Source organism: Schistocerca cancellata, unplaced genomic scaffold, assembly GCF_023864275.1.
Source record: "Schistocerca cancellata isolate TAMUIC-IGC-003103 unplaced genomic scaffold, iqSchCanc2.1 HiC_scaffold_799, whole genome shotgun sequence".
NCBI lineage: Eukaryota > Metazoa > Arthropoda > Insecta > Orthoptera > Acrididae > Schistocerca > Schistocerca cancellata.
This window is the reverse complement of record NW_026046810.1, coordinates 4,615,533-4,687,621: the sequence shown is the minus strand read 5'-3', so window position 1 is coordinate 4,687,621 and position 72,089 is coordinate 4,615,533.

Sequence of the window (72,089 nt, the reverse complement as noted above, 5' to 3'; positions counted from 1 at the left end):
GTCACTGCCCAAAAATATTTTGTAAAATTTTTTGTGGGGAGCATGGGGGCTTTGTAACTAGGCTGTTTATGTTTTCTTATTGGCAATGTTACATAGCGCTCGGTATGAAAATCACTGGCTGTGCTGTGTGCAGTCTGTGGCTAGTTTGCATTGTTGTCTGCCATTGTAGTGTTGGGCAGCGGCAGTTGGATGTGAACAGTGCGTAGCGTTGTGCAGTTGGAGGTGAGCCGCCAGCAGTGGTGGATGTGGGGAGAGAGATGGCGGAGTTTTGTAATTTGTCATGAACTGCTATATATATGATGATATTAAGGTAAATACAGTGTTTGTTCTCTATTAAAATCTTTCATTTGCTAACTATCCCTATCAGTAGTTAGTGCCTTCAGTAGTTTGAATCTTTTATTTAGCTGGCAGTAGTGGCGCTCGCTGTATTGCAGTAGTTCCAGTAACGAAGATTTTTGTGAGGTAAGTGATTTGTGAAAGGTATAGGTTAATGTTACTCAGGGCCATTCTTTTGCAGGGATCTTTGATAGTCAGATTGCGTTGCGCTAAAAATATTGTGTGTCACTTTAGTGAATGTTTGAGTACGTTCAGTTTGCTCAGCTGTTTGAAAAGGAAATAGTGTAAGAGGTTTATCAGCACAGTCGTGTATAATTGTTCTAAGGGGACGTTTCACAGCATTCTGTACTAAAACACATTTGCGTGACTTAACGTGCTGACGATTGCTAGTGCAGGACTGGGAGAAAGAAGCTAACAGATTAGTTGTACTAAATTCGGCAGTTTTCGTGGAGCTGACTGCTTCGGGAAATACTGGATTCAGTGCTCCACTATGCAACTGTCAAATGCGTCTAGCTTGGTTTGATTTCAAGCCATTAGGAATAGGATCAGACTGTCCAAAGGTCTATGCAGTATCCTGACGTAAAGTAATTGTTTAATTCCTCAAGAGTCGAAGTTGCCATAGCATCTTATCTCCTTGCAGAAGCAGTGTTCCGTCATTCTGTTCTGTTATTCCTAACACGCAGAATAATCCTTTTATGGATCACATGTGTATAAATACAAGCCTATATTTCGAGAAAAAAAATTCAAAAAATGGCGCGAATACGAGGAGAAATCTCCTCCGAGACACTATACTTTTCACTCATGCCTAAAGTCCGTAAAACTGCAGAATTAATAGGAATGTCGGTACCAAAATTTGTAATACGAAATTCGCTAATATTCTGAGAGTGTAATAACCGAAAGCGGTTTGCTTTATACGCGATAGTCTCCATAGTGAACCTGAATGAGACCTTACAGTTACCGTGGCTTTGCAAAAACAAACCAAAAGAAAACAAAGAAAATAATTCAACACTGCCGGAACGCATGAAAACAGCCGTCCTTACCTTATGAAGGGTGTGTGTGTGTAGCAGAAGAAATTCTCGGCGAAGAAACAGCAGCACGAAATCCCAACGCAGAACGTCACACCGGACACGACTCGCTACAAATGCGACAGACGCCTGGGCTGTGGCACGCAGTCAGTGCTGCCAACGGCTGCGAGGCCGGCAGGTACCAACTGCAGTCTGCTACGGGGGCCTCACAGGGGGCAGCGCTTCCAGGGACCCCGCGCAGAACATGCGAATGTAATACGAAGACTGTCGTCCTAATTTTGTTATTGTGGACAAGCTGAAAAAAATAAAGTAACACGTTCGTGAAGGTACTTTTAGAGCTATGTAATCCAATTCTACGCTCACTGTGACACTGCTGTGGCCACTGGAGTACCTCTCAGAAAATTGTGCCCGCACCGGCGTCGAGGGAACCAGCGGCTGTGAGACGGACGCGTCGCAGCAGTATCTGTTGTCAACACACGGCCGCTGCCCATGCGTCGATTCCATTCATTGCTGCTCGCTGCCTCTCCGCGCCATTTCTACTCATTGCTGTGGATAACAATCAAGCATTAGATCCCACCCGTCAGCAGGTTGTTTCCCACAGAATGATTTTTTTATTGTCGTCGGTTTAAACATATGCCTGCCGTACTTTCCCACTTCACGTGTTGCGTTTGCATTGTGTGTGAAGATACAGTGTTTTTCCCCACCCCGTTTAGTTCAAAGTGCGAACAGGGAAACGTTTCGTGATACAACAGATTTAAAAAATACGATCCACGTGCTCAAAAGATCAAGAAAAAGCTACAAATGAACAGTTTTTCAACTCACAAGAAGGCGCTTCCGAAAAATTTCTCCGACCAACAACGTCAGAGAGTGAGAGTTAAGCGTGCTTAAAAGGCCATGTCCTTAACAGCAGCCTCTCATCGTGTGGTGCTCCAGATGCAAGTGAACACAAGCACTGGAATACGGACCTCCCGCTGTGCCACATTCGGGTAGGCCTACTGCTAGCAGTTGTGAAGCAATCACGAGTTTGGACCCAGGCACTTGGCCTAATAGCTTAACATCCACAATGATAAATGAAATTTCACATAAAGGCCCTACTAAAATTGTAACTTTTGAGTATCCTTTAAACGAGAAAAAAAGAAAATTTTCAACTCATTTTTAATATAAGAAGTTTACCAAATTGAGAAAAACAATGATCGTAAATGGCTTACGTATTCGAAACCTACCGACATGTTCTTTGTATTTATTGTAAACATATTCGATCTCCTTCAAACAAGATATCAAGCGATGGACTCTGTGGCTGGGTTCATTTAGGAAATCGGATTCAAGAGCGTGAACAATAATTTAACAACATAAACAGTACAAGAAAGTGGATAGAATGCGAGGTAATTTGAAACAACAAAGTGGTGTTAATCATACTGACCTCGAACTACTGGAAAAAGAGAAAGAACATTAGCGTCAGATTCTAATATGAATTAGTTCAAAGTAATATTGCCTTAAAGGGAAGCAGCGATAAGCTATATCAAGGAAATAATGGTAGTTTTCTTGGTTTGATCGAAAGACAGTAGAATTTGACCCTGTTTCGCAGGAACATTAGAGGTGGGTAAAGCCTCAAGTAAGTCATGACCATTTTCTTGGAAAAAAACATTCAAAATGAACTCATAAATTTGCTTGCCAACAAAGTAGAAAACAGCATTGTTAATTCTGTAAAGGACAGTAAATATTTTTCTGACATGCTTGATTGTACTCCTGATACATGCCACAAGGAACAAATGACATTGATTCTTAGGTCTGTAAATTTACCAGAAGACGCAACGACTGTAGAAGAACACTTCCCCGACTTTCTGAACGTCACTTCAACAACAGGAGAAAGTTTGACTGGAACCGTTTTGTCGGAACTAGATAAACTAGGACTCGATATTCATGATTGCAGAAGCCAACGTTATGGATTATAAAAGGTTATCGAACTGGTGTTCAAGCCAGAATATTAAGCTGCAAACCAAGAGCATTTTATATGCCATGTGACAGCCACAGTCTTGTGTTATCAGATGCGGCGAAATCTACTGCAAAAGCAGTCACATTTTCTGGTGTAATTTAAAGAATATACGTTATTTTCAGTGCATCCACTCAGAGATGGGAAATCTGATTGTACAGGGGGCCAACTTTATCAGCGATGAATCTTTCAGATTCAAAGTAGGGTGTGGAGTGTCAAAGCTGTTAAAGTGCCAGACGAGAGAAGTCAGAGCCGCCCTGCCTGAGGTGAGCGACAGCGCTGTTGAAACGAAAATAAAGAGCGGAGCTCACTCGCTTGCTGTGGACGATTTGAAAAGCTTCGAGTTTATTGTAGGCGTTGTCGTATAGTATGGCCTTGTCTCTGCCATTAGCGCAACAATTAAGGCAGTTCGAGCAGCAGACGTTGACGTGAAAGTGGCAACTAAATCCCTCGAAAGTCTAATTACGTTTATTGGGAATTTCTGCGAAGGAGGTTTCGTTAATGTGCAGTTAATAGCGAAAGAGATACCTGAAACTTCGCACACTTGACCAAAATTTGGAGAAAGGAAAACTGGCAAGAAGGTGAAGCAATTTGATTTTGAAGGTGACGACATGGTTTGCAGAGCTCAACCTTCAGAGGAGACATATAGGAGCGATTTTTTCTACTCTGTCGTTGAGACAGTGTTAAAAAGTTAGAAAGAGGGGTTTGGCCAACTGGCTAAGCATTCCAAAACACTGGTTTTTTGTTTTATTCAGACTGTTTAAAATACATACTGGACGAAGAACTGAAGATACTATCTAAAAACCTTGAGAAAGAGCTAAGTGTAAACACAAATTGTGAAAGTTCGAAAGACATTGTTGCTTCATCTCTTTTGACAGACATTAATGTGCTCAGAGAAATGGTGCCCGATGACGTGAAAATTCCTACGTTAATACTGAAATACTCGACTGACACTGCAAACCCGTTTCGCGGCGTTTATATCGCCCACAGAATTTAGCCAGCCGTGCCAGGAACTGTCGCCTCCGCTGAAACAAGCTTTCCACGTTCAGAGCTCGTCAAGAATTATTTCCGAAGCAGCATTTCGGCCATGTTGTCAATAGAACACGGCGTGGTTCCGAAATTGAGTTCTTAAGATACAAGCCATAAATTTGCTCTTCGAAAAGCGAGGAAAAGATGTTTTGTGTATACCCTTTGTGTTTATAACCTACAACTCACTCAAATTCTTGTGAGACAAGGAGCAGAGTCGAGTGATGAAACAAAATTTGTGAACCTTACCTGGTTTTCAATTTCATTGAATTGGAAGCTTTCCCGTAGTAGTCTTATTATTAACATTTTAGTAATAACCATAACTATTAAGATTTCTTCTCCAATTAACTATTTTCCTACAACGACAGTAGGTCCCCTGCGGTAACAGTCTGCTGATGGACTGATACTGCGTTAATGACGGAAGTTAGAATTCTTTTGAACGTGACGGAAGTGTGTGACCTGTGTTGGAGGAGGGGCTGAGAGGTTGGGGGGGGGGGGGAGGGTGTGGGAGAGCCCCGCGCAGAACCTGGGCACACGTCCCCACGCCGGCTGAGCCCTGCTCACCCACTGCTGGCTCTGGAATTTCCTGTAAGCAGGCTTTCAGGCAAACACTACTTTGTCTATTCGCACTACCCTTCTCTGTACGCGTTCAATATTCCCTGTTAGTTCTCTTTGTAATGGGTCCCACGCACCCGAGCGATAGTCTAGGATGGACCACACGAGTGTTTAGTAAGGTGTCTCCCTTGTAGACTCACCGCATTCATCCAGTGTCTCGTCCACTCTGCCATCTAGTTTACCTACAACTCAGACTATGTGATACTTCCATTTTATATCCCCACAGTGTGCCACACCCAGGTCTTTGTATGAGTAGACTGATTCCAAAAGTGACTCACTAATATTACAACAACCACAGAATACGACGTTTCTGCGAGTTTTTAAGTGCACAATTTTGTACGTAATTTCTCTGCCAAACAGACTGAAGTGGATGGCAGGGTGTTCGTCTAGCCACCATCACACGATTACCCTTACATTTCTTCCCGCTTACAGCAATTTGTCGACGCCTCCTTTACTTCGAAATCATGTGAAAATATGAATAAATATTTGTACACCTTCTTTCAGACACTCCTTCATTATAGATAATGTATCATCTCCACAAACTGTAACCTTACTGTTAACATTGCCTCCAAGGTCATTTGCATACGACCTGGACAGCAGTGCATGCAACACACGTCCCTGAGACGAGTCTCAAGCTACTCTCACACCTGTTGGTAAGTCTCCTTCCGAGATACCATGCTGCGTCCTCCAGATACGTAGACAGATGGACAGGCAGATGGACAGAGACGGGGAAAGTGGGGGGAGGGAGGGAGGGAGGCAGAGCTGGAGACAGAAGCGCCTCAATCGCGTGCAGGGGGCGGCCCCCGCCTCTGCCCCCCTCGTGGTGAATGTCGCCGCAGTCCGACACACACACTGCCGACACTCCTTCCCGCTCTCTATACACCCCTGACAGCAGCGCTCCAAGCGGACACTATGCTGTAGTTCTGAATGCGATGTACGAGGAATGCGAATAGTATCATTTATATTGATTTGTTACACAGTTTTTACGGAAGAGAACGTCTGTAACTAAAATATTACAGCTCATTTTTCTTTCTCGATTTTCCTAAGGACCATGAGAGCTATGAAGTGGTACATTTCGGGACGTTTTACTTACGATTCTCTTGTAAGTAACAGATATTTAATGAAGGACGTCGTTTTCTTACAAGGGAATCAAAAAGGCTAGTAAACAGCGGAAGACTTGACCTTCAGCAGAAAGACGTCGTATATTTATTCGACGACGTGAAGTTTTGTTCACAGCACCTCCAGTCGGATCAATGAACGCGAGACATGGGAAACTTCTATGGAATGCAGTATCTGCGTTACGTAAGGTACCAAATAAGCCAACACAACTGTTGATGAAATGAAAAACACACAAATGTGGTAATAAGACATCAAAAACAATGAAACTTTTTCCAACACGGATGACATCAATTCCACGATTGTTGCTACATCTCTGCCAAAAACGGCAAGAATATTACAACAGATTCGCTCTTGAAGCAAAAACAATTACACTGAAAGAAATATTCTCCTACTAGAACATCGATAGAAGTGTAAGTATCTGTGAATCATTACGCTGCATATACGAGGGCAGTTCAATAAGTAATGCAACACATTTTTTTTTTTGAAACAGGGGTTGTTTTATTCAGCATTGAAATACACCAGGTTATTCCCCAATCTTTTAGCTACACAACACTATTTTTCAACGTAATCTCCATTCAATGCTACGGCCTTACGCCACCTTGAAATGAGGGCCTGTATGCCTGCACGGTACCATTCCACTGGTCGATGTCGGAGCCAACTCCATTGATTGCCGTTTTGTTTCAGGTTCGAAGTGATGAACCCACGTTTCATCGCCTGTAACAATCTTTGACAAGAAATTGTCACCCTCAGCCACATGACGAGCAAGCAATTCCGCACACATGGTTCTCCTTTGCTCTTTATGGTGTTCGATTAGACAACGAGGGACCCAGCGGGAACAAACCTTTGAATATCCCAACTGGTGAACAATTGTGACAGCACTACCAACAGAGATGTCAAGTTGAGCACTGAGTTGTTTGATGGTGATCCGTCGATCATCTCGAACGAGTGTGTTCGCACGCTCCGCCATTGCAGGAGTCACAGCTGTGCACGGCCGGCCTGCACGCGGGAGATCAGACAGTCTTGCTTGACCTTGCGGCGATGATGACACACGCTTTGCCCAACGACCCACCGTGCTTTTGTACACTGCCAGATCACCGTAGACATTCTGCAAGCGCCTATGAATATCTGAGATGCCCTGGTTTTCCGCCAAAAGAAACTTGATGACTGCCCGTTGTTTGCAACGCACATCCGTTACAGACGCCATTTTAACAGCTCCGTACAGCGCTGCCACCTGTCGGAAGTCAATGAAACTATACGAGACGAAGCGGGAATGTTTGAAAATATTCCACAAGAAATTTCCGGTTTTTTCAACCAAAATTGTCCGAGAAAAAAAATGTGTTGCATTACTTATTGAACTGCCCTCGTAAAATTGTATCGTGTCAAAGAGACTGCCCATCATGACAGGAACAGAGAGCAAACGAGATATATTTTCTCATGCTTCAAATATGTGTTTACGTTCTCTTCCTTTAAGAGGAGCAAGCTGCAGTTATACAAATTATTGCTTCACTAGTAAATTGTAGGTTACGTCACAGAATCACCTCGGTCGGCGCTTTGGCGCGAGTTTTTCAAACTGGGCAACTGTTATTAGAAAATAGTTTCCAGCTTTCCACAATAACGATCTTTTTATAAAAATAAATATAGTTTGTATTTGTTTCGATATTCTGGAGTATAATATTGGTGGAATCAGTGTATGTGCAGCTTTGTCGAACAAATTTATTACAAATTAGATTTTGTATGATACTGTTCAAAGCATCGTGTTCCACAAACCCCAACTTCTTACTCTACACAAAACACACGTGCTTTTCTTCTCGCTTATTCCCGACACACACGGCGCCTGCTTTTACACGAAAGACTGTGTGTGTTATTCTGGAAGATGTCGTCCCACCTGACGTGTCGGCACTGACACCTGTCGAGGTTCCATGCTGAGAGCATCAACTGACGTCGATACTGCCGCTTTCTGTGAGGTTCATTTGAAACTCAACTCTTCGGAATTTTACCACCAAGTCAGTTGTACAACAGGTACGGATTCAGAGCTGCTACGTCCATGAAATGGCCAAATCGCTGCATATATATTTTCTAAGACGTTTCCTCGTCGCCGAATAACTGGTCCCGTATTGGTCAGCTGAATCAACGCCAGCCGTTCTGTCCCTGCACTCTAGTATCACTCCAGGTTTCCACTGCACTTTTATCTCCTCAGTCTGCCGCAGCTCGCCACTGTAAACACAGGGAAGCGTGTACACGTCTCTGCTGTCTCGCCACCGCACTGCCATCAGCTTCCCTCTGTAAGAGGTCTTACGTTTACCTCTCTCGAGTTTTGCCTCCTTCGAAGCTGTTGGCATTTCTTTCCCGTTAATACTAACAGTTCCGATACAGCCACTGCTTTTAGAAAAGATAAAATGGAACCGCTGATGAATAATATAGAACCTCTCGGTAAACAAAGTATACCCATTGTTAAAACATCCATGAAGCAAAGACTTTAGACACTAGAGGATATTCACTATATTGTGGCTTAAACACAATGTCTTTCCCACTGCAAGTTACAAAGTGTCACAAAGAATCGCTACCTGCTTAATACAAGCGAAACTATTTAATATCAAAGCGAGATTGATAGACGTCCCGCCCTTTCCACAATTAACAGCGATTCATGATGGCATAACTCATGTCCGGGAGTAAAAAGCCTCCTCAAATGTTTTCTGTAGTTTATCAATGACACATCTGTATCCACACAATTCAGCGGGAATACCAGAGTCATTTTGAATAAACACTCTTGTCATTAAAATGAAGGAACCTCAAATAGTACATTTCAAAATTCAGTCTTTAAATAATCCCTGATAGGAATAAGATATCGAATAAAGATTACAATTCCCCAATACTATTTTCTATCCATTTGCGAACACACGATCGCTGTTTTAATGTGTCCTGCGTGTGCGTTTATGAACTGTCAGCACATTTGTTCGTCTCGCTCGCCATCTTTGCTAGCAAGCCCCCATAAAAAAGTGATGCTATTAAACGATTGTGGAGGATCTCCAAAGAAATTTTTACATCTAGATTTCGTGTCGAACGGAATTTACTACTAGCTACACTGCAATTAGCGGACCACGAAATTACCGAACCGGAACCATTGTAATGAGTTATCACTTCTTGTCTGACGTCCCCTTCACATCTTGACGTTTCTGAGTCATTGTCATTGAGTATCATCATCGCTCTGTTCACCACTATTCGACACTCCGTACCGTTCATTTATTTATTTTTTCACTCATCACTCTTCTGACGGGTTTGATACGGTCCGCCAACCTCTCCATCTCAGAATAGCGCAGGCAGCCCAGGTCCTCAACTGTTTGCTGGGTGTACTCCAGTCTCTGTTTTCCTCTACAGTTTCTACCCTCTACAGCTCCCCCTAGCACTGTGCGAGTTATTCCGTCATGTCTTTACAGCTGTCCTACCATCCTGTCCCTTCTTGTTGTCATTGTTTTCTCCATATATTCCTTTCCTCGCCTACTCTGCTGAGAACCTCCTCATTCCTTACCTTATCAGTCCACCTAATTATCAACATTCTTCTGTAGCACCACGTCTCATATGCTTCAATTCTCTTCTGTTCTGGGTTTCAGACAGTCCGTGTCTCACGGTCATATAAAGCTGTGCTCCAAACGTACACCCTGAGAGATTTCTTCCTCATAATTAAGGCCTATTTTTAATACTAGACAACATCTCTTTTTCTCAACACATACTAATCGTACGGGGGTAAATGAGGTATCGTTAGAAAGGTTTTTTAACCAGCTTCTGACACTGCATATTAATATTGCACTACAATTTTGGTACTTGTGGAAAATTTAGCTTAAAGGAGACTTTCAACTGTCACACGCAAAAGGGTATCGCGGATGGCGAGCTTCATACCTATATTCTACGAAGCTAAGTTATTAAACAGGAATAAGAGTCTCCCTCTTCATACCACCTTGTTACAAAAATAATTTTATTTGTTGTAAAGCACTTATTAACTGGACAGTTTATATACAGCACTGTCACAGATAATACACTCCTGGAAATGGAAAAAAGAACACATTGACACCGGTGTGTCAGACCCACCATACTTGCTCCGGACACTGCGAGAGGGCTGTACAAGCAATGATCACACGCACGGCACAGCGGACACACCAGGAACCGCGGTGTTGGCCGTCGAATGGCGCTAGCTGCGCAGCATTTGTGCACCGCCGCCGTCAGTGTCAGCCAGTTTGCCGTGGCATACGGAGCTCCATCGCAGTCTTTAACACTGGTAGCATGCCGCGACAGCGTGGACGTGAACCGTATGTGCAGTTCACGGACTTTGAGCGAGGGCGTATAGTGGGCATGCGGGAGGCCGGGTGGACGTACCGCCGAATTGCTCAACACGTGGGGCGTGAGGTCTCCACAGTACATCGATGTTGTCGCCAGTGGTCGGCGGAAGGTGCACGTGCCCGTCGACCTGGGACCGGACCGCAGCGACGCACGGATGCACGCCAAGACCGTAGGATCCTACGCAGTGCCGTAGGGGACCGCACCGCCACTTCCCAGCAAATTAGGGACACTGTTGCTCCTGGGGTATCGGCGAGGACCATTCGCAACCGTCTCCATGAAGCTGGGCTACGGTCCCGCACACCGTTAGGCCGTCTTCCGCTCACGCCCCAACATCGTGCAGCCCGCCTCCAGTGGTGTCGCGACAGGCGTGAATGGAGGGACGAATGGAGACGTGTCGTCTTCAGCGATGAGAGTCGCTTCTGCCTTGGTGCCAATGATGGTCGTATGCGTGTTTGCCGCCGTGCAGGTGAGCGCCACAATCAGTACTGCATACGACCGAGGCACACAGGGCCAACACCCGGCATCATGGTGTGGGGAGCGATCTCCTACACTGGCCGTACACCACTGGTGATCGTCGAGGGGACACTGAATAGTGCACGGTACATCCAAACCGTCATCGAACCCATCGTTCTACCATTCCTAGACCGGCGAGGGAACTTGCTGTTCCAACAGGACAATGCACGTCCGCATGTATCCCGGGCCACCCAACGTGCTCTAGAAGGTGTAAGTCAACTACCCTGGCCAGCAAGATCTCCGGATCTGTCCCCCATTGAGCATGTTTGGGACTGGATGAAGCGTCGTCTCACGCGGTCTGCACGTCCAGCACGAACGCTGGTCCAACTGAGGCGCCAGGTGGAAATGGCATGGCGTTCCACAGGACTACATCCAGCATCTCTACGATCGTCTCCATGGGAGAATAGCAGCCTGCATTGCTGCGAAAGATGGATATACACTGTACTAGTGCCGACATTGTGCATGCTCTGTTGCCTGTGGCTATGTGCCTGTGGTTCTGTCAGTGTGATCATGTGATGTATCTGACCCCAGGAATGTGTCAATAAAGTTTCCCCTTCCTGGGACAATGAATTCACGGTGTTCTTATTTCAATTTCCAGGAGTGTATGTGTGGCCACTGCAGTTATCCGCTATATCTGCCATTGTACAAGTTGACTTTCCTAATCGAGTATACCTTCTGAAACGACGGACATATCTGCCATTGCCACCTTCAATTCTGATTTACCTAGAGCCACCATGATCTAACGTGCTTACTGTAACTGAAAATGTCTCTCGAGAGGAAGTTACGGGTTACGTGGATTCTCTGACAGTCCCTGATCTCTGCCACTCATACAAACCGGGACAAACAGTCCGAATGCACATTTCTGGAAACATGAACGTATCATACATAATCCACGATTATTAGTTCACGTCGTTCGGTTAGTTTTTAAAAATGTTTCCTCTTATTCCCACAAGTACCCTTATACCAATGACTAATCTTATTCGAAAAACTGACATTATGTAAAACTGTAACATCGAGCATGTTTCGCACTGGTCCCGTGGTTATGTTGTGTATTCCATCGTCTTTGACATGGATAAGTAAGGGATTTTCCACTCGATTCTAGATAGCTTTCACAAGCTTTATGGGACCTTTATAGCAATTCCAAAGTGCTTGAGATTTTAACATGGCTGCATCATAAAGTTTTTGTACAAGTTACTTTCAGGTATCGTCTTAGTCACAGCCCTTTTAGCTATTTGGTGTAATGTGTCTGACCTCTCTCCCGCCTTTCTTCACTTCCTTTTGATGGCACTATTCTTTATCGGACGATTCAGATACGGTTTACATTGATCAAACAGAAATGGTAAAAATGTAATGTGTACTCAGGACTAACTGCCGTTTCTAATAATTAGGGTCGTGGAATTCTTCACTTGACAGGTACGCCTTTCGTGCATGAGAACTACCAAACGTAGTACCGACGTCGCAAGACAGAAAGAACGCAAAATCGTGACTGGCGATGTCCTTACTGGAGCTGGAAATTTAGCGTGGAATTCTACGCGAGATGAGTTTAATAGTTCCCACAAAGAAAGTGTGCCTCGAAAACTGGCAGAAAATGAGAGAGATTCAGGTCATAGTAACATTACACCAGCCCAAAGACACAGCCACCACCCGCACTCTGCGATAGGAATTCTAATGTTTACTATGACAGTCACTAAAAGCGATTTCCCAAATTCAGCGAAGATGATGAAGTAAGTATTCCAGAATTAGAGTCAATGACAGCTACAGAAATGAGAAACTTTGAAGTCCAGATGCTCAGAGTAGTTAGGCAGTTTAAATCACTTAATGAGGGCAGGTCCTCAGGTCCAGATTGTACACCAGTTAGTTTCCAGATGTAACAGTGCCGTACTTAGCAGTCGTATACAATCGCTTGCTCGACGAGAGACCCGTACCTAAAGGCCGAAAAGTGGCACACGTCACACCAGTACACAAGAAGGGGAACAGCAATAATCCGCTGAATTACGGACCCACATCAGTGGCGTCGATTTGCTATAGGATTCTGGAACACACACTATGTTTGTAATCAAACTGCACGCCTACGGAGTCCCGTCCAAGTTGAGCGACTGGATTCGTGATTTCCTGTCAGAAAGGTCACAGTTCGCAGTAAATGACGAGACGTCATCGACTAAAACAGGTGTCCTACCTGGCGTTACCCAAGAATGTGTTACAGCGCCCACTGTTGTCGTTAATCTACATCAGGGGTGTCCAGCGCACAGCGCACGAGCCGCATGTAGCCCAAAGCAAGTATAAATGCTGCCCAAGAATTCAACACCTCTCATGCTATCGGAAAAAAATCCGTTTGTGTGAAGTTACGATAAGCAAAAGTTTTCAATTTGAAACTCTCGCCACACGAAGCTGCAAAGTACAAAATATCTGTCTGATGCGAGAAGCGGCAGTTGACACGATCCACACGAGTACTAAAAGGAATCCGGTAGTTTTCTGTTAGACGATAACTCACACAAATCTGAAGCACGTCAATTCTGCTAAATACCTAGAGATTACAATTAGGAACAACTTACACTAGAACGATCACATAGATAATGTTGCGGGGAAGGCTAACTAAAGTCGGCTTTTATTGGCAGAACACTTACAAGATGCAGCAGGTCTTGTGAAGAGAATGCCAACACGAAACTCGTCCGTTCTCTTCTGGAGTGGCCGGCCGCGGTGGTCTAGCGGTTCAGGCGCTCAGTCCGGAACCGCGCGACTGCTACGGTCGCAGGTTCGAATCCTGCCTCGGGCATGGATGTGTGTGATGTCCTTAGGTTAGGTTTAAGTAGTTCTAAGTTCTAGGGGACTGATGACCAGAGATGTTAAGTCCCATAGTGCTCAGAACCATTTGAACCATCTTGTGGAGTGTTGCTGTGCAGTATAGAACCCTTACCAGATAGGACTGACGGAAGACACCGAAAAGTTTGAGAGAAGGGCAGCTCATTTCGTGTTATCGCGATATAGGGCCAGAGTGACACGGATATGATAGGCGAAAATATTTTGTTGACGCCCACCTACACAGGGAGAAATGATCGCCGTGGTAAACTAAGAGACAACACACCACATTTAAGTGGTCGACTTATCCACGTGGTGTTCGAGAAGGGCTCGGTGCAGACAGAGTGCGGAGGCGGTCCGGCGAGTCCTCTGCCAGGCACTTATGTGTGAACTGCAGAGCAGTCGTGTGGGCGCAGGTGTGTATGTAGGTGGGACAGGGGTAACCAGGAAATGAAAGAAAAACAGTTAGAAGACATTGGTTAAATGCCATTAAAACACGTTAAATTTATTTTCATGGCAACACACAAATTGTAAGATATTTTTACTTAAATTTTGCCAAGATACGGAAGAAGTACAATGGCTTTTATACAGTGAAATAACCGGTGGATTTAATTTTAGACGTATTCGTACATTGTTTGTGCTCATCAGTACCACACAGGTGTCCCTGCTGAATTGTTTACATTGGCCGAAGACGAACAAAAGGGAGCAATATCACTATAAGGACTCACCATTTCGAAACAAAGATGTTCAATTTCTTTTCTGTTTCCTCTTCCTATCTGACATCGTTGAAGCTCCAACAACAAATTAAACAACAATTTTGTTCAACAGTTCTACTTTACCCATCCTCTGCAAGACAACTATCTTGTTGACCGTGCAGATAAGCACGTCCCTTCTCTTTCATGTCCCTGTATACTCGCAACAGATGGGCCAATAGAGCAAACTACACAACTCGATGTTGACTTGTTAACTGACACTGCGCTTGGATCCCTGTATGCCAGTGGCTGTATTTAAATTTAGTGTTTGTCACTATCGATTGTTCCCTCTGCAGTATCCAATACTATATAGTTATTCAGATGAGCGACATATCTGAATTAAGGAGGGTCGGGTAACTGAAGTTCTGCTGTCTCCGCACCTGTAACCACCTGCCTCCCTTGGGACAGGAATCGTTACATTCTTCTTGAACTCTGAGGATACGTTGCTTGCCTCATATGTGTTGCACACCAGGGGGGGAATGTTTTATCCTGGCTGGCGTAGCCAAGCATCTTAGTGACTCTGAAGGAATGTCATGTACTCCGCAGATCTTGGGTTTTTTGGTTGTCTTTTGTATCGTGAGGATTTGAAAGCAAAGTGCATAATACGTGTTAGTAGTTAAATGACAGAGGCCGTAGCCTTCCGACGCCAGAGTCACTTTGCCTCCAATCACCGAAGGATCGCTCACATGTAGAGCTGTCGACAGTCGGCCATAGAGCGAGTGAAGCCACATGTAGCACACTGATCATTCATCCCAAGTCATAGTTACTCATACCAGTTGTTCCCCGTTTTACCATAGTCACATATTCAAGCTTTCTCTGGTCAGTTCATCAGAAGCGATACGCCATTATTTGTCGACCTTAAGACTTTCACATTTATTTCTGCCAGGTGCTCCTCGAGTTTTCCGACGTTTTTTGCTGGGCGACGAGCATTGGCAACCTTAAGAGAGTCATAGTTACTCCTGCAAGTTGCTCCCCGTTTTACCACAGTCAGATCTTCAAGCTCTCTCGGGCCAGTTCACCACAAGCGATACGCCTTTATTTCTCGACCTTAAAACTTTCACAGTTATTTCTGCTATTTGCTCCTCGAGTTTGCCGATGTATTCTGCCTGGTGACGGCGCATTTGGCTACCTTAAGAGAGTCATAGTTACTCCTACCAATTTGCTCCCCGTTTTACCATAGTCGCATCTTCAACCTTTATCTGACCAGTTCACCAGAAGTGATACGCCATTGTTTGACGAACTTCAGACTTTCACAGTTATTTCTGCCAGGTGCTACTCGTGTTTGTCGACGTATTTCGCCTGAAGACGAGAATTTGGCTACCTTAGGGGTGTCATAGTTACTCCTGCCAGTTGCTCCCTGTTTTATTACAGTCACGTCTTCAAGCTTTCTCTGGCCAGTTCACCAGAAGTGATACACCATTATTTGTCAACCTTCAGACTTTCACAGTTATTTCTGCCAGGTGCTACTCGAGTTTTCCGATGCTTATTGCCGGGCGACGAGCATTGGCAACGTTAAGAAAGTCATAGTTACTCCTGCAAGTTGCTCCCCGTTTTACCACAGTCAAATCTTCAAGCTTTCTCGGGCCAGTTCACCACAAGCGATACGCCTTTATTTCTCGACCTTAAGACTTTCACAGTTATTTCTGCTATTTGCTCCTCGAGTTTGCCGATGTATTCTGCCTGGTGACGGCGCATTTGGCTACCTTTAGAGAGTCATAGTTACTCCTACCAATTGCTCCCCGTTTTACCATAGTCGCTCTTCAACCTTTATCTGACCAGTTCACCAGAAGTGATACGCCATTATTTGTTGAACTTAAGACTTTCACAGTTATTTCTGCCAGGTGCTCCTCGAGTTTGCCGACGTATTTCGCCTGGTGACGAGCATTTGGCTACCTTAAGAGAGTCATAGTTACTCCTGCAAGTTGCTCATTGTTTTATCACAGTTACGTCTTCAAGCTTTCTCCGGCGATTTCACCAGAAGTGTTACACCATTATTTGTCGGCCTTAAGACTTTCACAGTTACTCCTGCCAGGTGCTCCTCTGGTTTGCCGATTTATTCCATTGGTGACGAGGCATTTAGCTACCTTAAGAGAGTCATTGTTTCTCATACCAGTTGCTCGACGCTTTACCATAGTCACATATTCAAGCTTTCTCTGGTGAGTTCATCAGAAGCGAATCGCCATAATTTGTCGACCTAAAGACTTCTCAGTTATTTCTGCAAGCTGCTCCTCGAGTTTTCCGATGCTTTTTGCGGGCGACGAGCATGAGCAACCTTAAGAGAGTCATAGATACTCCTGCAAGTTGCTCCCCGTTTTACCACAGTCAAATGTTAAAGCTTTCACGGGCCAGTTCACTACAAGCGATACGCCTTTATTTCTCGACCTTAAGACGTTCACAGTTATTTCTGCTATTTGCTCCTCGAGTTTGCCGATTTATTCCGCCTAATGACGAGGCATTTGGCTACCTTAAGAGAGTCACAGTTTGTCCTACCAATTGCTCCCCGTTTTACCATAGTGGCATCTTCAAACTTTATCTGGCCAGTTCACCAGAAGTGGTACGCCATTATTTGTTGAACTTAAGACTTTCACAGTTATTTCTGCCAGGTGCTCCTCGAGTTTGCCGATGTATTCCGCCTGGTGACGGGGCATTTGGCTACCTTAAGAGAGTCATAGTTACACCTACCAATTGCTCCCCATTTTACCATAGACGCATATTCAACCTTTATCTTACCAGTTCACCAGAAGTGATACGCCATTATTTGTCGAACTTAAAACTATCACAGTTATTTCTTTCAGGTGCTCCAAGAGTTTGCCGATGTATTTCGCCTGGTGACGAGCATTTGGCTACCGTAAGAGAGTCATAGTTACTCCTGCCAGTTGCTGCGTGTTTTATCACAGTCACGTCTTCAACCTTTCTCTGGCCGGTTCACCAGAAGTGATACACCATTATTTGTCGACCTTAAGATTTTCACAGTTACTCCTGCCAGGTTCTCCTCGAGTTTGCCGGTTTATTCCGTTGGTGACGAGGCATTTGGCTACCTTAAGAGAGTCATAGTTACTGCTGCCAATTGCTCCCCGTTTTATTATAGTCGCACCCTCAAATTTTATCTGGCCAGTTCACCAGAAGTGATACGCCATTGTTTGTCGAACTTCAGAGTTTCGCAGTTATTTCTGCAGGTGCTACTCGTGTTTGTCGATGTATTTCGCCTGAAGACGAGAATTTGGCTACCTTAGGGGTGTCATAGTTACTCCTGACGGTTGCTGCGTGTTTTATCACAGTCACGTCTTCAAGCTTTCTCTGGCCAGTTCACCAGATGAGATACACCATTATTTGTCGACCTTAAGACTTTCTCAGTTATTTCTGCCAGGTGCTCCTTGAGTTTACCGATGCGTTTTGCCGGGCGACGAGCATTGGCAACCTTAAGAGAGTCATAGTTACTCCTGCAAGTTGCTCCCCGTTTTACCACAGTCAAATGTTCAAGCTTTCTCGGGCCACTTCACCACAAGCGATACGCCTTTATTTCTCGACCTTAAGACTTTCACAGTTATTTCTGCTATTTGCTCCTCGAGTTTGACGATGTATTCTGCCTGGTGACGGCGCATTTGACTACCTTAAGAGAGTCATAGTTACTCCTGCAAGTTGCTCCCTGTTTTATCACAATTACGTCTTGAAGCTATCTCTGGCCATTTCACCAGTAGTGTTACACCATTATTTGTCGACCTTACGACTCTCACAGTTACTCCTGCCAGGTGCTCTTCGAGTTTGCCGGTTTATTCCGTTGGTGACGAGGCATTTGGCTACCTTATGAGAGTCATAGTTACTCATACCACTTGCTCCCCGTTTTACCATAGTCACATATTCAAGCTTTCTCTGGTCAGTTCATCAGAAGCGATACGCCATTATTTGTCGACCTTAAGACTTTCACAGTTATTTCTGCCAAGTGCTCCTCGAGTTTTCCGATGCTTTTTGCGGGCGACGAGCATTAGCAACCTTTAGAGAGTCATAGATACTCCTGCAAGTTGCTCCCCGTTTTACCACAGTCAAATGTTAAAGCTTTCACGGGCCAGTTCACTACAAGCGATACGCCTTTATTTCTCGACCTTAAGACGTTCACAGTTATTTCTGCTATTTGCTCCTCGAGTTTGCCGATGTATTCCGCCTGGTGACGGGGCATTTGGCTACCTTAAGAGAGTCATAGTTACACCTACCAATTGCTCCCCATTTTACCATAGACGCATATTCAACCTTTATCTGACCAGTTCACCAGAAGTGATACGCCATTATTTGTCGAACTTAAGACTTTCACAGTTATTTCTGCCAGGTGCTCCTCGAGTTTGCCGATGTATTTCGCCTGGTGACGAGCATTTGGCTACCTTAAGAGAGTCATAGCTACTCCAGCAAGTTGTTCATTGTTTTATCACGGTTTCGTCTTCAAGCTTTCTCTGGCCATTTCACCAGATGTGTTACACCTTTATTTGTCGACCTTAAGACTCTCACAGTTACTCCTGCCAGGTGCTCCTCGGGTTTGCCGAATTATTCCATTGGTGACGAGGCATTTGGCTACCTTAAGACAGTCATAGTTACTCATACAAGTTGCTCGACGCTTTACCATAGTCATATATTCAAGCTTTCTCTGGTCAGTTGATCACAAGCGATACGCCATTATTTGTCGACCTTAAGACTTTCACAGTTATTTCTGCCAGGTGTCCCCGAGTTTTCCGATGTTTTTTGCCCGGGCGACGAGCCTTGGCAACCTTAACACAGTCATTGTTGCTCCTGCAAGTTGCTCCACGTTTTGACACAGTCAAATGTACAAGCTTTCTCGGGCCAGTTCACCACGAGCGATACGCCTTTATTTGTCGACCTTAAGACGTTCACAGTTATTTCTGCTATTTGCTCCTCGAGTTTGCTGATTTTTCCGCCTGGTTACGAGCATTCGGCTACATTAAGAGTGTCGTAGTTACTCCTGCCAGTTGCTGCGTGTTTTATCACAGTCACGTCTTCAAGCTTTCTCTGGCCAGTTCACCAGAAGTGATACACCATTATGTGTCCATCTAAAGATTTTCACAGTTACTCCTGCCAGGTGCTCCTCGAGTTTGCCGGTTTATTCCGTTGGTGACGAGGCATTAGGCTACCTTAAGAGAGTCATTGTTACTCATACCAGCTGCTCCCCGTTTTACCATAGTCACATATTCAAGCTTTCTCTGGTCAGTTCATCAGAAGCGATACACCATTATTTGTCGACCTTAAGACTTTAACAGTTATTTGTGCCAGGTGCTCCTCGAGTTTGCCGATGTATTCTGCCTGGGGACGGCACATTTGGCTACCTTAATAGAGTCATAGTTACTCCTACCAATTGCTCCTCGTTTTACCATAGTGGCATCTTCAACCTTTATCCGACCAGTTCACCAGAAGCGATACGCCATTATTTGTCGACCTTAAGACTCTCACAGTTATTTCTGCCAGGTTCTCCTCGAGTTTGCGGTTTATTCCGTTGGTGACGAGGCATTTGGCTACCTTAAGAGAGTCATAGTTACTGCTGCCAATTGCTCCCCGTTTTATTATAGTCGCACTGGCCAGTTCACCAGAAGTGATACGCCATTGTTTGTCGAACTTCAGAGTTTCGCAGTTATTTCTGCCAGGTGCTACTCGTGTTTGTCGATGTATTTCGCCTGAAGACGAGAATTTGGCTACCTTAGGGGTGTCATAGTTACTCCTGCCGGTTGCTGCGTGTTTTATCACAGTCACGTCTTCAAGCTTTCTCTGGCCAGTTCACCGGATGAGATACACCATTATTTGTCGACCTTAAGACTTTCTCAGTTATTTCTGCCAGGTGCTCCTTGAGTTTACCGATGCGTTTTGCCGGGCGACGAGCATTGGCAGCCTTAAGAGAGTCATAGTTACTCCTGCAAGTTGCTCCCCGTTTTACCACAGTCAAATGTTCAAGCTTTCTCGGTCCAGTTCACCACAAGCGATACGCCTTTATTTCTCGACCTTAAGGCTTTCACAGTTATTTCTGCTATTTGCTCCTCGAGTTTGACGATGTATTCTGCCTGGTGACGGCGCATTTGACTACCTTAAGAGAGTCTTAGTTACTCCTGCAAGTTGCTCCCTGTTTTATCACAATTACGTCTTGAAGCTTTCTCTGGCCATTTCACCAGTAGTGTTACACCATTATTTGTCGACCTTACGACTCTCACAGTTACTCCTGCCAGGTGCTCCTCGAGTTTGCCGATGTATTCCGCCTGGTTACGAGCATTTGGCTACATTAAGAGTGTCATAGTTACTCCTGCCAGTTGCTGCGTGTTTTATCACAGTCACGTCTTCAAGCTTTCTCTGGCCGGTTCACCAGAAGTGATACCCAATTATTTGTCGACCTTAAGATTTTCACAGTTACTCCTGCCAGGTGCTTTTCGAGTTTGCCGGTTTATTTCGTTGGTGACGAGGCATTTGGCTACCTTATGAGAGTCATAGTTACTCATACCACTTGCTCCCCGTTTTATCATAGTCACATATTCAAGCTTTCTCTGGTCAGTTCATCAGAAGCGATACGCCATTATTTGTCGACCTTAAGACTTTCACAGTTATTTCTGCCAAGTGCTCCTCGAGTTTTCCGATGCTTTTTGCGGGCGACGAGCATTAGCAACCTTTAGAGAGTCATAGATACTCCTGCAAGTTGCTCCCCGTTTTACCACAGTCAAATGTTAAAGCTTTCACGGGCCAGTTCACTACAAGCGATACGCCTTTATTTCTCGACCTTAAGACGTTCACAGTTATTTCTGCTATTTGCTCCTCGAGTTTGCCGATGTATTCCGCCTGGTGACGGGGCATTTGGCTACCTTAAGAGAGTCATAGTTACACCTACCAATTTCTCCCCATTTTACCATAGACGCATATTCAACCTTTATCTGACCAGTTCACCAGAAGTGATACGCCATTATTTGTCGAACTTAAGACTTTCACAGTTATTTCTGCCAGGTGCTCCTCGAGTTTGCCGATGTATTTCGCCTGGTGACGAGCATTTGGCTACCTTAAGAGAGTCATAGCTACTCCAGCAAGTTGTTCATTGTTTTATCACGGTTTCGTCTTCAAGCTTTCTCTGGCCATTTCACCAGATGTGTTACACCATTATTTGTCGACCTTAAGACTCTCACAGTTACTCCTGCCAGGTGCTCCTCGGGTTTGCCGAATTATTCCATTGGTGACGAGGCATTTGGCTACCTTAAGACAGTCATAGTTACTCATACAAGTTGCTCGACGCTTTACCATAGTCATATATTCAAGCTTTCTCTGGTCAGTTCATCACAAGCGATACGCCATTATTTGTCGACCTTAAGACTTTCACAGTTATTTCTGCCAGGTGTCCCCGAGTTTTCCGATGATTTTTGCCGGGCGACGAGCATTGGCATCCTTAACAGAGTCATTGTTGCTCCTGCAAGTTGCTCCACGTTTTGACACAGTCAAATGTACAAGCTTTCTCGGGCCAGTTCACCACGAGCGATACGCCTTTATTTGTCGACCTTAAGACGTTCACAGTTATTTCTGCTATTTGCTCCTCGAGTTTGCTGATTTTTCCGCCTGGTTACGAGCATTCGGCTACATTAAGAGTGTCGTAGTTACTCCTGCCAGTTGCTGCGTGTTTTATCACAGTCACGTCTTCAAGCTTTCTCTGGCCAGTTCACCAGAAGTGATACACCATTATGTGTCCATCTAAAGATTTTCACAGTTACTCCTGCCAGGTGCTCCTCGAGTTTGCCGGTTTATTCCGTTGGTGACGAGGCATTTGGCTACCTTAAGAGAGTCATTGTTACTCATACCAGTTGCTCCCCGTTTTACCATAGTCACATATTCAAGCTTTCTCTGGTCAGTTCACCAGAAGCGATACGCCATTATTTGTCGACCTTAAGACTTTCACAGTTATTTCTGCCAGGTTCTCCTCGAGTTTGCCGGTTTATTCCGTTGGTGACGAGGCATTTGGCTACCTTAAGAGAGTCATAGTTACTGCTGCCAATTGCTCCCCGTTTTATTATAGTCGCACTGGCCAGTTCACCAGAAGTGATACGCCATTGTTTGTCGAACTTCAGAGTTTCGCAGTTATTTCTGCCAGGTGCTACTCTTGTTTGTCGATGTATTTCGCCTGAAGACGAGAATTTGGCTACCTTAGGGGTGTCATAGTTACTCCTGCCGGTTGCTGCGTGTTTTATCACAGTCACGTCTTCAAGCTTTCTCTGGCCAGTTCACCAGATGAGATACACCATTATTTGTCGACCTTAAGACTTTCTCAGTTATTTCTGCCAGGTGCTCCTTGAGTTTACCGATGCGTTTTGCCGGGCGACGAGCATTGGCAACCTTAAGAGTGTCATAGTTACTCCTGCAAGTTGCTCCCCGTTTTACCACAGTCAAATGTTCAAGCTTTCTCGGTGCAGTTCACCACAAGCGATACGCCTTTATTTCTCGACCTTAAGACTTTCACAGTAATTTCTACTATTTGCTCCTCGAGTTTGACGATGTATTCTGCCTGGTGACGGCGCATTTGGCTACCTTAAGAGTGTCATAGTTACTCCTCCCAACTTGCTCCCCGTTTTACCATAGTGGCATCTTCAAACTTTATCTGGCCAGTTCACCAGAAGTGGTACGCCATTATTTGTTGAACTTAAGACTTTCACAGTTATTTCTGCCAGGTGCTCCTCGAGTTTGCCGATGTATTCCGCCTGGTGACGGGGCATTTGGCTCCCTTAAGAGAGTCATAGTTACACCTACCAATTGCTCCCCATTTTACCATAGACGCATATTCAACCTTTATCTTACCAGTTCACCAGAAGTGATACGCCATTATTTGTCGAACTTAAGACTATCACAGTTATTTCTTTCAGGTGCTCCACGAGTTTGCCGATGTATTTCGCCTGGTGACGAGCATTTGCCTACCTTAAGAGAGTCATAGTTACTCCTGCAAGTTGCTCCCTGTTTTATCACAGCTACGTCTTCAAGCTTTCTCTGGCCATTTCACCTGAAGCGTTACACCATTATTTGTCGACCTTAAGACTTTGACAGTTACTCCTGCCAGGTGCTCCTCGAGTTTGCCAATTTATTCCATCGGTGACGAGGCATTTGGCAACCTTAAGAGAGTCATAGTTACTCATACCAATTGCTCCCCGTTTTACCATAGTCCCATCTTCAAACTTTATCTGGCCAGTTCACCAGAAGTGGTACGCCATTATTTGTCGAACTTAAGACTTTCACAGTTATTTCTGCCAGGTGCTCCTCGAGTTTGCCGATGTATTCCGCCTGGTTACGAGCATTTGGCTACATTAAGAGTGTCATAGTTACTCCTGCCAGTTGCTGCGTGTTTTATCACAGTCACGTCTTCAAGCTTTCTCTGGCCGGTTCACCAGAAGTGATACACAATTATTTGTCGACCTTAAGATTTTCACAGTTACTCCTGCCAGGTGCTTTTCGAGTTTGCCGGTTTATTCCGTTGGTGACGAGGCATTTGGCTACCTTATGAGAGTCATAGTTACTCATACCACTTGCTCCCCGTTTTACCATAGTCTCATATTCAAGCTTTCTCTGGTCAGTTCATCAGAAGCGATACGCCATTATTTGTCGACCTTAAGACTTTCACAGTTATTTCTGCCAAGTGCTCCTCGAGTTTTCCGATGCTTTTTGCGGGCGACGAGCATTAGCAACCTTTAGAGAGTCATAGATACTCCTGCAAGTTGCTCCCCCTTTTACCACAGTCAAATGTTAAAGCTTTCACGGGCCAGTTCACTACAAGCGATACGCCTTTATTTCTCGTACTTAAGACGTTCACAGTTATTTCTGCTATTTGCTCCTCGAGTTTGCCGATGTATTCCGCCTGGTGACGGGGCATTTGGCTACCTTAAGAGAGTCATAGTTACACCTACCAATTGCTCCCCATTTTACCATAGACGCATATTCAACCTTTATCTGACCAGTTCACCAGAAGTGATACGCCATTATTTGTCGAACTTAAGACTTTCACAGTTATTTCTGCCAGGTGCTCCTCGAGTTTGCCGATGTATTTCGCCTGGTGACGAGCATTTGGCTACCTTAAGAGAGTCATAGCTACTCCAGCAAGTTGTTCATTGTTTTATCACGGTTTCGTCTTCAAGCTTTCTCTTGCCATTTCACCAGATGTGTTACACCATTATTTGTCGACCTTAAGACTCTCACAGTTACTCCTGCCAGGTGCTCCTCGGGTTTGCCGAATTATTCCATTGGTGACGAGGCATTTGGCTACCTTAAGACAGTCATAGTTACTCATACAAGTTGCTCGACGCTTTACCATAGTCATATATTCAAGCTTTCTCTGGTCAGTTCATCACAAGCGATACGCCATTATTTGTCGACCTTAAGACTTTCACAGTTATTTCTGCCAGGTGTCCCCGAGTTTTCCGATGATTTTTGCCGGGCGACGAGCATTGGCATCCTTAACAGAGTCATTGTTGCTCCTGCAAGTTGCTCCACGTTTTGACACAGTCAAATGTACAAGCTTTCTCGGGCCAGTTCACCACGAGCGATACGCCTTTATTTGTCGACCTTAAGACTTTCACAGTTATTTGTGCCAGGTGCTCCTCGAGTTTGCCGATGTATTCTGCCTGGGGACGGCACATTTGGCTACCTTAAGAGAGTCATAGTTACTCCTACCAATTGCTCCTCGTTTTACCATAGTGGCATCTTCAACATTTATCCGACCAGTTCACCAGAAGCGATACGCCATTATTTGTCGACCTTAAGACTTTCACAGTTATTTCTGCCAGGTTCTCCTCGAGTTTGCCGGTTTATTCCGTTGGTGACGAGGCATTTGGCTACCTTAAGAGAGTCATAGTTACTGCTGCCAATTGCTCCCCGTTTTATTATAGTCGCACTGGCCAGTTCACCAGAAGTGATACGCCATTGTTTGTCGAACTTCAGAGTTTCGCAGTTATTTCTGCCAGGTGCTACTCGTGTTTGTCGATGTATTTCGCCTGAAGACGAGAATTTGGCAACCTTAGGGGTGTCATAGTTACTCCTGCCGGTTGCTGCGTGTTTTATCACAGTCACGTCTTCAAGCTTTCTCTGGCCAGTTCACCAGATGAGATACACCATTATTTGTCGACCTTAAGACTTTCTCAGTTATTTCTGCCAGGTGCTCCTTGAGTTTACCGATGCGTTTTGCCGGGCGACGAGCATTGGCAACCTTAAGAGAGTCATAGTTACTCCTGCAAGTTGCTCCCCGTTTTACCACAGTCAAATGTTCAAGCTTTCTCGGGCCAGTTCACCACAAGCGATACGCCTTTATTTCTCGACCTTAAGAGTTTCACAGTTATTTCTGCTATTTGCTCCTCGAGTTTGACGATGTATTCTGCCTGGTGACGGCGCATTTGACTACCTTAAGAGAGTCATAGTTACTCCTGCAAGTTGCTCCCTGTTTTATCACAATTACGTCTTGAAGCTTTCTCTGGCCATTTCACCAGTAGTGTTACACCATTATTTGTCGACCTTACGACTCTCACAGTTACTCCTGCCAGGTGCTCCTCGGGTTTGCCGATTTATTCCATTGGTGACGAAGCATTTGGCTACCTTATGAGAGTCATAGTTACACATACAAGTTGCTCAACGCTTTACCATAGTCACATATTCAAGCTTTCTCTGGTCAGTTCATCAGAAGCGATACGCCATTATTTGTCGACCTTAAGACTTTCACAGTTATTTCTGCCAGGTGCTCCTTGAGTTTTCCGATGCTTTTTGCCGGGCGACGAGCATTGGCAACCTTAAGAGAGTCATAGTTACTCCTGCAAGTTGCTCCCCGTTTTACCACAGTCAAATGTTCAAGCTTTCTCGGTGCAGTTCACCACAAGCGATACGCCTTTATTTCTCGACCTTAAGACTTTCACAGTTATTTCTACTATTAGCTCCTCGAGTTTGCCGATGTATTCTGCCTGGTGACGGCGCATTTGGCTACCTTAAGAGTGTCATAGTTACTCCTCCCAACTTGCTCCCCGTTTTACCATAGTCGCATCTTCAACCTTTATCTGACCAGTTCACCAGAAGTGATACGCCATTATTTGTCGAACTTAAGACTTTCACAGTTATTTCTGCCAGGTGCTCCTCGAGTTTGCCGATGTATTCCGCCTGGTTACGAGCATTTGGCTACATTAAGAGTGTCATAGTTACTCCTGCCAGTTGCTGCGTGTTTTATCACAGTCACGTCTTCAAGCTCTCTCTGGCCGGTTGACCAGAAGTGATACACAATTATTTGTCGACCTTAAGATTTTCACAGTTACTCCTTTCAGGTGCTTTTCGAGTTTGCCGGTTTATTCCGTTGGTGACGAGGCATTTGGATACCTTATTGGAGTAATAGTTACTCATACCACTTGCTCCCCGTTTTACCATAGTCACATATTCAAGCTTTCTCTGGTCAGTTCATCAGAAGCGATACGCCATTATTTGTCGACCTTAAGACTTTCACAGTTATTTCTGCCAAGTGCTCCTCGGGTTTTCCGATGCTTTTTGCGGGCGACGAGCATTAGCAACCTTTAGAGAGTCATAGATACTCCTGCAAGTTGCTCCCCGTTTTACCACAGTCAAATGTTAAAGCTTTCACGGGCCAGTTCACTACAAGCGATACGCCTTTATTTCTCGACCTTAAGACGTTCACAGTTATTTCTGCTATTTGCTCCTCGAGTTTGCCGATGTATTCCGCCTGGTGACGGGGCATTTGGCTACCTTAAGAGAGTCATAGTTACACCTACCAATTGCTCCCCATTTTACCATAGACGCATATTCAACCTTTATCTGACCAGTTCACCAGAAGTGATACGCCATTATTTGTCGAACTTAAGACTTTCACAGTTATTTCTGCCAGGTGCTCCTCGAGTTTGCCGATGTATTTCGCCTGGTGACGAGCATTTGGCTACCTTAAGAGAGTCATAGCTACTCCAGCAAGTTGTTCATTGTTTTATCACGGTTTCGTCTTCAAGCTTTCTCTGGCCATTTCACCAGATGTGTTACACCTTTATTTGTCGACCTTAAGACTCTCACAGTTACTCCTGCCAGGTGCTCCTCGGGTTTGCCGAATTATTCCATTGGTGACGAGGCATTTGGCTACCTTAAGACAGTCATAGTTACTCATACAAGTTGCTCGACGCTTTACCATAGTCATATATTCAAGCTTTCTCTGGTCAGTTCATCACAAGCGATACGCCATTATTTGTCGACCTTAAGACTTTCACAGTTATTTCTGCCAGGTGTCCCCGAGTTTTCCGATGTTTTTTGCCGGGCGACGAGCATTGGCAACCTTAACAGAGTCATTGTTGCTCCTGCAAGTTGCTCCACGTTTTGACACAGTCAAATGTACAAGCTTTCTCGGGCCAGTCCACCACGAGCGATACGCCTTTATTTGTCGACCTTAAGACTTTCACAGTTATTTCTGCTATTTGCTCCTCGAGTTTGCTGATTTTTCCACCTGGTTACGAGCATTCGGCTACATTAAGAGTGTCGTAGTTACTCCTGCCAGTTGCTGCGTGTTTTATCACAGTCACGTCTTCAAGCTTTCTCTGGCCAGTTCACCAGAAGTGATACACCATTATGTGTTCATCTAAAGATTTTCACAGTTACTCCTGCCAGGTGCTCCTCGAGTTTGCCGGTTTATTCCGTTGGTGACGAGGCATTTGGCTACCTTAAGAGAGTCATTGTTACTCATACCAGTTGCTCCCCGTTTTACCATAGTCACATATTCAAGCTTTCTCTGGTCAGTTCATCAGAAGCGATACGCCATTATTTGTCGACCTTAAGACTTTAACAGTTATTTGTGCCAGGTGCTCCTCGAGTTTGCCGATGTATTCTGCCTGGGGACGGCACATTTGGCTACCTTAAGAGAGTCATAGTTACTCCTACCAATTGCTCCTCGTTTTAATATAGTGGCATCTTCAACCTTTATCCGACCAGTTCACCAGAAGCGATACACCATTATTTGTCGACCTTAAGACTTTCACAGTTATTTCTGCCAGGTTCTCCTCGAGTTTGCCGGTTTATTCCGTTGGTGACGAGGCATTTGGCTACCTTAAGAGAGTCATAGTTACTGCTGCCAATTGCTCCCCGTTTTATTATAGTCGCACTGGCCAGTTCACCAGAAGTGATACGCCATTGTTTGTCGAACTTCAGAGTTTCGCAGTTATTTCTGCCAGGTGCTACTCGTGTTTGTCGATGTATTTCGCCTGAAGACGAGAATTTGGCTACCTTAGGGGTGTCATAGTTACTCCTGCCGGTTGCTGCGTGTTTTATCACAGTCACGTCTTCAAGCTTTCTCTGGCCAGTTCACCAGATGAGATACACCATTATTTGTCGACCTTAAGACTTTCTCAGTTATTTCTGCCAGGTGCTCCTTGAGTTTACCGATGCGTTTTGCCGGGCGACGAGCATTGGCAACCTTAAGAGAGTCATAGTTACTCCTGCAAGTTGCTCCCCGTTTTACCACAGTCAAATGTTCAAGCTTTCTCGGGCCAGTTCACCACAAGCGATACGCCTTTATTTCTCGACCTTAAGACTTTCACAGTTATTTCTGCTATTTGCTCCTCGAGTTTGACGATGTATTCTGCCTGGTGACGGGGCATTTGACTACCTTAAGAGAGTCATAGTTACTCCTGCAAGTTGCTCCCTGTTTTATCACAATTACGTCTTGAAGCTTTCTCTGGCCATTTCACCAGTAGTGTTACACCATTATTTGTCGACCTTACGACTCTCACAGTTACTCCTGCCAGGTGCTCCTCGGGTTTGCCGATTTATTCCATTGGTGACGAAGCATTTGGCTACCTTATGAGAGTCATAGTTACACATACAAGTTGCTCAACGCTTTACCATAGTCACATATTCAAGCTTTCTCTGGTCAGTTCATCAGAAGCGATACGCCATTATTTGTCGACCTTAAGACTTTCACAGTTATTTCTGCCAGGTGCTCCTTGAGTTTTCCGATGCTTTTTGCCGGGCGACGAGCATTGGCAACCTTAAGAGAGTCATAGTTACTCCTGCAAGTTGCTCCCCGTTTTACCACAGTCAAATGTTCAAGCTTTCTCGGTGCAGTTCACCACAAGCGATACGCCTTTATTTCTCGACCTTAAGACTTTCACAGTTATTTCTACTATTTGCTCCTCGAGTTTGCCGATGTATTCTGCCTGGTGACGGCGCATTTGGCTATTTCAGCCGTCTTTATTCACAAGCATACAAGTGAATAATACAGGTAAAAAAACACTCTTAAGAACTAGTGCGCCGTACTCCCCGAGAGGAGTTCACAGGGGCGCCGGTTACCGATGGTGGTGTAACCGCAAGACATATTATTCACAAGTACATTTCTAATTATTAATCTAAAGAATAAAAAGACGGTATTGCTCCTGTCATTGAAGCCCCAGGAGTCAGGGCAAACTAACCTAAAAAAACACCAACTCACTAGCCCACGCCCTCCCTGTACTTCGGCCTCAACGACGTCATATTTTCGAAGATTCCAAAGACCCATGCAGTCCCTCCGAGCACCCGCGTGCTTATAGTGCTTAGTTCCCGCCTGCGGAAACCCAGTTGCAGGAGCTGGCGGGCAGATGTTGGTGCCCAAGCCCCCCTCCAGTTTAAGGTCACTGTCTTGAATAGAAGGCTGTTGGCTGCGGGTCGGAGAGCGCTGACAGCATGCCGCACCGACGGGACATCGTATTTCGCCGCCTTCTGCCGATGACACCAGTCGGTGTCGAGGTGGTCGCCGACTATTTGCGCGTCGATGACATGCGCCACGCCGTCCTTCGACGCTACGATGTCGGGTTTGCGGACTCCCTCTGGCTTACGGAGGTGTGGCTCGACAGACACGTCGAACCCTCGTTGAGCCAGCCCGCGCGCGACGTATTTCACAACTGCGTCGTGACGCCGCACCCGAGCACGGCTGGTGAGCCCGCAGCCCTGGACGACGTGGTTCGCAGTCTCGACGGCATTGCACCGTGCACGGCACATCTTCTCCCTGTCTCGGCCGCGACTCCTACGCGCTTTGGTTGGTAATGCGTTGATACGCGTGCGAATGCATGCCACATAGTCGCGGCCTGACAGGAAGCGACTGGTGTCCTCGACCCAGCTGTGTTGGCCCGATGTCCTGGCCGACGACGAAAGGGCTGCCCCGTTGAAGGTGATGTGCAGGCGTGCCGCCCACATCTCACCAACTTTTGCAGCCGTTGACAGCAGATGGCCCTCCCACGTTAGGTGTCGTTCAAGCGCCGCCACTTCGTGACGTGCCTCCCCCAGGTCTGCGTCGGTGGTAGTAGGCTCGAGCTGCAACAAAGTGAGAAGCCTGCCCCGCCTCAGGGTTGGCCCCATCCAGCGGGCGGATGGAATCCCAAGGCCCCCATGGGCTATTGGAGCGTGGAAGTAGCCCACAGGGGTGTCCGCTGGGAGGCGGAACCATTTCCTCACCGCAGCCCGAACACAGATGTCCATGGCCTTGAGCGCACCGATGCGGGTGCGGCTCAGGGCGAGGCCATGGTACAGGCCTGGGAGAAGAACTTCACGCAGTGCATACAGCCGCTGCTGCGGCTTCAGCGGCGCCCGCGAGATGATGGTCAGCTGCTCCTCGATGTGGTGCCTCGGATGGAAGAGGCACCGCCCAGAGGAGGAGAACTGCAGTCCCAAATAGCGGAAGGTCTCACCCACTCCCAACGCCGGCATGGTGGTGTCCCCGGCATTGAAGGTGACGCTGGCATCTACCTTCACCTTCTTCTCGCGGCCAGACGCCACGAGTGCGAGGGTGAGACACTTCCGTGGGTTAACGCGCAGCCCCAGTTGGTCGAGGGCTGTCACTGCTGCGTTAATGAGGGACTGCAGGCCCCCCCTTGTGGAGGCGAAGAGCAGGATGTCGTCCGCGAAGGCCGCCGCGTTGGTCTGGCGGCCCAACACCTTAACACCTATGTATGAGGGCAACTGGTTTAGAACACAATCTATAGCGAAATTAAACAGGAGAGGAGACAAAGGATCTCCCTGCCGGACACCTCTTGCTGGCCGCACGGCCGGGGACTCGTCGCCGCCCCCCGCAATTACCGTCGCGCTGTCTGCATAGCAGCGCTCGATGTAATCGATGAATTCGTCCGGAAGACCATGGGCCTTCAGCACAGGGCGGAGGGCCGCATGGTCCAACGAATCGAACGCCTTGGACACATCGAGCGATGCCACGAACACAGAGCGACAGCGGCGGACGGCGCCGACGAGCACCCGGTCGAGAAGGAAGGTATTCTCCAGCATCCCATCCCTTGGGATGAAAGCCCGCTGACGTTCGTCCACAGCACACATCCGCATAAGGCGAGTCGCCAGAACCTTATGAAAGGTTCTGGCTAACACCGAGCAGACGGTGATGGGCCGAAAGTCAGCGGGGGATGCTGGGGCGGCTGTCTTAGGAAGCAGGGAGGTCCTAGCCCGGAGGAGGGATGAGGGAAGCTGGCGGGTCAGCAGGAAGAGATTAAGCAGTTTGGTGGTAACCTCCGCCGGAAGGCGGCGCAGCTGCACCGGCGAGAGGCCGTCAGGGCCGGCAACGGAGCCTCTGGGCGGCAAGGCTGCCGCAACCTCTTCTTCCGTGATCGGCCCCCACAGGCGCTCAAAGTCAACGGACTCTGCGCGCGGGAGAAGCCGGTCAGGGATGGAGCCTGCGTTGGAGGGTGGCTCCGTCGTGAAGAGGCTTCGCCAGAAGTCCACCAGCCCAGGGATGTTCGGCGGCGGCTGGAGCAGGGTGCCGTCCAGGAGGCCACGCACACATCGTGCACGGTTCCTCCTGAAGGCATCCTGACATCTGGCGTACTCCCACCGGCGGCGCTTCCGCTTCGAAAGCGGAGGACCACCATCTGTTCGCCGCTTGGATGGCGGGCGCGGCGTCTTCTTCCTCGGTCCTGCGTCCACCGAGCCGACAGCACGGAGGGCCTCTGGCAGCCCAGCCGCGACCACTGCCGACGGCGTACCCGGTCCCAGACGCACCAGGTCATCCAGGGCCGAGAAGCGCGCGGCTGACCGAGGCAGACCGCCGAGGTGTCTCCAAATGGCTTCGTCGACAGCAGATGTAGTTTCTGGCGGGCGCTCAAGCTCCAGCGGAGAGGGTGGCTCCTCCGGCAGCGACTCCATTGCGGGTGGGTGGCGCAGTCCTTGCTGCGCTTGGTGTTCCCGCGTTAGCTCCCCCACGTACTCCCGCACCAGCGCCTTGTGCGCCGCCGTCCTCCTCCTGCACTTGATGGCGTCCAAGGTCCGGTGCGGAAACAAGGGTAGAAGCTCCTGGTTGGCGAACAAAAATTTGGAGTCACTCGCACAGAGAAGCCTAGCCTCCGCCAGGGCGAGCTCCCGCATTTCCTCCTCCGCCCACCGAGCTCGCTTCCTGTCAGTGATGATGTCCGCATTTGCCGCTTCTGGATGGGCGCGGCGGCGGTGTTGTCCGAGCCCGATCTTGGTGCGGAACGCACGGCTGCAGGTGCTACAGTGGTACCATGAGTCTTCAGCTTCTCCTACTTCAGGGACGGTTGGTGGGCTAGCAGTTGGGACAGTTGGGTCGGGTCCTTCAGCGGAAGGCCCGTTACCCGTATTTTCTTATCTTGTTGGCCCAACGTTGAGGGTTATGCGATGGGGGGCTGGTAACCCCCCAAAGTGCCAGGTGCGGACTTCCACACAGCTTACCAGCCCCATAAGGGCTGGCGTATCGGCGGGCCCACTGGAAGGGGGGAAGCCGCAGGCAAGGAGAGGCTAAGAGGGCTAGGCCCATGTATTGCGCTTCACTTGCCCAGTAGCTACGACCTTAAGAGAGTCATAGTTACTCCCGCCAATTAAGAGTGTCATAGTTACGCCTCCCAATTTGCTCCCCGTTTTACCATAGTCGCATCTTCAACCTTTATCTGACCAGTTCACCAGAAGTGATACGCCATTATTTGTCGAACTTAAGACTATCACAGTTATTTCTTTCAGGTGCTCCACGAGTTTGCCGATGTATTTCGCCTGGTGACGAGCATTTGCCTACCTTAAGAGAGTCATAGTTACCCCTGCCAGTTGCTCCCTGTTTTATCACAGCTACGTCTTCAAGCTTTCTCTGGCCATTTCACCTGAAGCGTTACACCATTATTTGTCGACCTTAAGACTTTGACAGTTACTCCTGCCAGGTGCTCCTCGAGTTTGCCAATTTATTCCATCGGTGACGAGGCATTTGGCTACCTTAAGAGAGACATAGTTACTCATACCAATTGCTCCCCGTTTTACCATAGTCCCATCTTCAAACTTTATCTGGCCAGTTCACCAGAAGTGGTACGCCATTATTTGTCGAACTTAAGACTTTCACAGTTATTTCTGCCAGGTGCTCCTCGAGTTTGCCGATGTATTCCGCCTGGTTACGAGCATTTGGCTACATTAAGAGTGTCATAGTTACTCCTGCCAGTTGCTGCGTGTTTTATCACAGTCACGTCTTCAAGCTTTCTCTGGCCGGTTCACCAGAAGTGATACACAATTATTTGTCGACCTTAAGATTTTCACAGTTACTCCTGCCAGGTGCTTTTCGAGTTTGCCGGTTTATTCCGTTGGTGACGAGGCATTTGGCTACCTTATGAGAGTCATAGTTACTCATACCACTTGCTCCCCGTTTTACCATAGTCACATATTCAAGCTTTCTCTGGTCAGTTCATCAGAAGCGATACGCCATTATTTGTCGACCTTAAGACTTTCACAGTTATTTCTGCCAAGTGCTCCTCGAGTTTTCCGATGCTTTTTGCGGGCGACGAGCATTAGCAACCTTTAGAGAGTCATAGATACTCCTGCAAGTTGCTCCCCGTTTTACCACAGTCAAATGTTAAAGCTTTCACGGGCCAGTTCACTACAAGCGATACGCCTTTATTTCTCGACCTTAAGACGTTCACAGTTATTTCTGCTATTTGCTCCTCGAGTTTGCCGATGTATTCCGCCTGGTGGCGGGGCATTTGGCTACCTTAAGAGAGTCATAGTTACACCTACCAATTGCTCCCCATTTTACCATAGACGCATATTCAACCTTTATCTGACCAGTTCACCAGAAGTGATACGCCATTATTTGTCGAACTTAAGACTTTCACAGTTATTTCTGCCAGGTGCTCCTCGAGTTTGCCGATGTATTTCGCCTGGTGACGAGCATTTGGCTACCTTAAGAGAGTCATAGCTACTCCAGCAAGTTGTTCATTGTTTTATCACGGTTTCGTCTTCAAGCTTTCTCTGGCCATTTCACCAGATGTGTTACACCTTTATTTGTCGACCTTAAGACTCTCACAGTTACTCCTGCCAGGTGCTCCTCGGGTTTGCCGAATTATTCCATTGGTGACGAGGCATTTGGCTACCTTAAGACAGTCATAGTTACTCATACAAGTTGCTCGACGCTTTACCATAGTCATATATTCAAGCTTTCTCTGGTCAGTTCATCACAAGCGATACGCCATTATTTGTCGACCTTAAGACTTTCACAGTTATTTCTGCCAGGTGTCCCCGAGTTTTCCGATGTTTTTTGCCGGGCGATGAGCATTGGCATCCTTAACAGAGTCATTGTTGCTCCTGCAAGTTGCTCCACGTTTTGACACAGTCAAATGTACAAGCTTTCTCGGGCCAGTTCACCACGAGCGATACGCCTTTATTTGTCGACCTTAAGACTTTCACAGTTATTTCTGCTATTTGCTCCTCGAGTTTGCTGATTTTTCCACCTGGTTACGAGCATTCGGCTACATTAAGAGTGTCGTAGTTACTCCTGCCAGTTGCTGCGTGTTTTATCACAGTCACGTCTTCAAGCTTTCTCTGGCCAGTTCACCAGAAGTGATACACCATTATGTGTCCATCTAAAGATTTTCACAGTTACTCCTGCCAGGTGCTCCTCGAGTTTGCCGGTTTATTCCGTTGGTGACGAGGCATTAGGCTACCTTAAGAGAGTCATTGTTACTCATACCAGTTGCTCCCCGTTTTACCATAGTCACATATTCAAGCTTTCTCTGGTCAGTTCATCAGAAGCGATACGCCATTATTTGTCGACCTTAAGACTTTAACAGTTATTTGTGCCAGGTGCTCCTCGAGTTTGCCGATGTATTCTGCCTGGGGACGGCACATTTGGCTACCTTAAGATAGTCATAGTTACTCCTACCAATTGCTCCTCGTTTTAACATAGTGGCATCTTCAACCTTTATCTGACCAGTTCACCAGAAGCGATACGCCATTATTTGTCGACCTTAAGACTTTCACAGTTATTTCTGCCAGGTTCTCCTCGAGTTTGCCGGTTTATTCCGTTGGTGACGAGGCATTTGGCTACCTTAAGAGAGTCATAGTTACTGCTGCCAATTGCTCCCCTTTTTATTATAGTCGCACCCTCAAACTTTATCTGGCCAGTTCACCAGAAGTAATACGCCATTGTTTGTCGAACTTCAGAGTTTCGCAGTTATTTCTGCCAGGTGCTACTCGTGTTTGTCGATGTATTTCGCCTGAAGACGAGAATTTGGCTACCTTAGGGGTGTCATAGTTACTCCTGCCGGTTGCTGCGTGTTTTATCACAGTCACGTCTTCAAGCTTTCTCTGGCCAGTTCACCAGATGAGATACACCATTATTTGTCGACCTTAAGACTTTCTCAGTTATTTCTGCCAGGTGCTCCTTGAGTTTACCGATGCGTTTTGCCGGGCGACGAGCATTGGCAACCTTAAGAGAGTCATAGTTACTCCTGCAAGTTGCTCCCCGTTTTACCACAGTCAAATGTTCAAGCTTTCTCGGGCCAGTTCACCACAAGCGATACGCCTTTATTTCTCGACCTTAAGACTTTCACAGTTATTTCTGCTATTTGCTCCTCGAGTTTGACGATGTATTCTGCCTGGTGACGGCGCATTTGACTACCTTAAGAGAGTCATAGTTACTCCTGCAAGTTGCTCCCTGTTTTATCACAATTACGTCTTGAAGCTTTCTCTGGCCATTTCACCAGTAGTGTTACACCATTATTTGTCGACCTTACGACTCTCACAGTTACCCCTGCCAGGTGCTCCTCGGGTTTGCCGATTTATTCCATTGGTGACGAAGCATTTGGCTACCTTATGAGAGTCATAGTTACACATACAAGTTGCTCAACGCTTTACCATAGTCACATATTCAAGCTTTCTCTGGTCAGTTCATCAGAAGCGATACGCCATTATTTGTCGACCTTAAGACTTTCACAGTTATTTCTGCCAGGTGCTCCTTGAGTTTTCCGATGCTTTTTGCCGGGCGACGAGCATTGGCAACCTTAAGAGAGTCATAGTTACTCCTGCAAGTTGCTCCCCGTTTTACCACAGTCAAATGTTCAAGCTTTCTCGGTGCAGTTCACCACAAGCGATACGCCTTTATTTCTCGACCTTAAGACTTTCACAGTTATTTCTACTATTAGCTCCTCGAGTTTGCCGATGTATTCTGCCTGGTGACGGCGCATTTGGCTACCTTAAGAGTGTCATAGTTACTCCTTCCAACTTGCTCCCCGTTTTACCATAGTCGCATCTTCAACCTTTATCTGACCAGTTCACCAGAAGTGATACGCCATTATTTGTCGAACTTAAGACTTTCACAGTTATTTCTGCCAGGTGCTCCTCGAGTTTGCCGATGTATTCCGCCTGGTTACGAGCATTTGGCTACATTAAGAGTGTCATAGTTACTCCTGCCAGTTGCTGCGTGTTTTATCACAGTCACGTCTTCAAGCTCTCTCTGGCCGGTTGACCAGAAGTGATACACAATTATTTGTCGACCTTAAGATTTTCACAGTTACTCCTGCCAGGTGCTTTTCGAGTTTGCCGGTTTATTCCGTTGGTGACGAGGCATTTGGATACCTTATAGGAGTAATAGTTACTCATACCACTTGCTCCCCGTTTTACCATAGTCACATATTCAAGCTTTCTCTGGTCAGTTCATCAGAAGCGATACGCCATTATTTGTCGACCTTAAGACTTTCACAGTTATTTCTGCCAAGTGCTCCTCGGGTTTTCCGATGCTTTTTGCGGGCGACGAGCATTAGCAACCTTTAGAGAGTCATAGATACTCCTGCAAGTTGCTCCCCGTTTTACCACAGTCAAATGTTAAAGCTTTCACGGGCCAGTTCACTACAAGCGATACGCCTTTATTTCTCGACCTTAAGACGTTCACAGTTATTTCTGCTATTTGCTCCTCGAGTTTGCCGATGTATTCCGCCTGGTGACGGGGCATTTGGCTACCTTAAGAGAGTCATAGTTACACCTACCAATTGCTCCCCATTTTACCATAGACGCATATTCAACCTTTATCTGACCAGTTCACCAGAAGTGATACGCCATTATTTGTCGAACTTAAGACTTTCACAGTTATTTCTGCCAGGTGCTCCTCGAGTTTGCCGATGTATTTCGCCTGGTGACGAGCATTTGGCTACCTTAAGAGAGTCATAGCTACTCCAGCAAGTTGTTCATTGTTTTATCACGGTTTCGTCTTCAAGCTTTCTCTGGCCATTTCACCAGATGTGTTACACCTTTATTTGTCGACCTTAAGACTCTCACAGTTACTCCTGCCAGGTGCTCCTCGGGTTTGCCGAATTATTCCATTGGTGACGAGGCATTTGGCTACCTTAAGACAGTCATAGTTACTCATACAAGTTGCTCGACGCTTTACCATAGTCATATATTCAAGCTTTCTCTGGTCAGTTCATCACAAGCGATACGCCATTATTTGTCGACCTTAAGACTTTCACAGTTATTTCTGCCAGGTGTCCCCGAGTTTTCCGATGTTTTTTGCCGGGCGACGAGCATTGGCAACCTTAACAGAGTCATTGTTGCTCCTGCAAGTTGCTCCACGTTTTGACACAGTCAAATGTACAAGCTTTCTCGGGCCAGTCCACCACGAGCGATACGCCTTTATTTGTCGACCTTAAGACTTTCACAGTTATTTCTGCTATTTGCTCCTCGAGTTTGCTGATTTTTCCACCTGGTTACGAGCATTCGGCTACATTAAGAGTGTCGTAGTTACTCCTGCCAGTTGCTGCGTGTTTTATCACAGTCACGTCTTCAAGCTTTCTCTGGCCAGTTCACCACAAGTGATACACCATTATGTGTTCATCTAAAGATTTTCACAGTTACTCCTGCCAGGTGCTCCTCGAGTTTGCCGGTTTATTCCGTTGGTGACGAGGCATTAGACTACCTTAAGAGAGTCATTGTTACTCATACCAGTTGCTCCCCGTTTTACCATAGTCACATATTCAAGCTTTCTCTGGTCAGTTCATCAGAAGCGATACGCCATTATTTGTCGACCTTAAGACTTTAACAGTTATTTGTGCCAGGTGCTCCTCGAGTTTGCCGATGTATTCTGCCTGGGGACGGCACATTTGGCTACCTTAAGAGAGTCATAGTTACTCCTACCAATTGCTCCTCGTTTTAATATAGTGGCATCTTCAACCTTTATCCGACCAGTTCACCAGAAGCGATACACCATTATTTGTCGACCTTAAGACTTTCACAGTTATTTCTGCCAGGTTCTCCTCGAGTTTGCCGGTTTATTCCGTTGGTGACGAGGCATTTGGCTACCTTAAGAGAGTCATAGTTACTGCTGCCAATTGCTCCCCGTTTTATTATAGTCGCACTGGCCAGTTCACCAGAAGTGATACGCCATTGTTTGTCGAACTTCAGAGTTTCGCAGTTATTTCTGCCAGGTGCTACTCGTGTTTGTCGATGTATTTCGCCTGAAGACGAGAATTTGGCTACCTTAGGGGTGTCATAGTTACTCCTGCCGGTTGCTGCGTGTTTTATCACAGTCACGTCTTCAAGCTTTCTCTGGCCAGTTCACCAGATGAGATACACCATTATTTGTCGACCTTAAGACTTTCTCAGTTATTTCTGCCAGGTGCTCCTTGAGTTTACCGATGCGTTTTGCCGGGCGACGAGCATTGGCAACCTTAAGAGAGTCATAGTTACTCCTGCAAGTTGCTCCCCGTTTTACCACAGTCAAATGTTCAAGCTTTCTCGGGCCAGTTCACCACAAGCGATACGCCTTTATTTCTCGACCTTAAGACTTTCACAGTTATTTCTGCTATTTGCTCCTCGAGTTTGACGATGTATTCTGCCTGGTGACGGCGCATTTGACTACCTTAAGAGAGTCATAGTTACTCCTGCAAGTTGCTCCCTGTTTTATCACAATTACGTCTTGAAGCTTTCTCTGGCCATTTCACCAGTAGTGTTACACCATTATTTGTCGACCTTACGACTCTCACAGTTACTCCTGCCAGGTGCTCCTCGGGTTTGCCGATTTATTCCATTGGTGACGAAGCATTTGGCTACCTTATGAGAGTCATAGTTACACATACAAGTTGCTCAACGCTTTACCATAGTCACATATTCAAGCTTTCTCTGGTCAGTTCATCAGAAGCGATACGCCATTATTTGTCGACCTTAAGACTTTCACAGTTATTTCTGCCAGGTGCTCCTTGAGATTTCCGATGCTTTTTGCCGGGCGACGAGCATTGGCAACCTTAAGAGAGTCATAGTTACTCCTGCAAGTTGCTCCCCGTTTTACCACAGTCAAATGTTCAAGCTTTCTCGGTGCAGTTCACCACAAGCGATACGCCTTTATTTCTCGACCTTAAGACTTTCACAGTTATTTCTACTATTTGCTCCTCGAGTTTGCCGATGTATTCTGCCTGGTGACGGCGCATTTGGCTATTTCAGCCGTCTTTATTCACAAGCATACAAGTGAATAATACAGGTAAAAAAACACTCTTAAGAACTAGTGCGCCGTACTCCCCGAGAGGAGTTCACAGGGGCGCCGGTTACCGATGGTGGTGTAACCGCAAGACATATTATTCACAAGTACATTTCTAATTATTAATCTAAAGAATAAAAAGACGGTATTGCTCCTGTCATTGAAGCCCCAGGAGTCAGGGCAAACTAACCTAAAAAAACACCAACTCACTAGCCCACGCCCTCCCTGTACTTCGGCCTCAACGACGTCATATTTTCGAAGATACCAAAGACCCATGCAGTTTCTCCGAGCACCCGCGTGCTTATAGTGCTTAGTTCCCGCCTGCGGAAACCCAGTTGCAGGAGCTGGCGGGCAGATGTTGGTGCCCAAGCCCCCCTCCAGTTTAAGGTCACTGTCTTGAATAGAAGGCTGTTGGCTGCGGGTCGGAGAGCGCTGACAGCATGCCGCACCGACGGGACATCGTATTTCGCCGCCTTCTGCCGATGACACCAGTCGGTGTCGAGGTGGTCGCCGACTATTTGCGCGTCGATGACATGCGCCACGCCGTCCTTCGACGCTACGATGTCGGGTTTGCGGACTCCCTCTGGCTTACGGAGGTGTGGCTCGACAGACACGTCGAACCCTCGTTGAGCCAGCCCGCGCGCGACGTATTTCACAACTGCGTCGTGACGCCGCACCCGAGCACGGCTGGTGAGCCCGCAGCCCTGGACGACGTGGTTCGCAGTCTCGACGGCATTGCACCGTGCACGGCACATCTTCTCCCTGTCTCGGCCGCGACTCCTACGCGCTTTGGTTGGTAATGCGTTGATACGCGTGCGAATGCATGCCACATAGTCGCGGCCTGACAGGAAGCGACTGGTGTCCTCGACCCAGCTGTGTTGGCCCGATGTCCTGGCCGACGACGAAAGGGCTGCCCCGTTGAAGGTGATGTGCAGGCGTGCCGCCCACATCTCACCAACTTTTGCAGCCGTTGACAGCAGATGGCCCTCCCACGTTAGGTGTCGTTCAAGCGCCGCCACTTCGTGACGTGCCTCCCCCAGGTCTGCGTCGGTGGTAGTAGGCTCGAGCTGCAACAAAGTGAGAAGCCTGCCCCGCCTCAGGGTTGGCCCCATCCAGCGGGCGGATGGAATCCCAAGGCCCCCATGGGCTATTGGAGCGTGGAAGTAGCCCACAGGGGTGTCCGCTGGGAGGCGGAACCATTTCCTCACCGCAGCCCGAACACAGATGTCCATGGCCTTGAGCGCACCGATGCGGGTGCGGCTCAGGGCGAGGCCATGGTACAGGCCTGGGAGAAGAACTTCACGCAGTGCATACAGCCGCTGCTGCGGCTTCAGCGGCGCCCGCGAGATGATGGTCAGCTGCTCCTCGATGTGGTGCCTCGGATGGAAGAGGCACCGCCCAGAGGAGGAGAACTGCAGTCCCAAATAGCGGAAGGTCTCACCCACTCCCAACGCCGGCATGGTGGTGTCCCCGGCATTGAAGGTGACGCTGGCATCTACCTTCACCTTCTTCTCGCGGCCAGACGCCACGAGTGCGAGGGTGAGACACTTCCGTGGGTTAACGCGCAGCCCCAGTTGGTCGAGGGCTGTCACTGCTGCGTTAATGAGGGACTGCAGGCCCCCCCTTGTGGAGGCGAAGAGCAGGATGTCGTCCGCGAAGGCCGCCGCGTTGGTCTGGCGGCCCAACACCTTAACACCTATGTATGAGGGCAACTGGTTTAGAACACAATCTATAGCGAAATTAAACAGGAGAGGAGACAAAGGATCTCCCTGCCGGACACCTCTTGCTGGCCGCACGGCCGGGGACTCGTCGCCGCCCCCCGCAATTACCGTCGCGCTGTCTGCATAGCAGCACTCGATGTAATCGATGAATTCGTCCGGAAGACCATGGGCCTTCAGCACAGGGCGGAGGGCCGCATGGTCCAACGAATCGAACGCCTTGGACACATCGAGCGATGCCACGAACACAGAGCGACAGCGGCGGACGGCGCCGACGAGCACCCGGTCGAGAAGGAAGGTATTCTCCAGCATCCCATCCCTTGGGATGAAAGCCCGCTGACGTTCGTCCACAGCACACATCCGCATAAGGCGAGTCGCCAGAACCTTATGAAAGGTTCTGGCTAACACCGAGCAGACGGTGATGGGCCGAAAGTCAGCGGGGGATGCTGGGGCGGCTGTCTTAGGAAGCAGGGAGGTCCTAGCCCGGAGGAGGGATGAGGGAAGCTGGCGGGTCAGCAGGAAGAGATTAAGCAGTTTGGTGGTAACCTCCGCCGGAAGGCGGCGCAGCTGCACCGGCGAGAGGCCGTCAGGGCCGGCAACGGAGCCTCTGGGCGGCAAGGCTGCCGCAACCTCTTCTTCCGTGATCGGCCCCCACAGGCGCTCAAAGTCAACGGACTCTGCGCGCGGGAGAAGCCGGTCAGGGATGGAGCCTGCGTTGGAGGGTGGCTCCGTCGTGAAGAGGCTTCGCCAGAAGTCCACCAGCCCAGGGATGTTCGGCGGCGGCTGGAGCAGGGTGCCGTCCAGGAGGCCACGCACACATCGTGCACGGTTCCTCCTGAAGGCATCCTGACATCTGGCGTACTCCCACCGGCGGCGCTTCCGCTTCGAAAGCGGAGGACCACCATCTGTTCGCCGCTTGGATGGCGGGCGCGGCGTCTTCTTCCTCGGTCCTGCGTCCACCGAGCCGACAGCACGGAGGGCCTCTGGCAGCCCAGCCGCGACCACTGCCGACGGCGTACCCGGTCCCAGACGCACCAGGTCATCCAGGGCCGAGAAGCGCGCGGCTGACCGAGGCAGACCGCCGAGGTGTCTCCAAATGGCTTCGTCGACAGCAGATGTAGTTTCTGGCGGGCGCTCAAGCTCCAGCGGAGAGGGTGGCTCCTCCGGCAGCGACTCCATTGCGGGTGGGTGGCGCAGTCCTTGCTGCGCTTGGTGTTCCCGCGTTAGCTCCCCCACGTACTCCCGCACCAGCGCCTTGTGCGCCGCCGTCCTCCTCCTGCACTTGATGGCGTCCAAGGTCCGGTGCGGAAACAAGGGTAGAAGCTCCTGGTTGGCGAACAAAAATTTGGAGTCACTCGCACAGAGAAGCCTAGCCTCCGCCAGGGCGAGCTCCCGCATTTCCTCCTCCGCCCACCGAGCTCGCTTCCTGTCAGTGATGATGTCCGCATTTGCCGCTTCTGGATGGGCGCGGCGGCGGTGTTGTCCGAGCCCGATCTTGGTGCGGAACGCACGGCTGCAGGTGCTACAGTGGTACCATGAGTCTTCAGCTTCTCCTACTTCAGGGACGGTTGGTGGGCTAGCAGTTGGGACAGTTGGGTCGGGTCCTTCAGCGGAAGGCCCGTTACCCGTATTTTCTTATCTTGTTGGCCCAACGTTGAGGGTTATGCGATGGGGGGCTGGTAACCCCCCAAAGTGCCAGGTGCGGACTTCCACACAGCTTACCAGCCCCATAAGGGCTGGCGTATCGGCGGGCCCACTGGAAGGGGGGAAGCCGCAGGCAAGGAGAGGCTAAGAGGGCTAGGCCCATGTATTGCGCTTCACTTGCCCAGTAGCTACGACCTTAAGAGAGTCATAGTTACTCCCGCCAATTAAGAGTGTCATAGTTACGCCTCCCAATTTGCTCCCCGTTTTACCATAGTCGCATCTTCAACCTTTATCTGACCAGTTCACCAGAAGTGATACGCCATTATTTGTCGAACTTAAGACTATCACAGTTATTTCTTTCAGGTGCTCCACGAGTTTGCCGATGTATTTCGCCTGGTGACGAGCATTTGCCTACCTTAAGAGAGTCATAGTTACCCCTGCAAGTTGCTCCCTGTTTTATCACAGCTACGTCTTCAAGCTTTCTCTGGCCATTTCACCTGAAGCGTTACACCATTATTTGTCGACCTTAAGACTTTGACAGTTACTCCTGCCAGGTGCTCCTCGAGTTTGCCAATTTATTCCATCGGTGACGAGGCATTTGGCTACCTTAAGAGAGACATAGTTACTCATACCAATTGCTCCCCGTTTTACCATAGTCCCATCTTCAAACTTTATCTGGCCAGTTCACCAGAAGTGGTACGCCATTATTTGTCGAACTTAAGACTTTCACAGTTATTTCTGCCAGGTGCTCCTCGAGTTTGCCGATGTATTCCGCCTGGTTACGAGCATTTGGCTACATTAAGAGTGTCATAGTTACTCCTGCCAGTTGCTGCGTGTTTTATCACAGTCACGTCTTCAAGCTTTCTCTGGCCGGTTCACCAGAAGTGATACACAATTATTTGTCGACCTTAAGATTTTCACAGTTACTCCTGCCAGGTGCTTTTCGAGTTTGCCGGTTTATTCCGTTGGTGACGAGGCATTTGGCTACCTTATGAGAGTCATAGTTACTCATACCACTTGCTCCCCGTTTTACCATAGTCACATATTCAAGCTTTCTCTGGTCAGTTCATCAGAAGCGATACGCCATTATTTGTCGACCTTAAGACTTTCACAGTTATTTCTGCCAAGTGCTCCTCGAGTTTTCCGATGCTTTTTGCGGGCGACGAGCATTAGCAACCTTTAGAGAGTCATAGATACTCCTGCAAGTTGCTCCCCGTTTTACCACAGTCAAATGTTAAAGCTTTCACGGGCCAGTTCACTACAAGCGATACGCCTTTATTTCTCGACCTTAAGACGTTCACAGTTATTTCTGCTATTTGCTCCTCGAGTTTGCCGATGTATTCCGCCTGGTGGCGGGGCATTTGGCTACCTTAAGAGAGTCATAGTTACACCTACCAATTGCTCCCCATTTTACCATAGACGCATATTCAACCTTTATCTGACCAGTTCACCAGAAGTGATACGCCATTATTTGTCGAACTTAAGACTTTCACAGTTATTTCTGCCAGGTGCTCCTCGAGTTTGCCGATGTATTTCGCCTGGTGACGAGCATTTGGCTACCTTAAGAGAGTCATAGCTACTCCAGCAAGTTGTTCATTGTTTTATCACGGTTTCGTCTTCAAGCTTTCTCTGGCCATTTCACCAGATGTGTTACACCTTTATTTGTCGACCTTAAGACTCTCACAGTTACTCCTGCCAGGTGCTCCTCGGGTTTGCCGAATTATTCCATTGGTGACGAGGCATTTGGCTACCTTAAGACAGTCATAGTTACTCATACAAGTTGCTCGACGCTTTACCATAGTCATATATTCAAGCTTTCTCTGGTCAGTTCATCACAAGCGATACGCCATTATTTGTCGACCTTAAGACTTTCACAGTTATTTCTGCCAGGTGTCCCCGAGTTTTCCGATGTTTTTTGCCGGGCGATGAGCATTGGCATCCTTAACAGAGTCATTGTTGCTCCTGCAAGTTGCTCCACGTTTTGACACAGTCAAATGTACAAGCTTTCTCGGGCCAGTTCACCACGAGCGATACGCCTTTATTTGTCGACCTTAAGACTTTCACAGTTATTTCTGCTATTTGCTCCTCGAGTTTGCTGATTTTTCCACCTGGTTACGAGCATTCGGCTACATTATGAGTGTCGTAGTTACTCCTGCCAGTTGCTGCGTGTTTTATCACAGTCACGTCTTCAAGCTTTCTCTGGCCAGTTCACCAGAAGTGATACACCATTATGTGTCCATCTAAAGATTTTCACAGTTACTCCTGCCAGGTGCTCCTCGAGTTTGCCGGTTTATTCCGTTGGTGACGAGGCATTAGGCTACCTTAAGAGAGTCATTGTTACTCATACCAGTTGCTCCCCGTTTTACCATAGTCACATATTCAAGCTTTCTCTGGTCAGTTCATCAGAAGCGATACGCCATTATTTGTCGACCTTAAGACTTTCACAGTTATTTCTGCCAGGTTCTCCTCGAGTTTGCCGGTTTATTCCGTTGGTGACGAGGCATTTGGCTACCTTAAGAGAGTCATAGTTACTGCTGCCAATTGCTCCCCTTTTTATTATAGTCGCACCCTCAAACTTTATCTGGCCAGTTCACCAGAAGTAATACGCCATTGTTTGTCGAACTTCAGAGTTTCGCAGTTATTTCTGCCAGGTGCTACTCGTGTTTGTCGATGTATTTCGCCTGAAGACGAGAATTTGGCTACCTTAGGGGTGTCATAGTTACTCCTGCCGGTTGCTGCGTGTTTTATCACAGTCACGTCTTCAAGCTTTCTCTGGCCAGTTCACCAGATGAGATACACCATTATTTGTCGACCTTAAGACTTTCTCAGTTATTTCTGCCAGGTGCTCCTTGAGTTTACCGATGCGTTTTGCCGGGCGACGAGCATTGGCAACCTTAAGAGAGTCATAGTTACTCCTGCAAGTTGCTCCCCGTTTTACCACAGTCAAATGTTCAAGCTTTCTCGGGCCAGTTCACCACAAGCGATACGCCTTTATTTCTCGACCTTAAGACTTTCACAATTATTTCTGCTATTTGCTCCTCGAGTTTGACGATGTATTCTGCCTGGTGACGGCGCATTTGACTACCTTAAGAGAGTCATAGTTACTCCTGCAAGTTGCTCCCTGTTTTATCACAATTACGTCTTGAAGCTTTCTCTGGCCATTTCACCAGTAGTGTTACACCATTATTTGTCGACCTTACGACTCTCACAGTTACTCCTGCCAGGTGCTCCTCGGGTTTGCCGATTTATTCCATTGGTGACGAAGCATTTGGCTACCTTATGAGAGTCATAGTTACACATACAAGTTGCTCAACGCTTTACCATAGTCACATATTCAAGCTTTCTCTGGTCAGTTCATCAGAAGCGATACGCCATTATTTGTCGACCTTAAGACTTTCACAGTTATTTCTGCCAGGTGCTCCTTGAGTTTTCCGATGCTTTTTGCCGGGCGACGAGCATTGGCAACCTTAAGAGAGTCATAGTTACTCCTGCAAGTTGCTCCCCGTTTTACCACAGTCAAATGTTCAAGCTTTCTCGGTGCAGTTCACCACAAGCGATACGCCTTTATTTCTCGACCTTAAGACTTTCACAGTTATTTCTACTATTTGCTCCTCGAGTTTGCCGATGTATTCTGCCTGGTGACGGCGCATTTGGCTATTTCAGCCGTCTTTATTCACAAGCATACAAGTGAATAATACAGGTAAAAAAACACTCTTAAGAACTAGTGCGCCGTACTCCCCGAGAGGAGTTCACAGGGGCGCCGGTTACCGATGGTGGTGTAACCGCAAGACATATTATTCACAAGTACATTTCTAATTATTAATCTAAAGAATAAAAAGACGGTATTGCTCCTGTCATTGAAGCCCCAGGAGTCAGGGCAAACTAACCTAAAAAAACACCAACTCACTAGCCCACGCCCTCCCTGTACTTCGGCCTCAACGACGTCATATTTTCGAAGATACCAAAGACCCATGCAGTTTCTCCGAGCACCCGCGTGCTTATAGTGCTTAGTTCCCGCCTGCGGAAACCCAGTTGCAGGAGCTGGCGGGCAGATGTTGGTGCCCAAGCCCCCCTCCAGTTTAAGGTCACTGTCTTGAATAGAAGGCTGTTGGCTGCGGGTCGGAGAGCGCTGACAGCATGCCGCACCGACGGGACATCGTATTTCGCCGCCTTCTGCCGATGACACCAGTCGGTGTCGAGGTGGTCGCCGACTATTTGCGCGTCGATGACATGCGCCACGCCGTCCTTCGACGCTACGATGTCGGGTTTGCGGACTCCCTCTGGCTTACGGAGGTGTGGCTCGACAGACACGTCGAACCCTCGTTGAGCCAGCCCGCGCGCGACGTATTTCACAACTGCGTCGTGACGCCGCACCCGAGCACGGCTGGTGAGCCCGCAGCCCTGGACGACGTGGTTCGCAGTCTCGACGGCATTGCACCGTGCACGGCACATCTTCTCCCTGTCTCGGCCGCGACTCCTACGCGCTTTGGTTGGTAATGCGTTGATACGCGTGCGAATGCATGCCACATAGTCGCGGCCTGACAGGAAGCGACTGGTGTCCTCGACCCAGCTGTGTTGGCCCGATGTCCTGGCCGACGACGAAAGGGCTGCCCCGTCGAAGGTGATGTGCAGGCATGCCGCCCACATCTCACCAACTTTTGCAGCCGTTGACAGCAGATGGCGCTCCCACGTTAGGTGTCGTTCAAGCGCCGCCACTTCGTGACGTGCCTCCCCCAGGTCTGCGTCGGTGGTAGTAGGCTCGAGCTGCAACAAAGTGAGAAGCCTGCCCCGCCTCAGGGTTGGCCCCATCCAGCGGGCGGATGGAATCCCAAGGCCCCCATGGGCTATTGGAGCGTGGAAGTAGCCCACAGGGGTGTCCGCTGGGAGGCGGAACCATTTCCTCACCGCAGCCCGAACACAGATGTCCATGGCCTTGAGCGCACCGATGCGGGTGCGGCTCAGGGCGAGGCCATGGTACAGGCCCGGGAGAAGAACTTCACGCAGTGCATACAGCCGCTGCTGCGGCTTCAGCGGCGCCCGCGAGATGATGGTCAGCTGCTCCTCGATGTGGTGCCTCGGATGGAAGAGGCACCGCCCAGAGGAGGAGAACTGCAGTCCCAAATAGCGGAAGGTCTCACCCACTCCCAACGCCGGCATGGTGGTGTCCCCGGCATTGAAGGTGACGCTGGCATCTACCTTCACCTTCTTCTCGCGGCCAGACGCCACGAGTGCGAGGGTGAGACACTTCCGTGGGTTAACGCGCAGCCCCAGTTGGTCGAGGGCTGTCACTGCTGCGTTAATGAGGGACTGCAGGCCCCCCCTTGTGGAGGCGAAGAGCAGGATGTCGTCCGCGAAGGCCGCCGCGTTGGTCTGGCGGCCCAACACCTTAACACCTATGTGTGAGGGCAACTGGTTTAGAACACAATCTATAGCGAAATTAAACAGGAGAGGAGACAAAGGATCTCCCTGCCGGACACCTCTTGCTGGCCGCACGGCCGGGGACTCGTCGCCGCCCCCCGCAATTACCGTCGCGCTGTCTGCATAGCAGCGCTCGATGTAATCGATGAATTCGTCCGGAAGACCATGGGCCTTCAGCACAGGGCGGAGGGCCGCATGGTCCAACGAATCGAACGCCTTGGACACATCGAGCGATGCCACGAACACAGAGCGACAGCGGCGGACGGCGCCGACGAGCACCCGGTCGAGAAGGAAGGTATTCTCCAGCATCCCATCCCTTGGGATGAAAGCCCGCTGACGTTCGTCCACAGCACACATCCACATAAGGCGAGTCGCCAGAACCTTATGAAAGGTTCTGGCTAACACCGAGCAGACGGTGATGGGCCGAAAGTCAGCGGGGGATGCTGGGGCGGCTGTCTTAGGAAGCAGGGAGGTCCTAGCCCGGAGGAGGGATGAGGGAAGCTGGCGGGTCAGCAGGAAGAGATTAAGCAGTTTGGTGGTAACCTCCGCCGGAAGGCGGCGCAGCTGCACCGGCGAGAGGCCGTCAGGGCCGGCAACGGAGCCTCTGGGCGGCAAGGCTGCCGCAACCGCTTCTTCCGTGATCGGCCCCCACAGGCGCTCAAAGTCAACGGACTCTGCGCGCGGGAGAAGCCGGTCAGGGATGGAGCCTGCGTTGGAGGGTGGCTCCGTCGTGAAGAGGCTTCGCCAGAAGTCCACCAGCCCAGGGATGTTCGGCGGCGGCTGGAGCAGGGTGCCGTCCAGGAGGCCACGCACACATCGTGCACGGTTCCTCCTGAAGGCATCCTGACATCTGGCGTACTCCCACCGGCGGCGCTTCCGCTTCGAAAGCGGAGGACCACCATCTGTTCGCCGCTTGGATGGCGGGCGCGGCGTCTTCTTCCTCGGTCCTGCGTCCACCGAGCCGACAGCACGGAGGGCCTCTGGCAGCCCAGCCGCGACCACTGCCGACGGCGTACCCGGTCCCAGACACACCAGGTCATCCAGGGCCGAGAAGCGCGCGGCTGACCGAGGCAGACCGCCGAGGTGTCTCCAAATGGCTTCGTCGACAGCAGATGTAGTTTCTGGCGGGCGCTCAAGCTCCAGCGGAGAGGGTGGCTCCTCCGGCAGCGACTCCATTGCGGGTGGGTGGCGCAGTCCTTGCTGCGCTTGGTGTTCCCGCGTTAGCTCCCCCACGTACTCCCGCACCAGCGCCTTGTGCGCCGCCGTCCTCCTCCTGCACTTGATGGCGTCCAAGGTCCGGTGCGGAAACAAGGGTAGAAGCTCCTGGTTGGCGAACAAAAATTTGGAGTCACTCGCACAGAGAAGCCTAGCCTCCGCCAGGGCGAGCTCCCGCATTTCCTCCTCCGCCCACCGAGCTCGCTTCCTGTCAGTGATGATGTCCGCATTTGCCGCTTCTGGATGGGCGCGGCGGCGGTGTTGTCCGAGCCCGATCTTGGTGCGGAACGCACGGCTGCAGGTGCTACAGTGGTACCATGAGTCTTCAGCTTCTCCTACTTCAGGGACGGTTGGTGGGCTAGCAGTTGGGACAGTTGGGTCGGGTCCTTCAGCGGAAGGCCCGTTACCCGTATTTTCTTATCTTGTTGGCCCAACGTTGAGGGTTATGCGATGGGGGGCTGGTAACCCCCCAAAGCCCCAGGTGCGGACTTCCACTCAGCTTACCAGCCCCATAAGGGCTGGCGTATCGGCGGGCCCACTGGAAGGGGGGAAGCCGCAGGCAAGGAGAGGCTAAGAGGGCTAGGCCCATGTATTGCGCTTCACTTGCCCAGTAGCTACGACCTTAAGAGAGTCATAGTTACTCCCGCAAATTAAGAGTGTCATAGTTACTCCTCCCAATTTGCTCCCCGTTTTACCATAGTCGCATCTTCAACCTTTATCTGACCAGTTCACCAGAAGTGATACGCCATTATTTGTCGAACTTAAGACTATCACAGTTATTTCTTTCAGGTGCTCCACGAGTTTGCCGATGTATTTCGCCTGGTGACGAGCATTTGCCTACCTTAAGAGAGTCATAGTTACTCCTGCAAGTTGCTCCCTGTTTTATCACCGCTACGTCTTCAAGCTTTCTCTGGCCATTTCACCTGAAGCGTTACACCATTATTTGTCGACCTTAAGACTTTGACAGTTACTCCTGCCAGGTGCTCCTCGAGTTTGCCAATTTATTCCATCGGTGACGAGGCATTTGGCTACCTTAAGAGAGTCATAGTAACTCATACCAATTGCTCCCCGTTTTACCATAGTCCCATCTTCAAACTTTATCTGGCCAGTTCACCAGAAGTGGTACGCCATTATTTGTCGAACTTAAGACTTTCACAGTTATTTCTGCCAGGTGCTCCTCGAGTTTGCCGATGTATTCCGCCTGGTTACGAGCATTTGGCTACATTAAGAGTGTCATAGTTACTCCTGCCAGTTGCTGCGTGTTTTATCACAGTCACGTCTTCAAGCTTTCTCTGGCCGGTTCACCAGAAGTGATACACAATTATTTGTCGACCTTAAGATTTTCACAGTTACTCCTGCCAGGTGCTTTTCGAGTTTGCCGGTTTATTCCGTTGGTGACGAGGCATTTGGCTACCTTATGAGAGTCATAGTTACTCATACCACTTGCTCCCCATTTTACCATAGTCACATATTCAAGCTTTCTCTGGTCAGTTCATCAGAAGCGATACGCCATTATTTGTCGACCTTAAGACTTTCACAGTTATTTCTGCCAAGTGCTCCTCGAGTTTTCCGATGCTTTTTGCGGGCGACGAGCATTAGCAACCTTTAGAGAGTCATAGATACTCCTGCAAGTTGCTCCCCGTTTTACCACAGTCAAATGTTAAAGCTTTCACGGGCCAGTTCACTACAAGCGATACGCCTTTATTTCTCGACCTTAAGACGTTCACAGTTATTTCTGCTATTTGCTCCTCGAGTTTGCCGATGTATTCCGCCTGGTGACGGGGCATTTGGCTACCTTAAGAGAGTCATAGTTACACCTACCAATTGCTCCCCATTTTACCATAGACGCATATTCAACCTTTATCTGACCAGTTCACCAGAAGTGATACGCCATTATTTGTCGAACTTAAGACTTTCACAGTTATTTCTGCCAGGTGCTCCTCGAGTTTGCCGATGTATTTCGCCTGGTGACGAGCATTTGGCTACCTTAAGAGAGTCATAGCTACTCCAGCAAGTTGTTCATTGTTTTATCACGGTTTCGTCTTCAAGCTTTCTCTGGCCATTTCACCAGATGTGTTACACCATTATTTGTCGACCTTAAGACTCTCACAGTTACTCCTGCCAGGTGCTCCTCGGGTTTGCCGAATTATTCCATTGGTGACGAGGCATTTGGCTACCTTAAGACAGTCATAGTTACTCATACAAGTTGCTCGACGCTTTACCATAGTCATATATTCAAGCTTTCTCTGGTCAGTTCATCACAAGCGATACGCCATTATTTGTCGATCTTAAGACTTTCACAGTTATTTCTGCCAGGTGTCCCCGAGTTTTCCGATGTTTTTTGCAGGGCGACGAGCATTGGCAACCTTAACAGAGTCATTGTTGCTCCTGCAAGTTGCTCCACGTTTTGACACAGTCAAACGTACAAGCTTTCTCGGGCCAGTTCACCACGAGCGATACGCCTTTATTTGTCGACCTTAAGACTTTCACAGTTATTTCTGCTATTTGCTCCTCGAGTTTGCTGATTTTTCCGCCTGGTTACGAGCATTCGGCTACATTAAGAGTGTCGTAGTTACTCCTGCCAGTTGCTGCGTGTTTTATCACAGTCACGTCTTCAAGCTTTCTCTGGCCAGTTCACCAGAAGTGATACACCATTATGTGTCCATCTAAAGATTTTCACAGTTACTCCTGCCAGGTGCTCCTCGAGTTTGCCGGTTTATTCCGTTGGTGACGAGGCATTTGGCTACCTTAAGAGAGTCATTGTTACTCATACCAGTTGCTCCCCGTTTTACCATAGTCACATATTCAAACTTTCTCTGGTCAGTTCATCAGAAGCGATACGCCATTATTTGTCGACCTTAAGACTTTAACAGTTATTTGTGCCAGGTGCTCCTCGAGTTTGCCGATGTATTCTGCCTGGGGACGGCACATTTGGCTACCTTAAGAGAGTCATAGTTACTCCTACCAATTGCTCCTCGTTTTACCATAGTGGCATCTTCAACCTTTATCCGACCAGTTCACCAGAAGCGATACGCCATTATTTGTCGACCTTAAGACTTTCACAGTTATTTCTGCCAGGTTCTCCTCGAGTTTGCCGGTTTATTCCGTTGGTGACGAGGCATTTGGCTACCTTAAGAGAGTCATAGTTACTGCTGCCAATTGCTCCCCGTTTTATTATAGTCGCACCCTCAAACTTTATCTGGCCAGTTCACCAGAAGTGATACGCCATTGTTTGTCGAACTTCAGAGTTTCGCAGTTATTTCTGCCAGGTGCTACTCGTGTTTGTCGATGTATTTCGCCTGAAGACGAGAATTTGGCAACCTTAGGGGTGTCATAGTTACTCCTGCCGGTTGCTGCGTGTTTTATCACAGTCACGTCTTCAAGCTTTCTCTGGCCAGTTCACCAGATGAGATACACCATTATTTGTCGACCTTAAGACTTTCTCAGTTATTTCTGCCAGGTGCTCCTTGAGTTTACCGATGCGTTTTGCCGGGCGACGAGCATTGGCAACCTTAAGAGAGTCATAGTTACTCCTGCAAGTTGCTCCCCGTTTTACCACAGTCAAATGTTCAAGCTTTCTCGGGCCAGTTCACCACAAGCGATACGCCTTTATTTCTCGACCTTAAGAGTTTCACAGTTATTTCTGCTATTTGCTCCTCGAGTTTGACGATGTATTCTGCCTGGTGACGGCGCATTTGACTACCTTAAGAGAGTCATAGTTACTCCTGCAAGTTGCTCCCTGTTTTATCACAATTACGTCTTGAAGCTTTCTCTGGCCATTTCACCAGTAGTGTTACACCATTATTTGTCGACCTTACGACTCTCACAGTTACTCCTGCCAGGTGCTCCTCGGGTTTGCCGATTTATTCCATTGGTGACGAAGCATTTGGCTACCTTATGAGAGTCATAGTTACACATACAAGTTGCTCAACGCTTTACCATAGTCACATATTCAAGCTTTCTCTGGTCAGTTCATCAGAAGCGATACGCCATTATTTGTCGACCTTAAGACTTTCACAGTTATTTCTGCCAGGTGCTCCTTGAGTTTTCCGATGCTTTTTGCCGGGCGACGAGCATTGGCAACCTTAAGAGAGTCATAGTTACTCCTGCAAGTTGCTCCCCGTTTTACCACAGTCAAATGTTCAAGCTTTCTCGGTGCAGTTCACCACAAGCGATACGCCTTTATTTCTCGACCTTAAGACTTTCACAGTTATTTCTACTATTAGCTCCTCGAGTTTGCCGATGTATTCTGCCTGGTGACGGCGCATTTGGCTACCTTAAGAGTGTCATAGTTACTCCTCCCAACTTGCTCCCCGTTTTACCATAGTCGCATCTTCAACCTTTATCTGACCAGTTCACCAGAAGTGATACGCCATTATTTGTCGAACTTAAGACTTTCACAGTTATTTCTGCCAGGTGCTCCTCGAGTTTGCCGATGTATTTCGCCTGGTGACGAGCATTTGGCTACCTTAAGAGAGTCATAGCTACTCCAGCAAGTTGTTCATTGTTTTATCACGGTTTCGTCTTCAAGCTTTCTCTGGCCATTTCACCAGATGTGTTACACCATTATTTGTCGACCTTAAGACTCTCACAGTTACTCCTGCCAGGTGCTCCTCGGGTTTGCCGAATTATTCCATTGGTGACGAGGCATTTGGCTACCTTAAGACAGTCATAGTTACTCATACAAGTTGCTCGACGCTTTACCATAGTCATATATTCAAGCTTTCTCTGGTCAGTTCATCACAAGCGATACGCCATTATTTGTCGATCTTAAGACTTTCACAGTTATTTCTGCCAGGTGTCCCCGAGTTTTCCGATGTTTTTTGCAGGGCGACGAGCATTGGCAACCTTAACAGAGTCATTGTTGCTCCTGCAAGTTGCTCCACGTTTTGACACAGTCAAACGTACAAGCTTTCTCGGGCCAGTTCACCACGAGCGATACGCCTTTATTTGTCGACCTTAAGACTTTCACAGTTATTTCTGCTATTTGCTCCTCGAGTTTGCTGATTTTTCCGCCTGGTTACGAGCATTCGGCTACATTAAGAGTGTCGTAGTTACTCCTGCCAGTTGCTGCGTGTTTTATCACAGTCACGTCTTCAAGCTTTCTCTGGCCAGTTCACCAGAAGTGATACACCATTATGTGTCCATCGAAAGATTTTCACAGTTACTCCTGCCAGGTGCTCCTCGAGTTTGCCGGTTTATTCCGTTGGTGACGAGGCATTTGGCTACCTTAAGAGAGTCATTGTTACTCATACCAGTTGCTCCCCGTTTTACCATAGTCACATATTCAAACTTTCTCTGGTCAGTTCATCAGAAGCGATACGCCATTATTTGTCGACCTTAAGACTTTAACAGTTATTTGTGCCAGGTGCTCCTCGAGTTTGCCGATGTATTCTGCCTGGGGACGGCACATTTGGCTACATTAAGAGAGTCATAGTTACTCCTACCAATTGCTCCTCGTTTTACCATAGTGGCATCTTCAACCTTTATCCGACCAGTTCACCAGAAGCGATACGCCATTATTTGTCGACCTTAAGACTTTCACAGTTATTTCTGCCAGGTTCTCCTCGAGTTTGCCGGTTTATTCCGTTGGTGACGAGGCATTTGGCTACCTTAAGAGAGTCATAGTTACTGCTGCCAATTGCTCCCCGTTTTATTATAGTCGCACCCTCAAACTTTATCTGGCCAGTTCACCAGAAGTGATACGCCATTGTTTGTCGAACTTCAGAGTTTCGCAGTTATTTCTGCCAGGTGCTACTCGTGTTTGTCGATGTATTTCGCCTGAAGACGAGAATTTGGCTACCTTAGGGGTGTCATAGTTACTCCTGCCGGTTGCTGCGTGTTTTATCACAGTCACGTCTTCAAGCTTTCTCTGGCCAGTTCACCAGATGAGATACACCATTATTTGTCGACCTTAAGACTTTCTCAGTTATTTCTGCCAGGTGCTCCTTGAGTTTACCGATGCGTTTTGCCGGGCGACGAGCATTGGCAACCTTAAGAGAGTCATAGTTACTCCTGCAAGTTGCTCCCCGTTTTACCACAGTCAAATGTTCAAGCTTTCTCGGGCCAGTTCACCACAAGCGATACGCCTTTATTTCTCGACCTTAAGACTTTCACAGTTATTTCTACTATTTGCTCCTCGAGTTTGACGATGTATTCTGCCTGGTGACGGCGCATTTGACTACCTTAAGAGAGTCATAGTTACTCCTGCAAGTTGCTCCCTGTTTTATCACAATTACGTCTTGAAGCTTTCTCTGGCCATTTCACCAGTAGTGTTACACCATTATTTGTCGACCTTACGACTCTCACAGTTACTCCTGCCAGGTGCTCCTCGGGTTTGCCGATTTATTCCATTGGTGACGAAGCATTTGGCTACCTTATGAGAGTCATAGTTACACATACAAGTTGCTCAACGCTTTACCATAGTCACATATTCAAGCTTTCTCTGGTCAGTTCATCAGAGGCGATACGCCATTATTTGTCGACCTTAAGACTTTCACAGTTATTTCTGCCAGGTGCTCCTTGAGTTTTCCGATGCTTTTTGCCGGGCGACGAGCATTGGCAACCTTAAGAGAGTCATAGTTACTCCTGCAAGTTGCTCCCCGTTTTACCACAGTCAAATGTTCAAGCTTTCTCGGTGCAGTTCACCACAAGCGATACGCCTTTATTTCTCGACTTTAAGACTTTCACAGTTATTTCTACTATTTGCTCCTCGAGTTTGCCGCTGTATTCTGCCTGGTGACGGCGCATTTGGCTACCTTAAGAGTGTCATAGTTACTCCTCCCAACTTGCTCCCCGTTTTACCATAGTCGCATCTTCAACCTTTATCTGACCAGTTCACCAGAAGTGATACGCCATTATTTGTCGAACTTAAGACTATCACAGTTATTTCTTTCAGGTGCTCCACGAGTTTGCCGATGTATTTCGCCTGGTGACGAGCATTTGCCTACCTTAAAACAGTCATAGTTACTCCTGCAAGTTGCTCCCAGTTTTATCACAGCTACGTCTTCAAGCTTTCTCTGGCCATTTCACCTGAAGCGTTACACCATTATTTGTCGACCTTAAGACTTTGACAGTTACTCCTGCCAGGTGCTCCTCGAGTTTGCCAATTTATTCCATCGGTGACGAGGCATTTGGCTACCTTAAGAGAGTCATAGGTACTCATACCAATTGCTCCCCGTTTTACCATAGTCCCATCTTCAAACTTTATCTGGCCAGTTCACCAGAAGTGGTACGCCATTATTTGTCGAACTTAAGACTTTCACAGTTATTTCTGCCAGGTGCTCCTCGAGTTTGCCGATGTATTCCGCCTGGTTACGAGCATTTGGCTACATTAAGAGTGTCATAGTTACTCCTGCCAGTTGCTGCGTGTTTTATCACAGTCACGTCTTCAAGCTTTCTCTGGCCGGTTCACCAGAAGTGATACACAATTATTTGTCGACCTTAAGATTTTCGCAGTTACTCCTGCCAGGTGCTTTTCGAGTTTGCCGGTTTATTCCGTTGGTGACGAGGCATTTGGCTACCTTATGAGAGTCATAGTTACTCATACCACTTGCTCCCCGTTTTACCATAGTCACATATTCAAGCTTTCTCTGGTCAGTTCATCAGAAGCGATACGCCATTATTTGTCGACCTTAAGACTTTCACAGTAATTTCTGCCAGGTGCTCCTTGAGTTTTCCGATGCTTTTTGCCGGGCGACGAGCATTTGGCTACATTAAGAGTGTCATAGTTACTCCTGCCAGTTGCTGCGTGTTTTATCACAGTCACGTCTTCAAGCTTTCTCTGGCCGGTTCACCAGAAGTGATACACAATTATTTGTCGACCTTAAGATTTTCACAGTTACTCCTGCCAGGTGCTTTTCGAGTTTGCCGGTTTATTCCGTTGGTGACGAGGCATTTGGCTACCTTAAGAGAGTCATTGTTACTCATACCAGTTGCTCCCCGTTTTAGCATAGTCACATATTCAAGCTTTCTCTGGTCAGTTCATCAGAAGCGATACGCCATTATTTGTCGACCTTAAGACTTTAACAGTTATTTGTGCCAGGTGCTCCTCGAGTTTGCCGATGTATTCTGCCTGGGGACGGCACATTTGGCTACCTTAAGAGAGTCATAGTTACTCCTACCAATTGCTCCTCGTTTTACCATAGTGGCATCTTCAACCTTTATCCGACCAGTTCACCAGAAGCGATACGCCATTATTTGTCGACCTTAAGACTTTCACAGTTATTTCTGCCAGGTTCTCCTCGAGTTTGTCGGTTTATTCCGTTGGTGACGAGGCATTTGGCTACCTTAAGAGAGTCATAGTTACTGCTGCCAATTGCTCCCCTTTTTATTATAGTCGCACCCTCAAACTTTATCTGGCCAGTTCACCAGAAGTGATACGCCATTGTTTGTCGAACTTCAGAGTTTCGCAGTTATTTCTGCCAGGTGCTACTCGTGTTTGTCGATGTATTTCGCCTGAAGACGAGAATTTGGCTACTTTAGGGGTGTCATAGTTACTCCTGCCGGTTGCTGCGTGTTTTATCACAGTCACGTCTTCAAGCTTTCTCTGGCCAGTTCACCAGATGAGATACACCATTATTTGTCGACCTTAAGACTTTCTCAGTTATTTCTGCCAGGTCCTCCTTGAGTTTACCGATGCGTTTTGCTGGGCGACGAGCATTGGCAACCTTAAGAGTCATAGTTACTCCTGCAAGTTGCTCCCCGTTTTACCACAGTCAAATGTTCAAGCTTTCTCGGGCCAGTTCACCACAAGCGATACGCCTTTATTTCTCGACCTTAAGACTTTCACAGTTATTTCTGCTATTTGCTCCTCGAGTTTGACGATGTATTCTGCCTGGTGACGGCGCATTTGACTACCTTAAGAGAGTCATAGTTACTCCTGCAAGTTGCTCCCTGTTTTATCACAATTACGTCTTGAAGCTTTCTCTGGCCATTTCACCAGTAGTGTTACACCATTATTTGTCGACCTTACGACTCTCACAGTTACTCCTGCCAGGTGCTCCTCGGGTTTGCCGATTTATTCCATTGGTGACGAAGCATTTGGCTACCTTATGAGAGTCATAGTTACACATACAAGTTGCTCAACGCTTTACCATAGTCACATATTCAAGCTTTCTCTGGTCAGTTCATCAGAGGCGATACGCCATTATTTGTCGACCTTAAGACTTTCACAGTTATTTCTGCCAGGTGCTCCTTGAGTTTTCCGATGCTTTTTGCCGGGCGACGAGCATTGGCAACCTTAAGAGAGTCATAGTTACTCCTGCAAGTTGCTCCCCGTTTTACCACAGTCAAATGTTCAAGCTTTCTCGGGCCAGTTCACCACAAGCGATACGCCTTTATTTCTCGACCTTAAGACTTTCACAGTTATTTCTACTATTTGCTCCTCGAGTTTGACGATGTATTCTGCCTGGTGACGGCGCATTTGACTACCTTAAGAGAGTCATAGTTACTCCTGCAAGTTGCTCCCTGTTTTATCACAATTACGTCTTGAAGCTTTCTCTGGCCATTTCACCAGTAGTGTTACACCATTATTTGTCGACCTTACGACTCTCACAGTTACTCCTGCCAGGTGCTCCTCGGGTTTGCCGATTTATTCCATTGGTGACGAAGCATTTGGCTACCTTATGAGAGTCATAGTTACACATACAAGTTGCTCAACGCTTTACCATAGTCACATATTCAAGCTTTCTCTGGTCAGTTCATCAGAGGCGATACGCCATTATTTGTCGACCTTAAGACTTTCACAGTTATTTCTGCCAGGTGCTCCTTGAGTTTTCCGATGCTTTTTGCCGGGCGACGAGCATTGGCAACCTTAAGAGAGTCATAGTTACTCCTGCAAGTTGCTCCCCGTTTTACCACAGTCAAATGTTCAAGCTTTCTCGGTGCAGTTCACCACAAGCGATACGCCTTTATTTCTCGACTTTAAGACTTTCACAGTTATTTCTACTATTTGCTCCTCGAGTTTGCCGCTGTATTCTGCCTGGTGACGGCGCATTTGGCTACCTTAAGAGTGTCATAGTTACTCCTCCCAACTTGCTCCCCGTTTTACCATAGTCGCATCTTCAACCTTTATCTGACCAGTTCACCAGAAGTGATACGCCATTATTTGTCGAACTTAAGACTATCACAGTTATTTCTTTCAGGTGCTCCACGAGTTTGCCGATGTATTTCGCCTGGTGACGAGCATTTGCCTACCTTAAAACAGTCATAGTTACTCCTGCAAGTTGCTCCCTGTTTTATCACAGCTACGTCTTCAAGCTTTCTCTGGCCATTTCACCTGAAGCGTTACACCATTATTTGTCGACCTTAAGACTTTGACAGTTACTCCTGCCAGGTGCTCCTCGAGTTTGCCAATTTATTCCATCGGTGACGAGGCATTTGGCTACCTTAAGAGAGTCATAGGTACTCATACCAATTGCTCCCCGTTTTACCATAGTCCCATCTTCAAACTTTATCTGGCCAGTTCACCAGAAGTGGTACGCCATTATTTGTCGAACTTAAGACTTTCACAGTTATTTCTGCCAGGTGCTCCTCGAGTTTGCCGATGTATTCCGCCTGGTTACGAGCATTTGGCTACATTAAGAGTGTCATAGTTACTCCTGCCAGTTGCTGCGTGTTTTATCACAGTCACGTCTTCAAGCTTTCTCTGGCCGGTTCACCAGAAGTGATACACAATTATTTGTCGACCTTAAGATTTTCGCAGTTACTCCTGCCAGGTGCTTTTCGAGTTTGCCGGTTTATTCCGTTGGTGACGAGGCATTTGGCTACCTTATGAGAGTCATAGTTACTCATACCACTTGCTCCCCGTTTTACCATAGTCACATATTCAAGCTTTCTCTGGTCAGTTCATCAGAAGCGATACGCCATTATTTGTCGACCTTAAGACTTTCACAGTAATTTCTGCCAGGTGCTCCTTGAGTTTTCCGATGCTTTTTGCCGGGCGACGAGCATTTGGCTACATTAAGAGTGTCATAGTTACTCCTGCCAGTTGCTGCGTGTTTTATCACAGTCACGTCTTCAAGCTTTCTCTGGCCGGTTCACCAGAAGTGATACACAATTATTTGTCGACCTTAAGATTTTCACAGTTACTCCTGCCAGGTGCTTTTCGAGTTTGCCGGTTTATTCCGTTGGTGACGAGGCATTTGGCTACCTTAAGAGAGTCATTGTTACTCATACCAGTTGCTCCCCGTTTTAGCATAGTCACATATTCAAGCTTTCTCTGGTCAGTTCATCAGAAGCGATACGCCATTATTTGTCGACCTTAAGACTTTAACAGTTATTTGTGCCAGGTGCTCCTCGAGTTTGCCGATGTATTCTGCCTGGGGACGGCACATTTGGCTACCTTAAGAGAGTCATAGTTACTCCTACCAATTGCTCCTCGTTTTACCATAGTGGCATCTTCAACCTTTATCCGACCAGTTCACCAGAAGCGATACGCCATTATTTGTCGACCTTAAGACTTTCACAGTTATTTCTGCCAGGTTCTCCTCGAGTTTGTCGGTTTATTCCGTTGGTGACGAGGCATTTGGCTACCTTAAGAGAGTCATAGTTACTGCTGCCAATTGCTCCCCTTTTTATTATAGTCGCACCCTCAAACTTTATCTGGCCAGTTCACCAGAAGTGATACGCCATTGTTTGTCGAACTTCAGAGTTTCGCAGTTATTTCTGCCAGGTGCTACTCGTGTTTGTCGATGTATTTCGCCTGAAGACGAGAATTTGGCTACTTTAGGGGTGTCATAGTTACTCCTGCCGGTTGCTGCGTGTTTTATCACAGTCACGTCTTCAAGCTTTCTCTGGCCAGTTCACCAGATGAGATACACCATTATTTGTCGACCTTAAGACTTTCTCAGTTATTTCTGCCAGGTCCTCCTTGAGTTTACCGATGCGTTTTGCTGGGCGACGAGCATTGGCAACCTTAAGAGAGTCATAGTTACTCCTGCAAGTTGCTCCCCGTTTTACCACAGTCAAATGTTCAAGCTTTCTCGGGCCAGTTCACCACAAGCGATACGCCTTTATTTCTCGACCTTAAGACTTTCACAGTTATTTCTGCTATTTGCTCCTCGAGTTTGACGATGTATTCTGCCTGGTGACGGCGCATTTGACTACCTTAAGAGAGTCATAGTTACTCCTGCAAGTTGCTCCCTGTTTTATCACAATTACGTCTTGAAGCTTTCTCTGGCCATTTCACCAGTAGTGTTACACCATTATTTGTCGACCTTACGACTCTCACAGTTACTCCTGCCAGGTGCTCCTCGGGTTTGCCGATTTATTCCATTGGTGACGAAGCATTTGGCTACCTTATGAGAGTCATAGTTACACATACAAGTTGCTCAACGCTTTACCATAGTCACATATTCAAGCTTTCTCTGGTCAGTTCATCAGAGGCGATACGCCATTATTTGTCGACCTTAAGACTTTCACAGTTATTTCTGCCAGGTGCTCCTTGAGTTTTCCGATGCTTTTTGCCGGGCGACGAGCATTGGCAACCTTAAGAGAGTCATAGTTACTCCTGCAAGTTGCTCCCCGTTTTACCACAGTCAAATGTTCAAGCTTTCTCGGTGCAGTTCACCACAAGCGATACGCCTTTAATTCTCGACTTTAAGACTTTCACAGTTATTTCTACTATTTGCTCCTCGAGTTTGCCGCTGTATTCTGCCTGGTGACGGCGCATTTGGCTACCTTAAGAGTGTCATAGTTACTCCTCCCAACTTGCTCCCCGTTTTACCATAGTCGCATCTTCAACCTTTATCTGACCAGTTCACCAGAAGTGATACGCCATTATTTGTCGAACTTAAGACTATCACAGTTATTTCTTTCAGGTGCTCCACGAGTTTGCCGATGTATTCCGCCTGGTTACGAGCATTTGGCTACATTAAGAGTGTCATAGTTACTCCTGCCAGTTGCTGCGTGTTTTATCACAGTCACGTCTTCAAGCTTTCTCTGGCCGGTTCACCAGAAGTGATACACAATTATTTGTCGACCTTAAGATTTTCGCAGTTACTCCTGCCAGGTGCTTTTCGAGTTTGCCGGTTTATTCCGTTGGTGACGAGGCATTTGGCTACCTTAAGAGAGTCATAGTTACTCATACCACTTGCTCCCCGTTTTACCATAGTCACATATTCAAGCTTTCTCTGGTCAGTTCATCAGAAGCGATACGCCATTATTTGTCGACCTTAAGACTTTCACAGTAATTTCTGCCAGGTGCTCCTTGAGTTTTCCGATGCTTTTTGCCGGGCGACGAGCATTTGGCTACATTAAGAGTGTCATAGTTACTCCTGCCAGTTGCTGCGTGTTTTATCACAGTCACGTCTTCAAGCTTTCTCTGGCCGGTTCACCAGAAGTGATACACAATTATTTGTCGACCTTAAGATTTTCACAGTTACTCCTGCCAGGTGCTTTTCGAGTTTGCCGGTTTATTCCGTTGGTGACGAGGCATTTGGCTACCTTAAGAGAGTCATTGTTACTCATACCAGTTGCTCCCCGTTTTAGCATAGTCACATATTCAAGCTTTCTCTGGTCAGTTCATCAGAAGCGATACGCCATTATTTGTCGACCTTAAGACTTTAACAGTTATTTGTGCCAGGTGCTCCTCGAGTTTGCCGATGTATTCTGCCTGGGGACGGCACATTTGGCTACCTTAAGAGAGTCATAGTTACTCCTACCAATTGCTCCTCGTTTTACCATAGTGGCATCTTCAACCTTTATCCGACCAGTTCACCAGAAGCGATACGCCATTATTTGTCGACCTTAAGACTTTCACAGTTATTTCTGCCAGGTTCTCCTCGAGTTTTTCGGTTTATTCCGTTGGTGACGAGGCATTTGGCTACCTTAAGAGAGTCATAGTTACTGCTGCCAATTGCTCCCCTTTTTATTATAGTCGCACCCTCAAACTTTATCTGGCCAGTTCACCAGAAGTGATACGCCATTGTTTGTCGAACTTCAGAGTTTCGCAGTTATTTCTGCCAGGTGCTACTCGTGTTTGTCGATGTATTTCGCCTGAAGACGAGAATTTGGCTACTTTAGGGGTGTCATAGTTACTCCTGCCGGTCGCTGCGTGTTTTATCACAGTCACGTCTTCAAGCTTTCTCTGGCCAGTTCACCAGATGAGATACACCATTATTTGTCGACCTTAAGACTTTCTCAGTTATTTCTGCCAGGTCCTCCTTGAGTTTACCGATGCGTTTTGCCGGGCGACGAGCATTGGCAACCTTAAGAGAGTCATAGTTACTCCTGCAAGTTGCTCCCCGTTTTACCACAGTCAAATGTTCAAGCTTTCTCGGGCCAGTTCACCACAAGCGATACGCCTTTATTTCTCGAAATTAAGACTTTCACAGTTATTTCTACTATTTGCTCCTCGAGTTTGACGATGTATTCTGCCTGGTGACGGCGCATTTGACTACCTTAAGAGAGTCATAGTAACGTCTTCAAGCTTTCTCTGGCCGGTTCACCAGAAGTGATACACAATTATTTGTCGACCTTAAGATTTTCACAGTTACTCCTGCCAGGTGCTTTTCGAGTTTGCCGGTTTATTCCGTTGGTGACGAGGCATTTGGCTACCTTATGAGAGTCATAGTTACTCATACCACTTGCTCCCCGTTTTACCATAATCACATATTCAAGCTTTCTCTGGTCAGTTCATCAGAAGCGATACGCCATTATTTGTCGACCTTAAGACATTCACAGTTATTTCTGCCAGGTGCTCCTTGAGTTTTCCGATGCTTTTTGCCGGGCGACGAGCATTTGGCTACATTAAGAGTGTCATAGTTACTCCTGCCAGTTGCTGCGTGTTTTATCACAGTCACGTCTTCAAGCTTTCTCTGGCCGATCCACCAGAAGTGATACACAATTATTTGTCGACCTTTAGATTTTCACAGTTATTCCTGCCAGGTGCTTTTCGAGTTTGCCGGTTTATTCCGTTGGTGACGAGGCATTTGGCTACCTTAAGAGAGTCATTGTTACTCATACCAGTTGCTCCCCGTTTTAGCATAGTCACATATTCAAGCTTTCTCTGGTCAGTTCATCAGAAGCGATACGCCATTATTTGTCGACCTTAAGACTTTCACAGTTATTTCTGCCAAGTGCTCCTCGAGTTTTCCGATGCTTTTTGCGGGCGACGAGCATTAGCAACCTTTAGAGAGTCATAGATACTCCAGCAAGTTGCTCCCCGTTTTACCACAGTCAAATGTTAAAGCTTTCACGGGCCAGTTCACTACAAGCGATACGCCTTTATTTCTCGACCTTAAGTCGTTCACAGTTATTTCTGCTATTTGCTCCTCGAGTTTGCCGATGTATTCCGCCTGGTGACGGGGCATTTGGCTACCTTAAGAGAGTCATAGTTACACCTACCAATTGCTCCCCATTTTACCATAGACGCATATTCAACCTTTATCTGACCAGTTCACCAGAAGTGATACGCCATTATTTGTCGAACTTAAGACTTTCACAGTTATTTCTGCCAGGTGCTCCTCGAGTTTGCCGATGTATTTCGCCTGGTGACGAGCATTTGGCTACCTTAAGAGAGTCATAGCTACTCCAGCAAGTTGTTCATTGTTTTATCACGGTTTCGTCTTCAAGCTTTCTCTGGCCATTTCACCAGATGTGTTACACCATTATTTGTCGACCTTAAGACTCTCACAGTTACTCCTGCCAGGTGCTCCTCGGGTTTGCCGAATTATTCCATTGGTGACGAGGCATTTGGCTACCTTAAGACAGTCATAGTTACTCATACAAGTTGCTCGACGCTTTACCATAGTCATGTATTCAAGCTTTCTCTGGTCAGTTCATCACAAGCGATACGCCATTATTTGTCGACCTTAAGACTTTCACAGTTATTTCTGCCAGGTGTCCCCGAGTTTTCCGATGTTTTTTGCCTGGCGACGAGCATTGGCAACCTTAACAGAGTCATTGTTGCTCCAGCAAGTTGCTCCACGTTTTGACACAGTCAAATGTACAAGCTTTCTCGGGCCAGTTCACCACGAGCGATACGCCTTTATTTGTCGACCTTAAGACTTTCACAGTTATTTCTGCTATTTGCTCCTCGAGTTTGCTGATTTTTCCGCCTGGTTACGAGCATTCGGCTACATTAAGAGTGTCGTAGTTACTCCTGCCAGTTGCTGCGTGTTTTATCACAGTCACGTCTTCAAGCTTTCTCTGGCCAGTTCACCAGAAGTGATACACCATTATGTGTCCATCTAAAGATTTTCACAGTTACTCGTGCCAGGTGCTCCTCGAGTTTGCCGGTTTATTCCGTTGGTGACGAGGCATTTGGCTACCTTAAGAGAGTCATTGTTACTCATACCAGTTGCTCCCCGTTTTACCATAGTCACATATTCAAGCTTTCTCTGGTCAGTTCATCAGTAGCGATACGCCATTATTTGTCGACCTTAAGACTTTAACAGTTATTTGTGCCAGGTGCTCCTCGAGTTTGCCGATGTATTCTGCCTGGGGACGGCACATTTGGCTACCTTAAGAGAGTCATAGTTACTCCTACCAATTGCTCCTCGTTTTACCATAGTGGCATCTTCAACCTTTATCCGACCAGTTCACCAGAAGCGATACGCCATTATTTGTCGACCTTAAGACTTTCACAGTTATTTCTGCCAGGTTCTCCTCGAGTTTGCCGGTTTATTCCGTTGGTGACGAGGCATTTGGCTACCTTAAGAGAGTCATAGTTACTGCTGCCAATTGCTCCCCGTTTTATTATAGTCGCACCCTCAAACTTTATCTGGCCAGTTCACCAGAAGTGATACGCCATTGTTTGTCGAACTTCAGAGTTTCGCAGTTATTTCTGCCAGGTGCTACTCGTGTTTGTCGATGTATTTCGCCTGAAGACGAGAATTTGGCTACCATAGGGGTGTCATAGTTACTCCTGGCGGTTGCTGCGTGTTTTATCACAGTCACGTCTTCAAGCTTTCTCTGGCCAGTTCACCAGATGAGATACACCATTATTTGTCGACCTTAAGACTTTCTCAGTTATTTCTGCCAGGTGCTCCTTGAGTTTACCGATGCGTTTTGCCGGGCGATGAGCATTGGCAACCTTAAGAGAGTCATAGTTACTCCTGCAAGTTGCTCCCCGTTTTACCACAGTCAAATGTTCAAGCTTTCTCGGGCCAGTTCACCACAAGCGATACGCCTTTATTTCTCGACCTTAAGACTTTCACAGTTATTTCTGCTATTTGCTCCTCGAGTTTGACGATGTATTCTGCCCGGTGACGGCGCATTTGACTACCTTAAGAGAGTCATAGTTACTCCTGCAAGTTGCTCCCTGTTTTATCACAATTACGTCTTGAAGCTTTCTCTGGCCATTTCACCAGTAGTGTTACACCATTATTTGTCGACCTTACGACTCTCACAGTTACTCCTGCCAGGTGCTCCTCGGGTTTGCCGATTTATTCCATAGGTGACGAAGCATTTGGCTACCTTATGAGAGTCATAGTTACACATACAAGTTGCTCAACGCTTTACCATAGTCACATATTCAAGCCTTCTCTGGTCAGTTCATCAGAAGCGATACGCCATTATTTGTCGACCTTAAGACTTTCACAGTTATTTCTGCCAGGTGCTCCTTGAGTTTTCCGATGCTTTTTGCCGGGCGACGAGCATTGGCAACCTTAAGAGAGTCATAGTTACTCCTGCAAGTTGCTCCCCGTTTTACCACAGTCAAATGTTCAAGCTTTCTCGGTGCAGTTCACCACAAGCGATACGCCTTTATTTCTCGACTTTAAGACTTTCACAGTTATTTCTACTATTTGCTCCTCGAGTTTGCCGATGTATTCTGCCTGGTGACGGCGCATTTGGCTACCTTAAGAGTGTCATAGTTACTCCTCCCAACTTGCTCCCCGTTTTACCATAGTCGCATCTTCAACCTTTATCTGGCCAGTTCACCAGAAGTGATACGCCATTATTTGTCGAACTTAAGACTATCACAGTTATTTCTTTCAGGTGCTCCACGAGTTTGCCGATGTATTTCGCCTGGTGACGAGCATTTGCCTACCTTAAGAGAGTCATAGTTACTCCTGCAAGTTGCTCCCTGTTTTATCACAGCTACGTCTTCAAGCTTTCTCTTGCCATTTCACCTGAAGCGTTACACCATTATTTGTCGACCTTAAGACTTTGACAGTTACTCCTGCCAGGTGCTCCTCGAGTTTGCCAAATTATTCCATCGGTGTCGAGGCATTTGGCTACCTTAAGAGAGTCATAGTTACTCATACCAATTGCTCCCCGTTTTACCATAGTCCCATCTTCAAACTTTATCTGGCCAGTTCACCAGAAGTGGTACGCCATTATTTGTCGACCTTAAGACTTTCACAGTTATTTCTGCCAGGTGCTCCTTGAGTTTTCCGATGCTTTTTGCCGGGCGACGAGCATTGGCAACCTTAAGAGAGTCATAGTTACTCCTGCAAGTTGCTCCCCGTTTTACCACAGTCAAATGTTCAAGCTTTCTCGGTGCAGTTCACCACAAGCGATACGCCTTTATTTCTCGACTTTAAGACTTTCACAGTTATTTCTACTATTTGCTCCTCGAGTTTGCCGATGTATTCTGCCTGGAGACGGCGCATTTGGCTACCTTAAGAGTGTCATAGTTACTCCTCCCAACTTGCTCCCCGTTTTACCATAGTCGCATCTTCAACCTTTATCTGACCAGTTCACCAGAAGTGATACGCCATTATTTGTCGAACTTAAGACTATCACAGTTATTTCTTTCAGGTGCTCCACGAGTTTGCCGATGTATTTCGCCTGGTGACGAGCTTTTGCCTACCTTAAGAGAGTCATAGTTACTCCTGCAAGTTGCTCCCTGTTTTATCACAGCTACGTCTTCAAGCTTTCTCTGGCCATTTCACCTGAAGCGTTACACCATTATTTGTCGACCTTAAGACTTTGACAGTTACTCCTGCCAGGTGCTCCTCGAGTTTGCCAATTTATTCCATCGGTGACGAGGCATTTGGCTACCTTAAGAGAGTCATAGGTACTCATACCAATTGCTCCCCGTTTTACCATAGTCCCATCTTCAAACTTTATCTGGCCAGTTCACCAGAAGTGGTACGCCATTATTTGTCGAACTTAAGACTTTCACAGTTATTTCTGCCAGGTGCTCCTCGAGTTTGCCGATGTATTCCGCATGGTTACGAGCATTTGGCTACATTAAGAGTGTCATAGTTACTCCTGCCAGTTGCTGCGTGTTTTATCACAGTCACGTCTTCAAGCTTTCTCTGGCCGGTTCACCAGAAGTGATACACAATTATTTGTCGACCTTAAGATTTTCACAGTTACTCCTGCCAGGTGCTTTTCGAGTTTGCCGGTTTATTCCGTTGGTGACGAGGCATTTGGCTACCTTATGAGAGTCATAGTTACTCATACCACTTGCTCCCCGTTTTACCATAATCACATATTCAAGCTTTCTCTGGTCAGTTCATCAGAAGCGATACGCCATTATTTGTCGACCTTAAGACATTCACAGTTATTTCTGCCAGGTGCTCCTTGAGTTTACCGATGCTTTTTGCCGGGCGACGAGCATTTGGCTACATTAAGAGTGTCATAGTTACTCCTGCCAGTTGCTGCGTGTTTTATCACAGTCACGTCTTCAAGCTTTCTCTGGCCGATCCACCAGAAGTGATACACAATTATTTGTCGACCTTTAGATTTTCACAGTTATTCCTGCCAGGTGCTTTTCGAGTTTGCCGGTTTATTCCGTTGGTGACGAGGCATTTGGCTACCTTAAGAGAGTCATTGTTACTCATACCAGTTGCTCCCCGTTTTAGCATAGTCACATATTCAAGCTTTCTCTGGTCAGTTCATCAGAAGCGATACGCCATTATTTGTCGACCTTAAGACTTTCACAGTTATTTCTGCCAAGTGCTCCTCGAGTTTTCCGATGCTTTTTGCGGGCGACGAGCATTAGCAACCTTTAGAGAGTCATAGATACTCCAGCAAGTTGCTCCCCGTTTTACCACAGTCAAATGTTAAAGCTTTCACGGGCCAGTTCACTACAAGCGATACGCCTTTATTTCTCGACCTTAAGTCGTTCACAGTTATTTCTGCTATTTGCTCCTCGAGTTTGCCGATGTATTCCGCCTGGTGACGGGGCATTTGGCTACCTTAAGAGAGTCATAGTTACACCTACCAATTGCTCCCCATTTTACCATAGACGCATATTCAACCTTTATCTGACCAGTTCACCAGAAGTGATACGCCATTATTTGTCGAACTTAAGACTTTCACAGTTATTTCTGCCAGGTGCTCCTCGAGTTTGCCGATGTATTTCGCCTGGTGACGAGCATTTGGCTACCTTAAGAGAGTCATAGCTACTCCAGCAAGTTGTTTATTGTTTTATCACGGTTTCGTCTTCAAGCTTTCTCTGGCCATTTCACCAGATGTGTTACACCATTATTTGTCGACCTTAAGACTCTCACAGTTACTCCTGCCAGGTGCTCCTCGGGTTTGCCGAATTATTCCATTGGTGACGAGGCATTTGGCTACCTTAAGACAGTCATAGTTACTCATACAAGTTGCTCGACGCTTTACCATAGTCATGTATTCAAGCTTTCTCTGGTCAGTTCATCACAAGCGATACGCCATTATTTGTCGACCTTAAGACTTTCACAGTTATTTCTGCCAGGTGTCCCCGAGTTTTCCGATGTTTTTTGCCTGGCGACGAGCATTGGCAACCTTAACAGAGTCATTGTTGCTCCAGCAAGTTGCTCCACGTTTTGACACAGTCAAATGTACAAGCTTTCTCGGGCCAGTTCACCACGAGCGATACGCCTTTATTTGTCGACCTTAAGACTTTCACAGTTATTTCTGCTATTTGCTCCTCGAGTTTGCTGATTTTTCCGCCTGGTTACGAGCATTCGGCTACATTAAGAGTGTCGTAGTTTCTCCTGCCAGTTGCTGCGTGTTTTATCACAGTCACGTCTTCAAGCTTTCTCTGGCCAGTTCACCAGAAGTGATACACCATTATGTGTCCATCTAAAGATTTTCACAGTTACTCGTGCCAGGTGCTCCTCGAGTTTGCCGGTTTATTCCGTTGGTGACGAGGCATTTGGCTACCTTAAGAGAGTCATTGTTACTCATACCAGTTGCTCCCCGTTTTACCATAGTCACATATTCAAGCTTTCTCTGGTCAGTTCATCAGTAGCGATACGCCATTATTTGTCGACCTTAAGACTTTAACAGTTATTTGTGCCAGGTGCTCCTCGAGTTTGCCGATGTATTCTGCCTGGGGACGGCACATTTGGCTACCTTAAGAGAGTCATAGTTACTCCTACCAATTGCTCCTCGTTTTACCATAGTGGCATCTTCAACCTTTATCCGACCAGTTCACCAGAAGCGATACGCCATTATTTGTCGACCTTAAGACTTTCACAGTTATTTCTGCCAGGTTCTCCTCGAGTTTGCCGGTTTATTCCGTTGGTGACGAGGCATTTGGCTACCTTAAGAGAGTCATAGTTACTGCTGTCAATTGCTCCCCGTTTTATTATAGTCGCACCCTCAAACTTTATCTGGCCAGTTCACCAGAAGTGATACGCCATTGTTTGTCGAACTTCAGAGTTTCGCAGTTATTTCTGCCAGGTGCTACTCGTGTTTGTCGATGTATTTCGCCTGAAGACGAGAATTTGGCTACCATAGGGGTGTCATAGTTACTCCTGGCGGTTGCTGCGTGTTTTATCACAGTCACGTCTTCAAGCTTTCTCTGGCCAGTTCACCAGATGAGATACACCATTATTTGTCGACCTTAAGACTTTCTCAGTTATTTCTGCCAGGTGCTCCTTGAGTTTACCGATGCGTTTTGCCGGGCGACGAGCATTGGCAACCTTAAGAGAGTCATAGTTACTCCTGCAAGTTGCTCCCCGTTTTACCACAGTCAAATGTTCA